The following is a 72,089-nucleotide window of genomic DNA, read 5'->3' as shown; positions in this document are numbered from 1 at the left end:
TAGATCACTCAGTATCGCCCTAGAGAATGACTACCATTCAGAATCGAAACTTTGCTTGAAAAAGCTTACGCCGTATTTGGTGATCATAATAATATATTGATAGCTAGGTAGGTACTACCCAGCCATCCTCTTCCACACGTTTTTCTTCCCCACTTCCTTCAGCTTTACAAAAGATAATAGAAAAGGGGTATATATAGTTCATGAACCATAATTAGAATAAAACCGAGCCATAGTCCCCTGACTTCGAGGAATTCTCCGGGAGTAGGAATGTTTTGTGCGGTGCTGTCGTTTACATAAAAATCTAAAATAAAATAGCAATTTGCTAATATTCCTCTGACTGGCCATTTCTATGCCACAGGATCCCTCGCTACTACGAGTATCCTCCCTTTTCGAGTGTCGGCTGAACGGGAGATGAAGTGTGGATCTTTGAAACGCAATGCCCAGTATTTACCTACCAACAGTCTATCCCGTTACGTGCTGAGCGGAGTTAAGGTGTGATTTCTTGAGATAATATTCATAAAATAATTACCTAGGAGCTATGCCTGTTGAAAATGGGGATAGAGAAAATTTCGGAATTATTTCAATGGTAATAATAATAATTTATTTTTTTAATAACTTAACTATACCTTTTTGATTTTTCTGTTTCAAATTTTCGTTTAAGAATCGCTTATATTGTCTTCAATAATTAAATACAAGTAACTGTTTATTATGCTTTTAAATTAACAGACGTGTTTGGTACCAATCCCTGCTACTAACCCGCACTACTATATTTAGGTACTAACCCAGTCGAAAAATCCGCAAACAGGTCTGTTTAACTGTCATTTTTTACAGCACGGCTTTCAGTAATAAATATGACGCGGCGGTGGTGTATTAATTGTGTATTACATTGTTATTATTATTATTTTATTTCACTATTATTATTATTGTGTATTACACATAAGTGATGTTAAAACATACCTATTGACTTGCGGCTTCCTCACTATTTGCAACCTTTACTAAATTTTGATTTTATTAATTTTCTGACATTATCAAAATCACAAACATGTTTATATTTTGTTTTTTTTTAAAACAGACATCAATTGAATAAGTCTAACTCAACACAGACTTTCTAATGTTGGCAAATGAATAGAAAAAGGGACAGAAAATACAGGACAAAATAAAATTATCTAGGTTTTTGAAATTAGCACCCGACAGCTGAAATAATTACTGTTTGTTCCGTTAATCGATAAATTATTGTTTAAACTGAGGGTTGAACTCGGGTGAAGCCAAATAGTATCTATCATAAAATAGTGTTGAATTAAAAACTGGAATGTTCATCAATGAAAAAAAAATCTGTGTCATCAAATATGCAAACAATTCAACGTTTTTATTTATGGTGGGAACAATAAAAGAGTTAGTATTAATTATTATTAATCCGCCGTGTTAACCGCAGTTCCATTAGTTTGCAACATCCGCGCATAGTTATGTAAATATGTGTGAGGTTTTTGTTATAAACGTTGGTTGTGGTCGCTGCAGCAACCGGGAAGTACGAGCGGGGACAAAACGCAAACCGTACTCAGTTCCTTCGAATTCGGTACTTGCAATGTCTGTGGAAAGAAATATTTCCACCTGAACAGCTACCTATTGTTTCAGCAGGAATTTCGTGCAGAATGGGAGAAAATTCCAGATTCAAACCGTAGAACGTTTTATTTGAATTTTTGTTACGATTTTTATCAGTTTTATTAGAAGTGAGATGATAATAATAGTTTTTGTTTTATTTTTCAATGTATATTCGTTACATAAATTTTGTTTACTTTGCCACCGGTTTCGACACAATCGTGTCATTATCTAGCAATCTTAAAACGAAATATAAGACCCAACCACAGACATATGAATAGACTAGAAATTAAGGGTGAGGGGTAAAATCAACTGTTGAAGAACGAAGAGGGTAAAGCTGACTGTGATTCGTCAATAAATCAATCTGATAGTATATAGGCATCTCGCCTTATAATATCACCATTTAGTTCTTAAAAGTAAAATCTGCTTTTGAATGAATAGACATTTTTACATGGGAGCGCAAATTACTCGCCACGTTATTAACAAATTTGCGAAGTCTAAATTCGGCAAAAAAAATTCTTCTATTTTCAGAGTCGAATATTTAGTTTACGTATTTAGTTAAGACACTTTTATAAATGTTCATAATTTACTTCCCAGTAACAACGATGCGCACACTTGAGAATCGCTACATTCGACCAATGTTGGAGGGTTGTCACAACCGCTCTGTACCTATTAATAATAAAATATTAAAATCTTTAAGAAAATATATAACATTTCACTTTTAAGAAAATATATATCATTTCACTTTTAAAAAGATAATAGAAAAGTAAAACAACTAAAAAAACAAATGAAATTATATACACACAGCTTTTACCAGCGATTCCTAAGAGTATTTGGAGTAAAAATTTGGACATCATTTTGCCTTCCAATGACACTTTTTCAATTAAAAACAAAAAAACATGATTTTCTATCACACATCGCCACTCGGTATAACCTAGCGCATTACGTGATATGCACTCCTTCTCGTTCCAGCAGTACCGTACATACGAAACAAGCGCGTACCTAACACGTGGTCCGTTGCGATGTGTGATAGTATGAAAGATAATATGTGATCGGTGGCGACGTGCGATAGAAAAATATAATATTTTTAATTTTAATAGATAAAAAAATGTCATCGGACAGCAAAATGACACATACATTTTTCATTCCAAACATGCTCACTGTATCTACATTTTACTTCCAAACATACCAATTTTTCACAATTGATAACCAACCATTTATCCTATATAAGGTGTTGTTTATGAGTTATGTAAAGTTCAAAACTCGTTTAGTAATAACGCCATTAAAGTGGAATAAATTTAAAAATTATTGGTTTATTATCCTTTATTAATACGACGGAGTTCCAAATGATACTATATGTATTTTATCAAAGCGCAAAAGGCGAAGGCACATCCCTGATTCTTGTGCACGGATTGTGTTTCGCGTCCATCGCGTGATAGTATTTGTTTCTAAAACTGATCCATATTATACGATGTGAATAAGGTTAAAACAAAGTAAAATAATGCTTACCTATGGAATGTAATACGACAATTGGGTTTATTCTCTTTTTCACTTCTATTTTTACAAGTTTTCATAGCGCAAGCCACCATTTTGCCGTGTTATTTCGTAAAATGAACTCGAACATAGCTTGACTCTAGTTCGCACAAGAATGATGACGTCACATTCTCAAGATTCAAGGGAGGCTATACGCGAGCCCAGCCGGCTCCAATGGAACCGGTATGAGGAGTGGGGAATTATACGCTTTTAATCACTTAGGGCAGTCTACTAATATTCATATGTCTATGGACCCAACAAAAAGATAAGATTTTATAAGTTATATCAGGTAGTGGGTGGGATGATTTGGGGGGGTGGGGGAAGGGGGCGAGAAAGGTGGGAGGGTTCTACAGGAGGAGTCAATTAAACAAAAATGTAAAAATTGTTACATAGTTAATGCCCAAGAAATACAATAAATTAATAATAATTATATTTGGATGATTTTTTTGAAAAATCACCACAAAAGCGTTGTACAAAAATATTATGTATGTCTACAATGATCTGCCTTATTACTAACAACTATAGACTAGACATTTCCTTACTTAGTAACACTTACTTATTAATTCTATACTATTGAATTCTATATTCCTTATTCTCTTTTGTATTGTATATTTTTTTACATTTCTTTTTCCTTATTTGTTTATCTAGTAGTAGGTGCTTTTTTATTTAATACTTCCTGCATTATTTTTAATTCTATACTCCTTTTATTAATATGTCAAACTTTATATATTCTTTCAAATTATTTTAACACTGAAACTCGCACACATAAAATATCATATGTATAGTTTTTCTTATTTTCTTACTTAGTAACACTAACTTTCAATTAATATTTTAATTTCTAAATTATATTCATTTAAACTCTGTACTCCTTATTTTCTTTTGTATCGTATACTTTTTTATATTTCTTCAAAATGTATATTTTAATTTTTTTTTTATATTTCATATTTGCCATATTCCTTAAAGTTATTTTTATTTTTTTAATAACTGTATATATAATCGACCACCACAGCACGGGCATGTGCCTATCAAGGTGGTGGAAAAATTCTCAAAAACTGCAATAAATAATGCAATGAATAAAGATTTTTTTTTAAATTCATTTGATCAATGAATGATGGTGCGTTATTATGTTAATATATTATTATTTATTTATATTCTGTTCAGGCAGATTATATTTAGAATAATACTTACTGGGAGGTCATTTATTCTGGCAGATTATACGAGTATATAGAACAATACTTACTGGAAGGTCATTTTTTCAAGTAGAACATATATAGGATCATACTTAGGTACTGGGAGATCATTTGAGTTTAATACCTACTGTTTATTGTTTATTAGAGAAAATTTAGATACAGTTCGCCCGCAGAGGACATAAATGGAACACATGTAATTGGAAATGCAATTATTAATTTAGATACAGTTCGCACGCAGAGGACATAATTGGAACACATGTAATTGGAAATGTCAATATTAAATTAGATACAGTTCTCCCGCAGAGGACATAATTGGAACACATATAATTGGAAATACCATTATTAATTCCGGTACTTATTTTAATAATACTTATTGATGTTCTTTAATGAGCGTGTTTAGGAGAGGAAAAACCATATTTTATGTTGGGCGGTGAAAGGATTTGATAAGAATTTATCTTCCTAAATGTTTTACGTCTCTCAGTATGAGACAGATTGAAGAGCAAGGCTTTGAACAATATAAATCCAACAAGAAAAGTATGATTAGGATCAGAGATGTGCAAAATGGGTACCCAAAACCATTTGAAATGCAAAATGGATATGGGTAAAAAATTTTCCATTTGAAAATGCAAAATGCAAAATGGTTTTTAGAAAAGCATTTCAAATGCAAAATACCTATTTTCAAAATGCATTGAAAATGCAAAATGGTTTCTCAGGTCAAACAATTAAAATAATTATAGAATTTTTAAACAATTTTGTCATTTAACAATGGACATCAATGTAGAACATATTACATGATGGTAAATCCAAAAATACCACGACTACAGATTATGAAACCACAAAAAATTTGCACGGGACTAATGTTGCCAACGTAAAAACATAGAAACTGCTATCTAACATTTAATACTACAGCGTCATGGCCATGTTCAGTATTTTTTGGAATGGTATCACTCAATTGCCAGGGCTCCTACCAGGGAGCAACTTGACAAATGTAAATTATCTCTCATAGCGAGGTTGAGGACCGACTGATATTTGGGGCTGATGAGTGGAGAAAGTAGGAAGAATGTTGCAAAAAGCATTTAAAATGTAAAATTCATTGAGAAAAGCATTTAAAGTGCAAAATGCAAAATGGTTTTTAGAAAAGCATTTAAAATGCAAAATAGAAAATACCTATTTTGCATTTTGCATTTCCATTTGAAATGGATTTATTTGAAATAAAGCACATCTCTGATTAGGATGTATAATAGGCAAAACAAGAATGCTATTCTCAGGCAGGTATATTTAATTCAGGGCAATGAGAGCCTAAAAAGGTAAGTTTTCAGATTGGACTTAAGTTCTGTTGGTCTTGCTATACATCTAAGTTCCGGATGGAGTTTATTTTAAGCCTTAGGTCAAATATTATCTCCAAATTTAGTATTTGGTTTGCGCTTAGGTTCCATCAGTCTGCTTATAGCTGATGATGTTGCTGGTCTAAGAGTTGTACGGTATGCGTAATAAAACTGTTAGTAGCATGTAGCTGCACTTAGTAGTAGGTGCTGCATAATAATTCCAACAGTACAGAGTCAGTTGCTCCATGGTATCTCCGATTGGAAGAAAATTGTAAGATTGGAAGAAGGGTGAAGTTTACGATTGAGAATAATGAATAATTTATTAACTAAAATATGAGATGGATAATGGTTGGTTTGTACCTTACCTATGTATTTACCTTAGATTTATGATCACATTGATGTGCGTGTAGTTAAAAAGAGTAAGAAAAAGTATGCTTTAAGCTTAGATGGTTTGAACATTTGAGCGGATGCACAAATAAAGGAATTTCATTCGCAGTGAATAAAATAAGTCTAAGACGCTCGAAGAAGATATGAAAAAGAGTTGGTACCTACAATATGTATGAATTTGAGTGAAAATGAAGCAAGAACTGAGTGCCAAAACAGAGATTGTGGCGTTTCCATACCTCTATACCCTTTTGATAAAATAATGGTCGGATATTTAGTTTATTGTGTTACTTTTTAGTATGTAAACCCAGCTGAATCAAATTTTTAACTTTTTTTTTTACAGTGAATGCCTCACAAGAGTCCCAACTGCTCCCGTCTGGAGCCAGTGAGACTATGGCATCCCCAATTGGGGGATGTTGTGAGGCTGAAGGTAAGTGGGGAAGGGAAAGAGGAAGGTGGGGAAGTACCTGGCTATTCAGATCTAGTCACTAAACACGGCTAAAGCCATTTGGAGCAACTATTTGCAAAAATAACCGAATTGATTTCAAAATAATTTTAAAGCCTTTTAAGAATTTTCACCTTACGAAATCTCGCCTGAAATTTCATTAAATATACGTTTCTAAAAACCGGTTTTCTAGAATTTATACAAAGATAATTTATCCGTTTATTTCCGTAAATGAATATGTGCTTTGAGAAATCAGCCTATTGGGTATGATTTTAATAATTTAACAGCCAAATTGCCCAGTAGTCTTAAGAATTTCATTTTGAAAGAAATACCGTATTGGTATAATAAAGAAAGGCTTTCCTTAGCTTTTCCTCCTCATAAAGCTTTGGCAAGGTAGAAAATAAGTTTTCTTTGGGAAAAGTTTGACGTTACGTTAAACAATGGAACGTATTTTCGTTTCATTATTTAAATGGACGTTAACAATGAGATGTTTCATCTTGCTTTTTACTTTCCTCATACAACCATCACCTGTATTGTCTGGGCGAAGAATTGAGGCTTGTAATAATACTAAACTTCATGTATGGAGGTTCTACGCAGCTTTTGAAAAATAAATAATGATAATTAAGTATTTAACTAATTAAGTTTTTTTAAATATCATATGTACTGGTAAAACCTTTCAAGCCACTACAAACAAAAAGTTATTTTTTCAAAGATATTTTTAATGCACAAAATAAATTTATGCACACATTTTATATAGAAAAACATAGATAAAATTAATCAACCCTCAAATTATTCATAATTATAAATAGAATTGCAATATTTAAAATACAAAAATTTACCACTTTCGAGTAAACTTCAAGATTTTTAATTATTTTTTAGAATTTTATCATCTCCTTTAATATTTACATTTTATGTCTGAGGGGTTTTACTAAAACATGGTCGATATTTTTTTTTTGAACTGTTTAAAAAACAATCATTCTAATAAAATGTACTATAAAATTATTCAAACCAACCAACATTCAATGGTTTGTTGAATTTATGGATATTGTAATTAAACTGAAATATTATATTTGTCTGCCGATTAAATAAACCCTTTCACATGTTTTTTTATTGACAATGAATTGAAATGATGTGAAAATAATTAATCCATTAATTTACTAGTTTAAACTATTAAATGAGCAATAACAATTACCCATATGTAAGTACATAATATCATAAAGCCATGTTAGTACAAGTGTGTTTTGAAAATTGTTTCCAATTCGCTTTGGGTAATAGGCTATAACTAATAATTAGTAGAAAGTAATGATACCAATTTATTATAAAGAGACCATTGGGTTTAAAACATCTGTTTTAAACATTAACACAGTGTTATTAAACTGTGATCGATGAAAACTTGTAACTTTTTTAATCGTGTATTAAAAAACAATTACTGCGAAAGTTAAAAAAAATGTTGACAACTAAATATAAAAATTTTAAAAAATAGACCACATCAAAATAGGAAACCCTTGTGAGGAGGACTCTGAACACTTTGACAATATTCTTATATTCACTGCTTTATACTTACATATTTCTTAATGTACGCCATACATATAACTTACTGGAAGTTGTAATCATCTACTAACTTTGCTTATATAGAAACTAGTAAAAAATAAATTTATCCGAGATTGTTTCCAAATCCGTTTTTTTTATTATGAAATTGACAAATGTAACTGGGAACTTATTAAAACTTGGCTTAAGTTATGATATTATTGCTACATAAACAAAAACAACGACAGGAATAATTTCAAGTAAAAAAATCACCTCTGAATTGGTTTTCAAATTTAATGTGAATATTTTTTATTGTAGGTTAGGCTATTTAGAATGGATTGCGCTTTCGATAAAATAACACTAAAATACCCCATAGATTTAATGTAATGTTATTGTGCATACATAATATAACGATTTCCAATACCGTAAATGTTAATAAACTAACTTTATGTGTCTTTGTTGATATTCACATCAGAGAATACAAATAAAATAGCGGTATTGGAAAATATATTCGATTTATTCTCCAGTGGATGATGCAGCTTTATGACTCCACGAAACACCATTGAGAAGAAAGCTTTCCTCCATTGCCGCCGCAGCCCGCGGCGCTATACGGATACGGACCCGCTGATGATCCCGATAAAGGTTTTATTATTAGTATGCAGGTGTGTAAAGCACCTTAACCTTTTCCACGTTGGTTTTGGTTTATCGTTAAATGCACTTATACCTAAATCAATGAAGTTAACATTTTTACATCCCACATTTTTCAAGTAAATAAAATTGCATATTTAATGACATTTAAGAAGTATTTTCAGGTAAGATAAGCCAGATAGATGTGACAAATCTTATTTTGTTTTTTTTTAATATTCTAATGAATGTCTATTTATTTAGAGTGGGGTACTACTGTGATAAACCGCTTTTATCATTTAGCTGTGATTTTATTATATAAGCAAGGACAACCTTTTCCGTCGCTCGAATAAACTAAAGCTCTCTTTAAAAACGCAGTTGCACTTTTACCTTAAGCTTATACTATTTATAAGGTTTTTAGAATTTATAAAAATGTAATTTCCCTTTTTGGCAGTAGATAATATAAAATTTGTCATTACTTTCATCAAAGTTACGTTAGATTTTGAACGTTTTCTTACTCTTTTTAGGTTAATCAAAATAATAAATAATTTAAAAATGTTTCTAAAATAAAAGTTATTTTGTTTTTAACCACTTTAAAATAACTTATACATTAAATCAACGTATTTTGGTTACAGCCTAACCTTCTTCAGGATAAAAATGTTACCCTTTTATCCTACAGACTTTAACAAGCCTTACTGTACGAATTTGAATAACGTGGTAAAAAACAAATTACCTTTTCAATTATTGCTTTCTTCGATAATTTAAAAATTTAACCTTGAACCACTCTCAACTCAGCCGGTACTTAACTTACAAATAAAATACGAAGAAACCATTTTAAACATTGGTTTTCTCTGAATAAAACCTAATAAGACTTGTTTGTTCTACAAGTGATTTAATAATCGTATTTTATACAGCCATTCATTATACAGAACGCCGACTTGTTATCTCAAAATCACTCTTAGAACAAGGAGGACGCGAAATTAAATGATTAAAGTGTTGATGAACAAGGAGCAAATACAGTTGTTGAATAGATTGAATAAAGGGCCCGCTCATTTCGCGAGTAGTCCCAAATTATCTCAACAAGAAATATCTCATTTCCTTACAAGACTGCCACTTCAAAAGGGTTAAACGAATCAGACTTTTATTCCGGTGCTTGTTTATAAAGAAGAATGCGAACAAGGGAAAATGAAGTTACTTTAAGGAGGTCCCCACAAAAACAGGTTGTCAAATCACTAGTCCCTTGTACAAAGGGTGTGATCAGTCAATATCCAAACTATGGCAATCTAATTTTATTGTGCTGCCTTTTTACTCAGGGTTGGTTTTAGGTATCGGTTAGTCTATGTGAAATAGTGGATTGGATATTAGGATAATACAGACCCTCAGTAGCATTTTTTTTCAAATTTGCCTTGTTCAGTGTTGGTAACAGGGTCATTTTGCTTTTCTGCTTGAGACGCGACATCAAATTAGATTATTTCTTGTAGTATAAAAGCATTTAATTATATCATTGCGTAATTTCAAATTTTTCTGTAACTTGGTTGGAGAGTTTGAGCTCATTTATTAATTTAATAATTTCTCATTGTTGCTTACCTAAGTAACTTTTATGAGGTCCATCACATTAAAAAAACAGAAGTACAACACCTAGACATATGTAGTATCTTCCATATGTTTTGATAAAAATCCAAACTTGTTTATATTTACGATCAAATCAAAATCAAGTGCTTGGATTAATTTGTTCCACTCAAAAGTTTGAAGGTATGAATTTTGTAATAGTATCTAAAGGGCTTTGAGTAAAACAAAAATGCTGTGGAATTATATTAATATCCTTGAAAAAATAAAATCCTTTTTAAGGAAAAACCTGCAGTCTTTAGGACTGAAAGGCTGATTTCAAACAGTAAAGAATAGTGTTGAAAATTTTACTTACATACATAAAAATAGAACACATCGAAACCGTTTTCATTTTCCTCTAGAAAATATTTAAAATTAAGATGTATACCTGTCGTATCAAATAAATCTTTAAAAGTTATTTAGTTCAAATTACATTTTTTATGTACGCTGAAAATTATAAGATTTAATTTTGGAAAAACAGGAAAATATAATTTTTCCAAAAAAAACATCTCTTTTTTCACCCGAAGCAACATTTGGCCGGAAAATAATAGAGACCGACGAGGACGCGAAGTAAGATGTGAGAATTTTTTTCAGATACGAGCGGCGTAGTTGTATAAAGGAATCAAGGACCAAGTGCCATGATCACAGCTCTCCAAGTGCATCAATCGTCGTATACTACGTCGAAAAATAGTAGAATAGAGAAGATGGATTTTCTAAAGTAAAAATAATAGTTTATCTGTTCTCGAACATGACTCATGTTGATAAGATTTTAAATCACCGTATATTGCCATTTCAAGGATGAATGACTGGCACGACAAAACCGTGGCACCTTAGTAATTAATTTTCGGCGCTATGACGCATTTTCCATGCATTCCTATTTACAGATAAGAATAATTGCTGCTCATTAACACATGTAAAAACTGTTGAATTTTAATCCAATAAATACTCAAACAACTGGCCCTAACACTCAGTTATCTGACGACTTTCGTGAAGTTGTGTTTCATTGAAAACCCCTTCCCAAGGTACCCCCGAAAAGGAACCGGAATTTTACAGTCAATGTCACTGGCGTATCTGTCCAGTTCAATATCCTAATTTTAAATTTTAATAATCTTATTTTTTTTTATTTCATACCTAATTTTTTTCTTTATAAGTATTGTATATTCATCAAGTCAAGTACCGATGGCAAATAATATTGAATTAAAAAAGCGTCGTAATCAAATTTTCAATTTGTCAACAAAAAATCAGTTTGTTTATTTAACTCTCCCATTACTTCAACGTTCGTACCAAATGCTTAATTGCATACATTTGCATAGTGTTCAATTCTTGATTATGATATTAGTTACATCTTACTAGTAATAAATCAACATTGGTTACTTTTCACGCTTTTAATCAACTAAACACATAATTAGAAAAATGGTTATTAAGGTTACTTAAAACATAATATTGATTACGAACGCAGCAACGATTTTATAAAAATGTTAACATTATTAAAAGTAGGGTAGACTATTCTCATCATTTCCTATTGGGAAAATGTGGGTACGAGCTATAATAAATCAAAAAAATATAATAATCATATGGGAAAACAGGAGCAATTATTCATCTCTTTGGTTTTACAGTATGCAATAGTGAGAAATGACATGACTGATGATACTTGATATCATAAGATGGGTAATCCATCCTTCACTGCTGCTCCCTGGGATTCAGTATGAGGTGGAAGGTTATAAAAATACAAAATATCCCTTAAACTAAGGACTCAGGGGCTTTCTAAAGACAGTAGACTCCGAAAATTGTGCTATATATTTCTCTCTCTCAGATCAATCCTGAACCTTCAAACAATGAGATGCATATATTTTGCACTTTTCCAATCAATAGCTACAGACGGTATCGTAGGATGGGGAGGCTGTGCAGCTTCAATTATTAATCCCATGATCTTAATTCAAAAACTGCTACTAAGGATTATATTAAAATGTCACCCATCTCTCACCCTTCAGACCCACTTTTTAAAAAATTCGCAATCCTAGACATTAGACAATTATACGTTAAGACAATTCTTATACACATAAGGAAAAATGATTTAACACTCAAAACTCAACACAATATATGCACCCGCTACTCATCACACCAAAAATGTAAAATTCCTCCAACAAAAACAGCCTTCGCCCAGCGTCAGTTCTCTTATAGAGCGCCTAAAATGTTCAACTTACTGAGTATTGATATTAAGACATCGAAAACTGATGATCTTTATGCCATTAGTGTACAGAACTGGTTATTTGCTCAAGGAAAGAAATATTATAAAGAATGCTTTACAACTTAATAGTGTTCTTATTTTTCGAGTAAAAATTTTATCTCTAAATTCATCTTAACAAAAACTTTATATTACGCTGATGTGATTATTTTTATTTTTATTTTTATTTCTATTATCCCTAGCATTATCTATTATTTTTATGTGTATCCTACCTTATTTTTATTTATCTTTATGTTTACAAGATTCACCTACTCCAATTCCTTTCCTGTATGTGATCATGTACATAATATTATATATTCAGTATTGGTTATTTATGAAGGGAAAGAACTATTTTAAAGAATACCTGACATCATTAAATAAGTTCATTTGCTTTATTATTCTTTTTTTTCATTTCAATTCTGTTTGAAATTTCTTTTTAAAATAATTATTTAATTCATCTTTATTTTCATCGCTTTCTTATTTTCAGTTAAACCTATTTAACCTATACCTATTTTACAACTGAATGAATCATGTATTACATTTATATATCGACTACCATAATACGGACATGTGTCTAGTGTGGTAGTCGAAAACCATGTAAAAAACCTGTATCCAAATATATTTTTATGAATAAAGAAAAACAAAAAAAAAAGGTATATAATATTATTAAAATATTTTTAATGATGAATGTAAAATAATTCATTGAAGAGCGCAACCATTTTACCAGTTTTGAAATGCGAGTCCTCCATTTTTAAAGCATTAAAACCCTTTAATTATTAGGAGACCAAATTTGTCCCCAAACATCATACGAATTTGGGTTCCTGATATTTGAAGGGTTAAAAATATCTCAGCATTTTTCAATTTGAACAGCGATTACTCACCCTAAGTTAATCATGTTAAGCTGTTAAGGAGTAATGAGATACAATACATATGCAATATGTTGATGTTCCTTGTAATTGGTTTTTATTATAGTAATAATTTTTACATAATGTTTTTTTTTCACAAAGCTTTGAGTATAAATGAAAGTTTCATTTAAAATGGTATTAAAATACCTACAACCAAAATAAGCTTAATGAATATATTATTTTATAACATCAATAAATATTTCTCCTTAGTCTGAGTTTGTGAAATTCCAAGCATTATATTATTTTACATTTTCACGGTCGTGGCGATCTACCGACTACACAATAATAAATATATTCAATACGTTGCGTGGATGAATAACTTATAATAATTGAGGAGAAATTTATTTCGTATTACTTACTGTATTACTAGACAAAATAATAATAAGAATTCGAACTCTAATGTCTAATAAATTCTTAGTAATAGTAAAAGTTTAAATATTTTCTTTAAACTAGCAGATTATTTGAAGATTGCAGAGGATCTTCAGTCTGAAGAATTCAGTCTTGAAAACAGTTTTCAATATAAATACATAAACCCTTACCTATTCATAACAAACTCTTCATCGTAATAATCAAATCAAGCTCCTTTTCCTCATATTTATTGTTCGTAACGTTTTTATATAAATGACTGATGATTTATTTTAATAATACATTTATATAAACAAGCTTATTTGTCCACGTAAAATTACTTAAAAATCGGGACACTTTTAAAATATTTACATATTGGTAATAATATTGATATAAATATGGTTATTGGCATTTTTTCGCGTGTTCACACGCCTCCCGGTACTTAAAATCTATTTTATGAAATCAGCTTATTTTGTGAATCATGAAATTGAAACACATCACAACACATGAATATAATATCAATATGATTGAAGGTTTGGAATCATTTGCCGGAGACGCCAATTCTCCTGGACCCTGTCCGCTGGTCACCTTTCGGTGACAACCTTCCGCGAATTGCGCCTCTACTTCTTTCATCTTTCTCCCCCGAGCCTCCAAAGGTGAAATGCAATAATTTCTCGTAAGGAAATCACCGGTAGTGGAGTTTCCAAAAGGACCGTCGGCTATCCCTCTCGCCTTACAATCGCAAGGGAAGTGGTTGGCCGTGACCGCCACCTTAACCACCCCTTCTATAATCACAGCCTCCGGGTCGGGGTTCTCCAGCAGATGATTCCCATGAAACCTTATTGCTCTGACGCTGTTGTTGTAGGTGATATTAAACTCTCGTATTCCATCGATCTTGTTATTGATAACGTTTAGTAATCCAATGTAGCTCATCCCCTCGAATGCCCCGAAGTCTATTATTCCTAAATCCGATTCCTGAATGGATAACACGTTCACGTGTAGAAGTCCCCTGAAAGTATACCGTCGCACGGTTGAGAGGTCCATAAAAGCCAACTTCATCGAACTCACAAAAGTTAAACCGGAAAAAGCATCTATTTCTATATTTTTAATACCCGAAGGGAAAACAAGGTGTTCGACATTGGCTAGCCCCGAAAAGGCGTTTGTTTCGATAGTGTGAGTGGGGTTATTATTCAATAGAAGATGTTTAATATTTGAGGTACCGGCGAACGCGTAACCTTCAATCCTTTTTATTCTATTATATCCTAGAAGAATGGAAGTTATGTTTTGTAGTCCCGCGAATGTGAACTGTGCTATATTGTCAAGGGAGGTGTGTTGAATGCTAAGTTCCTTAAGTCGTGGTAGCCCTCGGAAGGCAAATGGCCTGAGGGCTGTGATACTGTTGCCATCCATGGATAGCCGGCGGAGGGCTCGTAGACCAGAGAAGGCTTCGCTCCTTATGACGGGGAAGTGGTTCTTGGAGAGAGACAGATGTTCCACAGTCGCGGGGAGAGCCTTAATGGGGATGTCCACGAGGCCTCCATTGTTGCAAAGAACCTGAAATGTTAAATAATTATTTTAACACCCTAAAAAACAATTTTTATCCTGTAAGTGTTTCGTATGGCTGACAAAACTGGACTTGTTAATTAAACAATTAACATCTTGATTTAAATGATAGTTAAGTAGGAGTGAAAGGATAATATCACTTAATTTTCGTTTCAGTTATATTTTGAAATGTCCACTAATTACATTTTTTCAATACTCCACTACTGATTTCGACACATACATAATAATATTTGGCTAACTTATATAGTGCCGTTTTCGTGAAAAACCGCAGCAAGGGCACTGTTATCAATAACTAGCTTTTTAAAATGTTTAGTTTGTATTCAAAATGTATATAAATTGTTACATAGTTAATACCAAAACTGAAAATACTCGTAGTTTCGCCGATAGCAGAGTTACAAAAAATATGCATATTGATAACCAGTTGAATTGAACAGTCAGTTTTCTAATAATTTTCATACCCTGAAATAAATATTCAAAACATTATAATATATGTTTTAGCATTTTTTTATGCTGCCTATGAATCAGCAAACCGTAAAGATCACACTATCAACCGTCGCATAGCAGCAATCAAATTAGTATGACAGACAAAGTAACTGAAATTTCAATATTTTTTAAATTATCTTATTTATTATTTTTTAAAAAAGGCTTACATTAGACAACGTGTAGTTAACATTACCTGAAACCTATTATAAATTAGATAATTCTTTGCACTCATTTCTATCTGAAACAGTGTGTTCACCACAAATAGCGTCGCTTCAGGAGTGACATAAATACTTCATCATCTTGTGAATTTAATATGGACATAATGCGCAAATCTTTCGTTTATTTGACTGTGCTTGAGAAGCCCTTATTTATTTATTTTTTATTAATGATTACTTTAAAAATAAAGAGTAAGGTAATTTATTTATATTTCTCTTCACTAGATATTTCATTTCCGAGGCGGATTGAAGGTTGTTGTATGAGTGTCGCATCATGTTTTCCGCATCTTTATTGGCTTATTTTTAACAGCCAGATAAATAAATAAATTCTAGTATTCAACAATTGTTGCTTTGTTTACCCGAAAATAACCAACTTTATGTTTGAAGGAAAGGTATTGTTAAATACTTAATTTCTCACTAGGTGACATCGAGTGATTTCGTGCCCCTGACTGGCAATCAGAATTGATGCAGGTTATATTCCTGTCGGCAGCGTTTATTTTTTCAATTCATATTTGTGTTTTAGGCTAATAATTATTACTAATATTAATTTGTTATCCTTTGTGCTTTGCATAAAACCTTACCCTGTAAACATAATATATTTACATTCAATAAATATCAAAAAAAAAAAATGTTCATGTTTGTTGACTGCAATTTGTGTTGATGTTACTTCATAATTTTAATAAATTCCTCATCTTCATGTTTAGTTAGTAATACTTTGAATTCGTTTTTAAACTTTTTTTATCTCCATGGTGTTTTTAGTTTCATTTGGAAGGGCATTATAGTTTTGCTGGTCAAAAGATGTATTTAATTTTGAGATTTTCATTGCCAGTGGGCTACTCATTTTTTATTTTTTTTCATTTGAGTTTTAAAATACTGAAAACATTTATGGGTAGGTACTATGGGTAAAACTATTTATTCATGTTCAATTCTTATTGCGTTAGTACGGGCGCTAACGTATAAAACATCTTAATATTTTTTAGTAAAACTTGCAAAATGCGTTGTTCCTTAAATAATTTGAACCAGCGCCATCTATGATGGAGTAGTTACTTTTTTTTAGTACATCCTTAATCACTAGTCTGATAAACTCATATTAATATTAGTCTGAAAAACGAATATTTTGTGGAATCAAGCGTACACGATGGGAACACGCGGATCACTATGGTACTGAGCGGGGCGGCGCGGGGGTGCACTGGAAACATACTTACACCGATTACATCGGAGGTACGTAGCCCACGAGGCTAATGTTCAGTAATGTAGAGAACAAAATACCTATAATACAGGATAGTAGGTGTAATTACCTGAGTTTGTGACAGACAGATGCACTGCTCCGGACATGTCTGCAACGAGGAGTTGTTCTCCCCATTGGCTGCAGCAGCCAGCAGACATGACGCCACCACTAACCGCCACATACCGGCTTCGTCTTCAAACAAACAAACAAACAATCATTAAAAATAATTATTTTTGTCGTGTATCTATCTATATGTCAATGTGTAACTCGGGTTCAATGAAATCTTTGAGAAAAGCGTTGATTTTCAAAATTAGAATTGATTTTGGGAACGATTCATTCAAGCTATTTATTGTTTAAATTTTTGACAAATGTGTTAATTTTTTAAATTTTGCATATCATGGTCTTCATTTTAAAGGTAAATTTTTAATCATATTTGTGCAACTTAAACACGTAACAAAACATATAATTTTACTATCAACATAGCATTGATTGGATTTTTCACTGTGTAAATACAAATTACTGTCATCGGGTTCCGACTGGAAATAATCATAAAATACTACATAATAATAAAATACATCAAGACTTAATAATATAATTCCAATGAATAAAAATTTCAACAAGTTTTTTCATGGATTTTTGGCTGTTTAAATGCAAAAATGACCTTCTACGTGAAAATTTTGAAATTACAAAAGTTTTATTATTATATACAAACAGATCAAAAAAGTAATCAAATTATTGTAAAGTTCTTAGAAATCAAAATAGCTTTTAGAACTACGCGTCCACTAATAAATACCAATCAATATCTCGTACACAGCACAAAATTTTCAAAATTTATTAACTTAAGCCTATTAAAAAGGCTTTTACAAATACAAATACATCGTTTATACAATATTCTTATAAAGTTTTCAAACTACAAGATGACCGAGGGTAAAGTGCACTAACTTCGGGAGGTGATTCTTAAATCTATCTATATCTTTTTTACTTGTACTATCGCGGAGAAACACCTCCTGAAGTAAGTACTCTTCACCCCCGGACACCCTGTATAAGATAATGTATTATTAAAGAAATAAGAAAACTTTATTGGTACATAATAGCAATCAATAAGATACTAAATTAACATTTCGAATATCGATAAAATTAATGATGTCAATGAGATACCTTGAACTAAGAATATGTTCCTAATGGATGAATTAACAAACCCCTTTATGTGGTTTATATAACTAGGTGGGTCGTTTTAATCAAATGTAATATTAAAACTGTTAGTCATATTATCATGGAATATCGATTACAGAATCCAATTAAGTATTATACCCAGAAACTAAATATCGAATAGTACCTTTAGTTGATAAGGGGCGTTTTATTAGTACCCAGACAACGTAAGTAAGACTGACTTTAGTCAAATACCTTTGTAATTGATATTTAAACTAAAAATTAATTACTTAGTTACTCGGTAAAATTAAGTGGAAAACTTTCAGAAGGCGTAATGATGGCCTCCGTGGTCGAGGGGTAAGACTCTCGTATAGCAAGCCGAAGGTCACGGGTTCAAATCCCGGCATGCGCAAGTGATGTTTTTTGATGATTAATTGGGGTTATTTCACAATTGATTTAATTAAACTAATACATTTATGATATACTTGCGGTACATTCCCTGGTGTAAGACCACCATTCAGAATTGAAAAGTTGCTTGATATAGCTTTAGCTCATAGCACTCACCTTCCTCTTTTCCATCTCTTTCCCTTTTTCAGTACCTTCAGCCTCAAAACATACCCCAATTCAGGATGCCATAGTCTCACTGGCTCTAGACGGTTGGGAGCAGTTGAGATTCTTGTGCGGTATTCATATAAAAATGATTGATTTGTTAAATGAAATGAGATGCGAAATACCTTTTTATTAATATATTCAATGATTTTAATTTAATTCAGTATATGAATTCTGCTTTATTTCCTCTCTAAATAAGCGCGGGTTTTCCTAAAAAAACAAAAACGACGTGTTTTTTTCGTTTGGCGAATTTTTAGCAAAAAATAGCTTAGAAAATTAAATAGAAAGGCGCTTTGTAATCACAAGTTAAAACACAATGATGGTTTTTCGGTAGTTTATAAATTTTGAATAAGAAATAATATAGTGTTATGATAAAGTAATTAAAACCATATGACTCCCCCACTTTAGAGATATTTCGGGAATTTAATGTACCATCTATCACAGAATTGTATAAGAGAATCGCCTTATATCAAATTTATAAAGAATATTTTATTTATAAAATTCATCCCTCAGATAGCATAAGCAATAGATTCAAAACTAATGGCTTAGTAGCCATTCATATGCTTAGAACGACCACGGCTCAGCACCACTATTCGTATTTAAGTGTGAGATGGTATAATATATTATTGTCCAAAAATAAAATTGGTGTAACCGAAACTGTGAATTATGAACAATTCAAAAAGTTAATTAAGTCCCTAAAATTGTGCCCCTAATTTTCTTACTCTTACTCAATCTGTAAAAAATATATAAATTAATTTAATTGTCTTTAAAAAACTTTTTTTCTAATTTGTTTACCTGATATATTGTACCCTTAATTTCCTCACGCTTACTTAATCTGTAAAAAGATATATTATTTTAATTATCTTTAAAAACACACTTTTCTAATTTGTGTACCTATGTTAATATTATGTTTGTATTTATATCAAAAGTTTTTGATTATTGTTTAAAAATTCATTAGAACTAAAGGTAAATACTCCTCCCATAAACAAGAGCTCCTGGAGCTCAACTTATGGAGTAGTAGAATAATAACGAAAAAATTATATATTTAAGTCTGCATATTGTTATCATTTATATTGTTAAATAATTTACAAGTAATAAATAAAATTAAAAAAAAATTCTATAACTATATGAAGATGAAATAGAACCTCAATAAAATATATTTTTTCATTTTTATTTTTTCAATTATTAATTGTTATGAATTTTTACATTTTACTTGATTTAATTTGTGACACAACATTAAAAAAGAAAACGATACGTGTAAAATAGGTATAACTCCGAAAGAAAAAAGGCAGCCAGTTTTTAAATTGTAAAAGTAACGTACAAAATAATAACGTAATTCATAAAAAACTGTATCCAAGTGTATAATGTTAATTGATTGATTAAATATATCATTACTTGTTCAGATGGTATGTGAAATCCAATATTTAATAAATAGGTTTGTACACACTAAATTATAAAAGCTTTACACAGCATCCCTAAAAATGATTTTAAGGAAAGGAAGGAGAGGAAGTTCTTGGAAAGAAAAGGGTATGAGGAATGGGTTGGAAACTTGGGCTCTGTGTATCCAGTTGAGACGGAGGTATAAATCCTTTCCTCGAACTGTTGTGCAATGCGATGGATCGAGAGAGTCCGGCTAGAGAGGACAAAGGGTCTAATTCAACCGGCCTCTCCCAATCCGGCCCACCCCGCAGCTGGTGGGTAGATGCATCCACCGCCAAGATCTGAACAAACCTCACAACATGAACATGTGTACTAAATGTAGAGAACACTTATGGTGACCTATGGAAGAGGTTTTGTTTATCCAATCAATGGTTCCCGGGACGGTGGTACGCATACCCGCCTCCCAAATTGAAAATACAGTTCGTAGAAAGAGTGTTCAAATTCTGTAAGGTAAGAATTAAAAATACGGTTTTCTGAATTAATTTATCGTGAATATTACGGCATCCAACGGGTTAGATAACTTTAACATCATATCGTATTCTTCGTTAGTATGAAATAGTATTATAAAGAATTCCTTGAAAACTATTCGGCAAGCTTGATCTCGATGGAAAATGAATTTAGAAATTTGGTGTTTTCCTGAACATAATTATACTTACACTACAAGGTATTTATTACATAGATCGCTATTAACTTTCCTCGTTTAATAACTTTGAAGATATTTTTTTGCGGAAATCTTCGGATTCCCGATGTTAATTTCTAGCCGAAAGTTTTCCCGTTTTGATGATTTATGGCAAAGATTATAAGGAATATGAATACAGAAAACCTGGAAATGCCTGAAACATTATCAACTTTCTGGCCTATAACTCTTGAACTTACAGCCTTTGGTTGGAAACATATCGTAACGTATTCATGTGCTGCGAGAACAAACCTGCTTTGTATAAATGTTTAATTGGGACATAATGGATTTTACCAATTTTGTTTAATTTAACATTTTGCTTTTGAATGCTTTATATCCCGTATTTTACCTGACAGTAAATAGATAATCGTTAGAAAATGTCTTTATTTCAAAGTTAGATTGAAGAGATTAGATTCATTCTCAATTTATAGTAACAGAGAACTTTTTTTATTGTGGAATAAAATAATTTGTAAAACCCCAAATTGTAATATTTAATCATTCATGACAATATTAACACCTGCCAAAGGAAAAATGAGAAACAGAACAGATAAGAACGATTATATACTACTTGCAACTAAATAATTTTCTTTCTGTCTTTTCACATCTTTCGTTTGAAAGCCGTTGATATTGTCTTCAATGATTATATACAGGATTTTCCAATAAAAGGTGTTATTTTGAATAGGCCGCTATTTCGGTAGATGTTACTTTTGAAGCTGTCATTTTTTGACATTTGCCAAGTAGAAACTACGCAATTAATAATGGAACGATACACGCTTCAAAAACGCATTGAAATTATTAAAATTCAGTTGAGTGAATCAAATGCAAATCATCTTGAGTGATGAGGCCCATTTCCACCTCGGTGGCTTCGTCAACAAGCAAAATTATCGCATATGGGGCTCGGAAAACCCAAGAATTATTGTTGAAAAGCCTTTCTATCCTCAACGTTTGACTGTTTGGTGCGGTTTATGGTCCGGCGGAGCCATTGGACCTGACTTTTTTGAAAATGAGGCAGGAGCAACAGTTACGGTGAATGGATTGCGCTATTTTTATGGCCGGAATTGGATGGTATTGATCTGGACAACGTTTTATTTCAACAAAACGGCGCTACGTGCCACACAAGCAACGAAACCATTGATCTTTTACGATGAAATATTAAAATAACACCTCTTATTTGAAAACCCTGTATTACAACGAAATTATAAATTCCTACTATTTTAAATACAAAAGAGAAAATCTATGGATGGTCCTCTCAAAATAACTCGCTAGTGGCAATGGACATTTTTATGTCAGTTTATTATTTTTACCTTGCAGTGTGATTCATATGATGCATGAAGTTTTAAAATATTCAATTAACTCGTCTAGACTAGACTTAAGGTTTATTTCATATTTCTCAACAAATACGAAGCAATGAAACCATTCAAAAAAAAATCAAGCATTAAGATTTATTTCATATTTCTCAAAAGATACCAGGCAATGAAATCATTCAACAATGTTACATTCGATACAAAAAATGAGGCAAACTTTATTAAAATACTGATTAAAGCAAAAAGGGAGATCCATATAGAATCAAAAATATACTAAGTGGTACACATATTATACACAACCGTATCAACGATTATTACTGCAGTTTTATTACTGCCTGGATTATTATTTTTTCATTACTTCATTAAGTACGTTTAAATTAAGTCCTTTTTATTTACATGCATATTGTGTTATAAAATCGTAAAATGGGGCCTCAGTACGGTTTTGCACCCAGTGAGGCTCACTCTGCCAAATAATGTTTTCTAAAAAATGGTAATTGATTAATTAAAAATGGTTTTGGTGTAAATGTATCAATAAAAAAATATTAACAAAAAAAAAGTGTTCACAAAAATATTGAGTGTTCTGTGAAAAAATATTCGAAAAAATTATGTTGAAAATCGGGTAGTAATTTTAATATTAGAAATAATTTTATTTAAGTAAGCATACTATTCATTACAATTAAAACGTTTTGTTTTCACTTTTTAATAACACTATTTTATCCCGTTTTACGGCACAAACCCAATCCTGTGTGGCCAAAGACATCTAAATTTGATATCTCTCTGTGTGACAGATTTATAGTACATAGGCAAAAATCTATTACCTACAGCACAAAATAAATTGAACATTATTATAAATAAAACTGAACAAAAATTGAAAGAGCAATTAAAAATTGTAATCATTTTAAACGAAACAAATCTGAGTATCTTTATTAGAAACAAAACATTAATTTACATTTGATTGGTTCTGTAAAGGGAACTCGCTGGAAATGCTAGGTAAGATAAGATGTCCTTGAAGCTTTCTAGAAAGGGTAAGAGGGGGTATAACAGTTGTTAGGTGTTGGGGGAACCTAGATAGAAAAGGGAATTCCGTCTTAAGGATTTCATAGGGTGTAAATCATTTCATAGACAGGGGAGAGATCGGATATGCACACTTTTTACGAAGCTGTACTTGATAAAATATCTCCGGCCAATTGAAAAGATATTATTTTCGTAATCGGGCTCAACTTAGGAATATCGGTTTTATTATATTAAAAAAAAGGTTTATTGTATTAAAAGAGGTTTTATTATATTAAAAAAGAATTTGGTTGTGATTACGTTTATGAGCTGTTTTGTTAACGAAGAGATATTTTAAATCAAATGCATTTTTTAAACCATATGAATTATTTCAATCACCTGAATAACTATGATTTCAAATATAATATAAAATAACATCAATAGTAAATTGTGAATGCTACTTTACACAAAGCCATCTGCAAGGAATGAACATTTAGATTTACAGCAAATAGCCTTAAATTAACCTTTTTTAATTGAAAGAAGGAAAAAACGAAATTAATGTTGTATATAATTTATTTTTTCATTTAATAATTCATCAAGCCTACTCATATTTTGATCACTTTTTTTAAATACGTATGCCATTCATATTTTTGTTTTGCACGAGACTACAAATTTAATTCTCAAACGGTAAAATTTAGGGGGTACACCGGTTCATACGCCAACGGTATATTCTAGATGACTATTTTTTTTAAATTTAAAGCAAATGTTAAGAGTGAAAATGTTAAATGTCAAATGTTAAAAGCAAATGTTTTGCAAGGACGACGGAACACGTGTTCATACAAATACTGACATACTTATATTCTACCATTCCATCGTGATATGTATTAGGAGAAGAACATATGTTCTCGAAATATTCCAAATGACTATTTTTTTATCGGGAAGTTCGAATGCTGTTACTATCTTAACAGGATCATTTTTCTCCGTACAGATTGATAAATAATCCCGTCTCAAAACATATAGCGGCGCAGGCTAATAAAGTCTCATGGTGCCCTCATCTACTTCAAATATTGACATTACTACTACAGATGAGCGCGAAAGAATGGAATTTGTTTACGTTATTCGATTTTCCGCGAATCAACCTCCGGTGGTGCTTGGAGCGTGAACATTTGACAGAGACATTTTTCCGATTGCCGTATTTCTATCCCGGTAGCATATTTCCTGCCTTTATTTTTCAACGACCTTAAAGATTGCCCGGGGTTTATTTATATTTAAGCGCGGGGACGCCTTACGCGCCGGGGCTCGGCCGTGACTTGGGTGTCTGAGAAGGGGCCCATCCAGTCAGCCATTGGTGCGGCGTCGCGACGTCTAGCCCCACATTGCTCTTTGCTCCCTGCATCCCCGGGGCTCTAAGGGAGCTTTAAATCAGTAGTGGCCCATACCACCGTGACTTCTTTTTCAGACATTCTTTTACCTTCCGTTGTTGTCAGTACATTGTATTCATGGAATCAAAGCAAAACAAACCAGTCAATAGGCATTATCTGTTCTTCGATTCTCAATAACGTTTTTTATTCTGTTCGAAAAAAATGTAAGTGCTTTGTGAGATTATCTATAGCGAGTCGTTTATTAAATTTCGTGTGTCTTGATGGTGGTACAGTTTAAGAATATAGGCCAATTTAAAGGTCTAAAACCACACCAGTTTTCGTTTAATGAACAGGAAGAAAATTAGTAGACCAGTTCATTATCTCATTTAAAAATTAACCCGACGCCTGCTGAAGGAGAATCTGTAAATGTCAGTTCAATGATGTGCATTCCATATAGGCATATTATCACTGCCTTCCCTACCGTATTCGCGTAGCATAAAAATATAAATAATATTAAAATTCATTCAATAATTGCAAAAATTCAATCAACACTTTTAAAAATACGCGCGAAGTTCCGCTGCGAATTGCAGCTACGCGCGCGCCCCACCGACGGTCTTGTAAATACGCGATATTAGCATTAACTATGAGTACTCAAGGGTCGCCAACGTCGTAAAAGATTATTCAATGTTTGCATACTACGCAGCATCGAATGTACATTGTACATAAGTGCTGTGAGCTGCCTATGAATTCAAATGAATACGCATTTGTGCAAAGTTTTTTTGTTTGTGTTTAGGCAGTGCATGTGAGACCAAATTTAGTGACATCTGTTGGTACCTACCTCTATTAATTAGTACATGAAGTAGTTGACTTTCTTCCATACACTTAACAAATAAATAAGTTAAAAAACAGCTTACCACTTATTCGTTTAATGTATGTCATATATTGAAATATTTTCACACTGCCTACCCCAATTAAAAACCCTGTCTACGCCACTGAATATTATCTTTGGCAATTATCGTAAGAATATAATTTTTTGTATATTTTATGGTAGTTAAGCTGTATATGTTACATAAGGTCGATAGAATAATATTTAAGTTAAATAAGCAATTTATAATTGAACCCCATAGGTACTAGTAGAAATTCTATATATTGAAAATTAACGAGCTATATTTAAAAACAATTTCAATACTACGCACTACGCATGCCCTAAAACTTCCTAAATCAAAACATAATCACAACATTCCCCTTTCTGTCTGAATTCACTAATTCACTTCTCACTCACTAATAAATAATGAGTTGTATTATTCTATTATTTCTTACTCACATTAAAAGATTTGTCTTCTCGTCAACGCTACGTAATGCCGTACACTCATAACCCGACGACGTACGCGAGACGCGGCGTCAAATTTGATTAAACAACGTTATTTGATTTTATACGCGAGATAAAAGCGCGTAGCATTTCACACTGAAGAGAGGTGACAATGGTAATATTATGTTTACAAAAGTTTTACGGCTCTTAAATGACTTGTTATTTTTTTTACATTAAGTATTCACTCCAATGATTTTTGCCAAATTTATTAAACTTAAAAATTTGTGATAAACAGTGAAATTTAGGTGGATTCATTAGCTTTAAACCACAGTAATCAGATTCATGTATTTTCATTCATATTAATATTTGGAGGAATGGTATGAACTAAATAATTTAGTAAATTTATATATAAATTAATATAATCTCTCGAGTGGGTGTGTTTTGATTGTGGCAGCCAGCACAATAAACGAAATATCATTTGGCAGTCTATATTTAATGTAGATTTAATGTCAGCTTTAGAACTATAAACAAAATTGAACATCCCCAAATTTTACTACATCTCTACAATGGATCTTTAATTACAAAATGCAATGTTTTAAAACAATTTTCATGTCCGGTGAAATATAAATAATCTAAGAAGTTACCTTAAAGGAATTTACAAATCCATTGATTAAAATTTAAACTAAATTACCTGGGTCCATCTGACCTTTTGCTGGTACCGTGTCGGAATTTATGTAATAAAGAACCTTAATCAATACCTACTTCATTTACACTATCTCCAAAATGTCATACAAAACACAAAGCTAAAAGAGTAAGAAAATATAAAAGTGTTTGATAAGAAAAGTAATAAATAATGAAATGCGAAAACCAGCATTCAATAAAACAAGCATGAAATTTCCTTATTGAGCTCAATTTAAATCCACTCGAGTCGCCCTCAAAGTAAATCGCGATTTTCATTAAATGGTAGCGTATTTTTTGCAATTCCTTACTCTTTTCTGCTTAAAAGCCCGACACCTTTTCGGAAAGCACTTATTTCTGATTTTCCGAAGTTTGCCTTCGGTGTTCCGAACGTCTCGTAATTTTTATTCATATCGAATAAACACTTCTTATCAATTCGAAGTGGGATTTGCTTTATTATTTTATCTTTCGTGGGAAAAATATATTTATCCTACCATCCGAGTCTATTTTATTGAGTGGATAGAGTAAGACAATGTGAAATATTTAAGAACAAATTTATTATTATGAAGTGGAAGCTAAATTTTAACATTTGAAGCATTCTTAAGTTGATGCTTTAAATTAGGTTTGTGCTTTGTTTTATGATTTTAATTACACACAAGTGTTTGAATTGCTTTATTTATCTAATTTCTGCCAGTTAATTCATACTAATTGCAAGATGGCTTAGATTCAGATGAAAAGTGTGCCACGTGGCATATATTTTATACATGTTATTATCTTCCTTTTTTTGTGGCAAGTCGAGATATTAATATCCTTACTGGGATCTCCCGTGCTGAGTAGCTCATTAACATATTATTAAAATTTGGTAGCATGGATATATTGAAGGCCTCCGTGATCAAGGGGTAAGACCAGACAGTAAGACCAGCAAGCAGGAGGTCGAAAGTAAATTTTATTTTATTAATTTGTGTTCTTTCACAAATTACTCGTGTATATTTTCGATACGTTCCAGAGTAAAAGATATCTCAGTATTGCCCTAGTGTAAGACTACAATTCAGAATTGAAACGTTGCTTGAATTGGCTTTGGCCGTGTTTTTGACCAAATCTGAATATACAGCTACTTTTCTACCTTTACTTTTCCCATCTCCTTCCCCTCTCCACTACCTTTAGCCTCACAACATAGCCCAATTGGGGATGCCATAGTCTCACTGGCTCCAGACGGTTAGGAGCAGTTGAGACTCTTGAGCCGTTTTACATTCAAAAAATTAAGTAATAATAAATTCATAATTTATTAAATATATGAAAAAAGTTTAAATATATTTTTTCTGAAATAATAATTTATTTGATATCGTACAATTTTTCTTTACAAAAGCAAGAGAAAATAACTTTAAGTTCTGGTTATATCTTAACAAGTTGATTATATCTCAAACAAACTAATATAGAAGTCCAAGAAAATAAATTCCAATTACCGAGGCGTCTTCAGCAGTCAGCACTATAACAAGGTACCATCATTTGAACAAATAATGCGAAACATTAAGAATTAAATATGTACATAATATGGTGAAAAACTAATGTTGAATGAAGTGCTTGCTCAAGGCGAAAATTTCTTGGCTGGGGATTCTGAGGAACCTCCATAAGTGGTTTGGTCGCAGCGCAGAAATTCTATACCGGGCCTTATTACCAAGGAGTTGGCTGCTGATAATACTGTAACCTAACCTAACCTAATCTAACGAGAATACACAAAGCAGAAGAGTGGTGTAATTTACAAAAAAATCCACGACGCAGTTATGAAAAATTTTTAAAAAAAAGTATTTTTAAAATCACGGGATATTATAATTGTAAGATTTGTGAAGCTGAACTGTCAATTTCTTTTAAAATATAATAATATTTATGTTGAAATTTTATATTAAGGAAGACAAACAGAAATTTACCTTTTGAGTGAGTGTTGAGTACCTCATACAAGATGCACCGCAGATGTCCAAAAAAAACGTTAAATGTCCCGCTACCTCATAAAACATATTTTCTGTTCCAAATCGTTTTCTTTGTATTGCTTCAAAAGGTTTTGTATTAATACAAATGTTATGTATTATTACAATTTATTGATGTGGTGGGGTGGCTCAACACCTCATATCCGTATAAGTATAAATATAGTAAACCTGACAAATCTCAAAATCCGTTAAACATTTAAACAAAAAATACACATAATTATTAAGGTTCTGCAAGTATGTTTTTTGGTTTTTGCTATTGTTAAGCTGGTTTCGTCATTCAAGGCCATTTTCAAACTGTGGTTTTAATTATGTTTAGACGACTTATTTATATGATTCTATTTTACCCCAAAAATAATTAATTACATACCGGTTAAACCGATTTACTTATAAAATAATTGTGACAATAGATTTCATATTATGTGGGGGTTAAAAAATAAAAATTAAATGGAGTTCTACGAATTAAACACAAAAGAATAAATTTTAAAAAAATTAATAAAAAAATACACATTTCAAATACAAAATCTGTTAACGCCAATAATGGCTAATTGTCGTTTCATAGAGAATTGTCGAAAAATTGACGAGCAGCAAGCAAGATGCCACCCAAGACAAGTGGAAAAGCAGCCAAGAAGTCGGGCAAGGCCCAGAAGAACATCTCCAAGGGGGACAAGAAGAAACAAAATCAAAAATTAATTAAATAAACAAAATAATTTCTGCACCTACTTTGAATTATTCTTCCGAAAAATGAATTCAATTTTTATGCTGACATATTTTCAAGTCGAACGTGAAAAATTCACGCAGAAATAACTAAACCTACATCAGCACAGAAAACCAAAAATAAAACTAAAATAATTTAATGAATGATGAATCATATTTCAAAGATTTATTTTAAGGAAAAATAAAATTAAAATAACAACAAAGACATAAAATACTTACGTACAACGTATTATAAAATCCTCTATTGTTTGATTTTGCTATTTCGTTGCATACTCATATTGTCTACGGACTTGACTCAGACAAGCATCTTTAGAATGATATAATTTTATTTCTTGCGGCTAATGCCCCCTTCATTTATATGCTTACTTACCTCAACTGCTTTTGTATTTTCGCTTGTTTTTTATTTATATTTCCCCAGCTACATCCTATGCGTAATCCTCGTTTATTACCACCTATTTATTTTTAAATGTGGAAGCCCCAACGATAAGCCGGAAGGAGTGGTTGGATATTTATTTATTTTGCAACCATTTTGCATTTTTAATTTTTAATTTAAAAGTTTACAGCTAGGCGGCGCCATGGCCGCTTCCATCGCAAATGCTTCGGTAATTGCAAAACTGACGTAAAGCGATTTTAAAGTGGTTTTGTTTTCCTCTCCAACCTGATAAAGGTGATAATTGTATTTAAAAGAAAGTAAAGCGTGAAAACATCGTAACACGTTTTCATTTTTACCGATAAAAAACAGCCGGTATTTTGCCATGATGAAGTAAAGAGAAGATGATGCGGTGATGCGTTAATTTGTAGATTTTATGTCTTCAAAGGAAAAAAAAACTTTACATTTTTTTTATTAGGAGTCCCAATTGATCCCATTCGAATGGAGACAGTGAGACTACGACATCACCAATTGGATTTTATTCTGATGCTGAAGGCAGTGTGGAGGGGAAGGAGATGGGGGAGAGGAAGGTAGGGACGTAACGTTTGAATTCTGAATGGTGGTCTTACACCAAGCCAATACTCAGAGTATCTTCCACCCCAGAACGTGCCGCAAATATACTATATTATGTAAATAAATTGTGAAATAACACAAATTAATTAAAGAACTTGTTCAGTAAACTGAGAATAGAACAAATCGAAAATGTAGAAAATATTTAGTACGGATATGTCCTACTTTATTTATTTACTACTTATCCATGATTTTAGAGGCAACTTTGGCAATTTTTACTGAGTTACCGGCTCCACTGGCATTATAGTACATGTTTTATATTTTTCTCTTCAACTTAACGTTAACTCTTAATTTATACTACAAAAATCGAATATAACACCGTGCCTCTCAATTATTCACCGTGACCCAGATATAAAATATCTAACGGCAATTTTGGATGCTCATTTTAGGGATATTAGATTTTGTTTGATTTTGTCCTCTGGGTTAATTGGTTTATGAATTTTGATTGCGTACTCAGTTTTGTTGGAGTGAATGTGATTACCGTTTATATTGTGAAACACTCCGAATGTGTTCTAGAGGATAAGTTACATTAAAATCAGACATTACGTAAACGAGGTATAATCAACAGTGGCGGTTTGCTAGGTTGAAATATTATGTAATATGTACATTTACACCTACTTACACCTCACTATACCTAGAAAAAGAAAAATCGCAAACTATTACATGTCAAAATATAATAATTATAATATTCAAAATTGAACTCAAGTTAATTACTCGACCAAAACCCAAGATATATCCCAACTGTAAAATTACCGTACTAACTTAATCCAAGCAATAGCCGTACCTACTCCTTACCTACTGCCACCTACATCACAAAACAAAACAAATCTTTATTAATAGAGCTAATCATAAATGACCGGTTCTACTTCGGTTAGTTTAGTTCGTGTTAGTTTAAAGAAAATAAGTTACCAGGTATCATAGTTAATTTTCTTCATAATTTAATTGATAATTTTATACTGCCTATCTCACTAGGTGCAACTTTTTCTGGGGAAGGTGATAGAAATGTGCAATACAAATAAGTTTGTGCAAGGTTATTGACTGAATAGGTAGTGTTAAATTTATATATTTATAAAAAAAAGAAGGATTAATAATTTAGACATGGTTAAAATAGAAATAAAATAGAATTAAGTTAAAATGTATGACAGTACTACAAAGTAAGCAAAGCATAATGATGATAGTTTCAGCAGCACAACCAAAAGATTCTTCCTTCCATATAGACGAATTCGAATCTTTACAACCTCTTTTTTTTCCTTCCTGTATGTTTTTCTAATATTTTGATTTTGCTTTAACGCCATTTCAATAATTAAAATTGGGTAATTTTTCGTTCTTTTGTAACCTTCACATTATGTAAGTTGAATATACATATAAAATAAAGGTATAATTTTTTCACGGCCAAAGGTATTATCGTGATTTATTTATACCTAAAATGAAATACGAACTGTGCCATGGCTTCAAATTATCAAACAATGGTGTAAATAGGTCCAGTGATAACTTGTGTTGGTCAGAGCTAATCAATATTTATTTTATTGATACATGATTTAGAGAGTACATGTGGTTTTTTGTGATATTTCTCCCTCCATGCTAGGGATGACCCTGTGTTATGGCGGGTGAATTTTACAGTTTGCGGACATGGAATCTATACATTACTATAATATAAAAATAATAAAAATGATGTAAAGCTAGTTTGGGTTGCAAGAAGAGGATGGAGAAGTTAGAGAATTATTAGAAAATATTTGTAAATAGATCGCACTAATTAATTATGTACATACTATACCGCTAAGATAGGGAATAAGGATATATTTTGTTTTGTCTGAAAGGTGATTAAATTGATAGAGTGTTGAATGAATGGGTATTGTAGTTGTAATGTATTCCGTGTGTAAGGATCCATTTCGTAATTTGTTTTTTAAAGGAATGGGGTTGACTCACGGTTGTTAGGTTTTCAGGGATGAGGTTAAACATTTTAGGAGCTAGGAAGAAAAATATACACGTATATATGAACAGCCTATACATCAACTCATTGAGAAGATGTATAATTGTATTTTATATAACTGATAAAACACCATGTATGTGAAAACCTTACTAATGCGCAAAAAATGTCTAAACACATTAATTATACACCGGAAAAGGGTAGTTTATTCGTTGTAATAACTTGAAATTACGGATTATTTTAAATGCATATTAAATGTGCCATATATTTTATCTTTTTGAAAACATCGTGAAAACAAATATCATTTTTTATAACTAGATAAAAATATTTTTAAGATTTTTGTATTTGAATTATACTTTAATATTTATGAATTGGAATATTTTAATTACAAACACGAAAAAAAGTGGAAAAAATACATGACATTTAAATTGTACAGAATACAAAGTTTTGAAAAACGAATGTATGTATTTAGCGAATATGCACGAAAACTGACACCACACTTTTTTATATCGTTTATAAAATAAAATAATATAATAATAATTCCCGGACCAAAAAAACATTTTTTTTATTCATTGTTAGCGCTATATAAACGATTATCACTTGTGTTTATATTTGTCTACACAACTACACGAGCATAGGGCATTTATTTTATTTAAAAAAATTTAACTTCAAGGAGTTTTCACTTAAAAATAATTTGTCTGAAATAACCGAACTTTTTAAGGACTGTAACCTCGTGTCACGCCGCCAAAATGCAACGTTGCCAGCTCTTTTGCAGCCAGTCAAAAACAGTTTTATTAGTAAGAGTCCGAAATATAAATCTTACAGTCTTTATTCAAAGTTCAACTAAAACACCGTTTAACGGCTGAAAAGGGTTTTTGATTAGTAAGGCTGTATGATTTTATTGAACGTACAACAAAACGGTTACCTACTTAAAAACTTTCTTACATTATTATTTAATGTGTCCAAAAAAATATCAATCACATTTGAAGATGCCAATGTTCCGTTCTCACAAAGCCCGCACAACTCACTAAGCCGCACCCAACTAGCAAACGAGCAAAATTAAAAGTGTGTTCATCTTCCTTCCATCATCCTTCCCATCGGCTCGGCGCGTTGTGCGGGTTTCATGTGGAGGAAACCAATACTGAAAATATCTAATTATTTCTCATCACAAACTTGAGAGATCTACATATATATTGCATTTTAATGCTGATGGAATTGTTGTTGCAATGTTTATTTAAGTTATTGAATGTAATTTTATATTGAGAAGAACATTCGACAAAGGTATTAATAAACACCATTTTCTACATCTTCCCAATGGTTCCATGATAACTCAACACAGCGACAATTCAACACACTTTTAAAAAGTGATATAAAGTTATTAATAAAGATGCAATTTTTTTAACCTAACCTAACCTAATCTACTTAAGCCAGTTAATAAAGTTTTTGTTTCATCACTTTCCATGACTTTATATTAACTTTTTAAAGATGTCATGAATTATCATTGTGATGATTTATCCGGTCACCCTTCCCAATATATCAACATCCCAAATATATAAGACCTAATATAAAAATATAACTTCAACATAAGGGGCAAATGTATGTTTGATTCAATGGTATATGGCCAATAAACTTGTGTTGACATTTTCATTGGGTTAAAAAAGTTTTATTAGTTCTATGTGTCCAATATGAGGAGGGTGGCGGACACCTGGAAAGTTCAGGGAATAAAAATGATTGAATAAAACATTGGACCACATATTTCGAATTCGGTCAAATATCAAAATATTTGAAAAATAAATTAAAATATTACATATTTATCTTTTTAACTTTTTACAAAAGGGTAAAAGTAAGTTTTTTTTTGTTTGATTAGAATTCGGTAAAGGTAGATATTTAAACTATCATTTTTTTGTGACCTGACGATTTCTTTGGTAAGTAAGACACAAGGACATGACTTTGGAAATAATTCATTTCCATGAGAAACATTTTTAATATTCCTTGATAATTCCAGTGTTAAATACACTGATAAAAATGAGTACGATTTTTATTATCAAGATACTGATAAAGATGTGGCTGCTTGACAGTTTCCTAATTAAACTATTAGTCATTCAGAATATATCTGATCACGTGTTCACGCATAAATCCGAATAAATATTATGGACGAGATGTGAAATTATTATTATTTTGAAGAACATTTGTTCCGACTTTCTCATAACATTCGTGCTTAACTGAAGCTTGAATCATTTGAAAGGCCTCCAGTCCCGTTTTTAACGGGAAAACTAATATTTCACTAGATTTGTGACAAATGAACAATAGTTTATATCAGTAAGTCCGTGTACCTGAAAAAGAAATATAATATGCTTTGAAAGGGGTATGTGTAAATACGAATGAAAGAGAGAGCGCGCTAACATAAAAAAAACAATTATAATTAATAGGCAAAAGCGAAAACATTTAATAGGGCATCATTTATTTGAGATGATACTTTTGATGTTATAGTTATGATTTTTATCATAACAATAACATGTTAAATAAGAGAACCGGGTGTGTTTTAAATAATTTTCATGGCATACTTTGCGATTTTTTTCTATCGAGATTATCTTAAAAATAACATTATTTTGTTAAGAATGATTTAGGTAGTTTATTAATTCATAGTAACTAATGGCGCGAATACATTTCCGAGCCGAATCGCGAGCCGAGCCTCGAGGTTCGGCTCGCAAATGAATACGCAGCATAAGAATAATTTAATTTAACAAACGAAATTTGATGAAAAAACTGGCTTTGCCTACTTTTAGAATAATTCTAACGCGAAATGTATCTTTTCTTTATTATATTGCATCAAAGAAACATTAAAAAAATCTGTACTTTTTCAGATTTGCAAACAGATCAACAAAATGCTTGTTAATAATAAATTATTTTCTTTCCTAGTCAAAAAATTGAGTTTTAGACATAGACATATGAATATTAGTAGACCTGCCCTAAGTGATTAAAAGCGTATTATCCCCACTCCCCATACCGGTTCCATTGGAGCCGGCTGTGCTCGCGTATGGCTTCAAGTGAAATTTGAAAACGTGACGTCATCATTCTTGTGCGAACTATGGTCGAGGCATCATCGGTTCATTTTACGAAATAACACGGCAAAATGTTGACTTGTGATATGAAAACTTGTAAAAATAGACGTGAAAAAGAGAATAAACCCAATTGTCGTATTACATTCCATAAGTAAGCATTATTTTACTTTATTTTAAGCTTATTCACACCGTATTATATGGATCAGTTTTAGAAACATATACTATCACATCACAATGTATAGTGTATCACAGTGTATCAGTGTCGCCCAAACCTCCAACGGTGTTGGACGCGAGTGAGCGCCGTAAGCGGTGAATAAATAAAATAACACCTTCAATCCAAGACAAATTATATAAATACATAAATTTACGGAAAATATATTTTTTTTAACCTGGAAAAATGGAGGAAGCGGTTGATCCGCATGCCTTCATAACAAAGGCGAAACAAAACATAAGTGACTTACATACAATCATAGAAGAAAATAAACTTACTAAAGAAACCAAATCAAAAATGATGAAAGAAATAAATAACATCATGGAAATGATATCGCACATGGCAATAGAATTAGCTAAATTACAAGAAAAGTGTGATATTCAAGAAAAAAACCAAGCACAAAAATACCCATTATCATACTCTTCTGCAGTAAAAAACTTAATATCACAAACGCAAGAAAAACGATTTCCCATAATAATTAAAAGCTTAAAAGAAGAAGACACTGAAAAAATAAAAGAGAAAATACAAAAGATTAAAATATCGCAGTTGGGAATTCGAGTATGCGAAATTAAAAAAACAAAAAAAAACCTTATAATAACATGCCCAGAAAAAGAAGACGCAAAAAAATTAAAAGATAAGATAAATGAAGTAGACAAAACCATAATAGCGGAGGTACTTCTGAAAACGGATCCATGCGTAATATTCAAAGGTCTTGACAAAGACTATACCGAAAAAGAATTCTTAGAAGACATCATTGAACAAAACAACGACATCAAAATGATATGTGAAAAATACCAAGACAAAGAAATATTACAAGTTAAGGCCATCATTACCAACAAAAAAACTAACAGCAAAAACTTAATACTACAAACAAATCCTGAAATGAGACTACATCTTATTAATAAAAAAAAAATTCATCTAGGATTCATGAGAATCTATGTAGAAGACTGCAGTCCTCTTACCCAATGTTTCCACTGTCAAAGATTTGGACACACAGCACAAAAATGCTACAATAGAATGAATAAACCAACATGCAAGCACTGTTCAGAAGATCATCCCATCTCCGAGTGTAAATCCCTGGAACTGCCACCCAAATGCGCTAACTGCAACTCAGCTAACAAGAAGAAAGAAATAAACTCCTTGAACAGTAAAATGAATGAAGTAGACCACCGAACAAACAGCGAAACATGTAAGTTCCGATCTTACATGCTTAAATTAGCCAAAGAAAGAATTAACTACGACATTGAATAAAAATCTTATAAATAATTTTGTAAAATACAACCGAAAATGCATTAAATGGATGATTTCTTAAGTAACGAATTAGAGTTAAATATTAAAATTCAAGAATACGAATGTATATGTACCGATTCGTGTAACAAAATTATTTCTAAAAACATCAATGATATAATTATTATGCACATAAACATCCGTAGCGCTCAAAAAAATTTAGATGAATTAATTCTAAAAATAAATAATTTAATTAAAAAACCGGACTTTATAGTGTTATCCGAAACATTTACGAACGCTGAATCACCGTCTTATCACTTACCTGAGTACAACTATATTTCTACCAAAGTAGACATCAATAAAAATTCGGGAATAATAATATTTGCAAGCAATAAATTTAGTATTGTTAACATAATAGAACATCCAATACACTTAGTAAACTGCATCGAAGTACATTTCAAACTCGGCAAATCAATATACTATCTAATAGCTATCTATAGAACGCATGGCTCGAGTATTATAACGTTTATAAATGACCTCAAATACATATTATTAAAATTAAAAAATAAACTTTGCTTCGTCGTAGGAGATTTTAACGTTAATATTAATGAAAAAATAGAAAATAATAACAAAAATGAATACATCAATTGCATGACTGAACAAAATTTTATATCTTGCATAAATAAAAATACTAGGGAAATAAAAGAACATATTCCATCTTGTTTAGACCACATTTGGACAAATGTAAACATTAAAGATCTTCACAAAATAAAATCAATTGTTTGGAAAACTAACATAACTGATCATCACTCATGCTTACTTCTGTATAATAATAATACTAAACATAAAAAACATAATTTAATAACCAAAAAATCAACAATAGATATGACTATTCTCTCTGAAAAATTAAAAAAGGAGGATTGGAATAATGTTTTAAACAGTGATAATACTGAAATTTGTTCAACTAACTTCGAAAATATTATGTCACAACACATTAAAAATTCGACAACTGAGATAACAACACACATAAAATCAAAATTAAGATGTTTAAAGCCTTGGATTACCAAAGGACTTATTATATCTATCAGAAATAAAGAAAAACTTTACAAAATAACTTTAAAAAATCCCCAAGATGAAAAAGCATATATTTTCTATAAAAAATATAAAAATAAATTAACATCTTATATTAAAAAAAGTAAAGAAGAATATTTTAAAAATAAAATATTATCTTCAGAAAATAACCATAAACAAATGTGGAAAACTGTTAATTTCGCCATAGAAAATACAAAAAAAAACACAAAACATTAAGTACATTGAACATGATAAAAAAATTATAGATGCCAATATACAGCCTAAACAATGTGCAGACATATTTAATTCGTTCTTTGCAAATGTTGGGAAAAATCTTGCGAAAAATATTCATAAGCCTTCAAACCAAGAAAACCATAAAAATAAAAATATACAGAAACGTAATATACTTTCAATGTTTGAAACAACAACAGAATGTGAAATTTCGAAAATAATAGAAAATATGAAAGGAGGTTCGTCTCCCGGTTTTGATTCTATTACAACACACATGTTAAAAACTATGAAACCTCACTTAATAAAACCTATCACTCATTTAATAAACTTAAGTTTAACAACTGGAATTTTTCCAATGAACTACAAAACCACAATAATCTCACCTATTTACAAATCTGGAGATCCACATCAAGCAACGAATTATCGCCCAATATGTCTAATTTCTAATATAGGAAAGATCTTTGAAAAAATAGTAAAAAAACAATTGGTAAATTTTCTAGATAATAATAAAATATTACACAAAAATCAGTTTGGCTTTATAAAATCTCTCAGCACACAAGATGCTATTGCTAACGTAACTTCATACATTTCTGAATCATTAGATAAAAGTAAAAAATGTGCGGGTATATTTATTGACCTTAGAAAGGCATTTGATAGCATATCCCATGAGAAGCTATTAAAAAAATTGAATAATATCGGCATAAAAGGCAACGCGATTAAATGGATCACCGACTACTTAAAAAACCGTCCTCAAGTAGTAAAAATCAATCATGTTAATAGTGATCAAGAGATTACAAGCTTTGGAATCCCCCAAGGTACAGTGCTTGGACCAATTCTATTTACTATATATGTAAACGATATTTTTTTTCAACCTTTACATGGTCAAATTACGTCATACGCTGATGATACAGTATTAATAATAAGTGATAAGACTTGGGAAAAAGTAGAGTTAAAGGCCACAGAAGACATCAACACGCTCAAGAATTTTTTCGACACTAATTTACTGTCACTTAATAATGAAAAGACATTTGTAATTCCATTTGCAATCCATACAAATGATACTCCTAAAAATTTTAACATTGTCATACATAATAATACTAAAATTCACAGCCAAAACTATTGCAAATCAAACTGTACAGTACTAAAAACAACAAATAAAATTAAATATCTAGGAGTAATTATTGATAAAAATCTGAAATGGAAGGAACAAATATGTCAAGTAGTAAACAAAATTAGAAAATTAATATATATATTTTTAAGAATTAGAAACTTTCTGTCGATAAAAAATCTATATATAATTTACTATGCCTTAGTTCAATCCACTTTACAATACGCTATTATTAGTTGGGGATCCGCGTATAAATGTAACCTTCTTCCAATTGAAATTATACAAAGAACGATTATTAAAATTATATTAAAAAAACCCTTTGACTACCCAACAGAACGCCTGTTATTAAAAAAAAGACCTATATATTAAAAACTCACTAATCCAAATTATAAAAGAAAAAGATAAATATCAATTTTTAAATGAAAACAGAACGCGACTTAGACATGTTTTTCTATGCCCAAAACTAAATACGTCTTTTGCACAACATCATTATACTTACCAGGGAAGAACCTTTTTCAATCGTCTACCAGAAGAAATCAGAAGCATTAATGATAAAACCCAAATACTGCTCTCTGTCAAGAGACACTTTAAAAATATTCTGAAAAAAAAACTACTGTCACTTAATTAAGCTCACAAATATCCTTAGTTTTCCATAACTTTCTTTCTTTTTTAAAATTTATTATATTAATATATTATCCTTCACTACTATAAAAAAAAAAATACTACAGCAAACATACATTTATGTACAATGAATTATTTAAGTACTAACTAACAACAACATTTATGTACACTCCCCTTCCATACACAAGCAAATGCTTTCAATGGAAGAGTAGTAAAAAGAACCAAGATGTAAAATGAATTATGTACCATGTAAACATATTATTAAAAATAAAAAATAATTACAAAAAAAAAAAAAAAAAAAAAAAGTAGTGATTCTCAAGTGTGCTCATCGTTGTTTACTGGGGTAAGTAAATTATGAAACATTTGTAAAAGTGTCTTAACTAAATACTCTGAAACTAACTACGACTCTGCAAACAGAAGAAATTTACTTTGCCGAATTTGGACTTCGCAAATTAGTTCATAACGTGGCGAGTAATTTGCGCTCCCATGTAAAAATGTCTATTCATTCAAAAGCAGATTTTACTTTTAAGAACTAAATGGTGATATTATAATGCGAGATGCCTATTTACTGTCAGATTGATTTATTGACGAATCACAGTCAGCTTAACCCCCTTCGTTCTTCAACAGTTGATTTTACCCCTCGCCATTATCTTCTCGTCTATTAATTCCTATGTCTGTGGTTTTAGACTTTCAATATTGTATAATATTATACTTCCAATTCAAAAGAAGATCGATGTTTTTCGATTATACATAGATAATATATTTAATACAGTCGATTGCCTTAGAGGGTTAAGTCCATATGCTATTGTTTTAGTCCACTTATAAAATAGCCTATACAAACAAAAATCGCTTAGATATTCAAACATAGATAATATCAAAACGAATACGTGCAATGTAGAAATGAAAAAGCCGAGGGTTTTCCGACTATTCGAAAATAGGTCGCAGAACGCACAGAGTAAACTGAACTGAAAGAACTTTAGAAATCGTGTTAAGGCGATGCCATACGTAGTGCAAAATCATGTGTTTTTGGTTTTAAAATTTGGTTGTCTAGAAATGTTTCAGATGCTTTAATTAAATACTGCAAGTAAAATACATCTTGACCTTTGAAATAATCGAGTATTTTTTATAAAAGTCTTTTTATAAGCCCAGAAAAAAATTATGTATAGGCTTATGAAAAATGCTTTAAAGTTCAAAATCTCCTTCTTACGTACCCATTTTCGGTTATGATTTTATTGTATAATGTGGTAAATAAAGTTATTTATAAAATGATCGAAAAAATATTAAATATTTATACCTGAACATCCACAAAATAAAATAAAAGGCACTTTTTGGCCATGTTTTTTTCTTGCATAAATCAAAACAGGCGGATGGTGTTAAGCGGGAATTTAAACCTTATCGCCATCTACGTAAGGGTTGTTATCGATAGTGGCTTAATTTAAAATGTTACACGACGTAGTGCATCGCCTTAAATCACTAAAATTCTACAAATCTAAAGTATCCTTCTATAAAAATATCTTATATAATCTTCCCTTTTACTTACAATACTATACGAGTTTATGTAATTTTAAATTTATATTAATATTTTTACAAAACTAGAGACTTTCTTCCAGTCACTCTCCCACATAAATGTTGTCATTATAATTTCAATTTGGGAGGCGGGTAAATATACCGCCTCCACGGGATACATTTATTGGATAACCTCTACCGTAGGTCATCCCAAATTGTTCACAGCGTTTGCTGACTTGGTAGCCGAGTTCAGCGTCTTGGTGACGGATGCGTCTGCCAACCGGTTGAGGGAAACCCTTTGACCTCTCCATCCGGCGTCTCACGACCCATCGCCTTGCACTACAGTGGGAGGGATGGATTCATGCGTCCGTCACTCTTGAACACACTGACCCCCAAATTCATACTTATTTATACCCTTTTCCTTCCCTGAACTTCATCTCCCTCTTTTCCTTAAAATACCCTACACACAGGAAACCCAATGATGAGATAGGCCCCGAGTAATATAAACAAAAAAATTAAAATTGATTTGATAAACTGACTGTGAGTTAGTCCTGCGTGCAATCCGGTTTCAATGAACTTAAAAATGCTCTGCTTTTTAATAAGTTTAATTTTCAAAATTGGAACTGACTGTGTGAAGATTCAGACTATCCCGTGATTTTTCACTGGTCCACGCTAGTAAAACAATAACATCGATGAGTTAAAGTAAATTCTCCAAAGTTCCCACAAACGCAGAAAACTTTGCATGCGGCTGTTGGCAAGACTGTTGTGTTTTTGCTTCCTCCACTCCCAAACAAGCAACTGGAACGCTCCGTGGAGCAAACTACGACTAAAACTAGATCGGCGGATCACTCTGAATGATCACTTCATTTTGGTTCCTGAGGTTTCCCGTAGCAGCATTCATACGATTTTGACAGAAAATTTGCAATATCGGACAGTGTCCGCAATATTGGTCCTTCGAATGTTCGCAGAAGACCAGAAACGCCAACGGCAAAGGTGATATTCAACGCTTCCTCAATTACTTGGCGGAGAGCTTATATGATATCGGTATACAAGAATTGCCACAGAACTTACAAAAATGCAGCGACCGAAATGGTGATTATGTATAAAACTAGATAAATGAAGAAATATTTAGAACTAAAATTTAAAAAAAATAGGTGACTTTAATAGATAGATAATATTATTAAAAAAAATATTAACATTTGTTAATAATACGTTCATGATAAAGCCAGAAACAATACAATACGATGATACTTCTTGAAGCTAACCTCTCCAGCTCTTTACTCGAGAAGGATAAAATGCGGTGGGCGGACGATATTATTCTTGAGGCAGGTGAGTTTCTCTGGGGCGGTAGCGGAGGGCGGGGGCGGGGGCGGGCGATGGCGCGATGGGCGGGAGAGCTAAATCAAACGTCAGGAACAATGCCCGGGCCATCAACCCTGATTGGTTCGTTCGCAAATAAGCCAAAATGCAGGGATTGAATATCGTCTATAAGTCAGCTTGGAACCTTTTTTTCCTGGGACAGACTCCGTATTTGATCGAATATTTTGACTAAGCCCGGTAAATATGATTGAAGTTTGTTTTTATGTAGTATAGGGTTTTAGTCAACGACTCACTTTCGTACAATGCATAATGTGTGCGGTTGATTTTAACCTGAGGGGTTATGTTTTATTAATTCCTTTTGTCTGGAAGATATTAGCCTACGGTTCGAAATACAGTTTTATTTGAAAGTTTATCGCAATACATTTATTTGGTTAGTGTCCTTAAAAAAATATTTGAGAGTAAGGATCAGTGATTTGTTCATTAAAATACTAAAACCGAAATAAACCTGCGATTAGCAGGTAGGTTCGTGCAAAAATACTTATCATTTAGGTTGACTTGGGACTTAAAACTAGGTGAACAATTTTTAACGTTTGGAATAACTTAATTAGTAAAATATCAAAGTGTAATATTTAATAATTGAAGACAATATTAGCGATTCTGACGCGTACCGTATCTTTTTCTAATTTACTGTTTAAAATTTTCATTTTAGAATCGCTAATACTTGTATTGTCTTCAACGCTCAAATTTTTTTAACTTAAAGAAAAAACCTAAGGCGTTTACAACAGTATTGATTTTTTAACAATCTCAACATGTTATATTATATTTATATATGATGACAACCCCTTAGTGTTCAAACATCAAACGAAAACTATTTCATAAATATACAGCTATGTACTAAATTACTAAAACCTGATACTTCCTTATCTGAAAACATCACAGAAAAAATGTTCGGCGCGTTCCATATCTCGTATTACACGTCGTCTTTTTCAAGATTTTCTAATAACCCCACACCACCTCATGGGGCTCAATTATCATCAGGGAGACAAAGCGATCTTGCCGGCAGAAATCTGTACGTACAAATGTTAGGGAGCTTATCTAATGAATAAGTAATGAGCAGCTCTAGTGGCTTGCGAACAAGCCCAACTTCAGAGGTGTTGAGAGACCGGGAACTTGCACGTGCGTTTGGCTCGCGCCTTAATGGAACTGGCCGGGTCGGCCGGAATGGACAGCCAGCCATGTTGTTCTACTTACGCTTTCTCTTTGTTCTACTTGTTTGTTAGCTTACAGCTTGCGATTGTAGTGTATGGAACTCTCTGTGTTATTTTCATCCTGTAACGTATAAATGTGTTATGCCACCAACTTTAATCTGCCTAGTTTGGCTTCCTTTAAAATCAAGGTTGACCATGATAGGGCAGTCGACTTACTGCTAAATTTGAAGTCTGGAAATATTAGTATCATGGCATTAGTTTAACTTAAAATGTACTTTTTAATATTAATAGCCGCTCGTTATTGGTTTATATCCCAAGTTGTTGATTGCAAGGGTGAACTTGACTAAGTCTGTGTATATACTCCCCAATTCAAACACGAGAAATAATTTCTCAATTAAGTTGGGCACTTTCGTTAAAAAATATATTTTTTTCGCAATAAGCTTCGAAATATCTATATTTGTAAATTATTGTAGTGTGTTTGTATATTTAATAATAAAAATATTGGTTAGGTTAAAAATAAAACGGTCTTCTTCTGTATACAACCACAGAGTTAAAGGTTAAGAGGAAGCTACAAGCCAAAAATGTGTATATTATTGGTATACTTTATATTGTAGGTCATATGCATTAAAATTGCTTGAAAAACGGAGTCTATAAACGTTTGATTTCAAGCAAAAAACTGGTTTTTACTTATTTTGTAAATAATTTTAATTTTAAGTGAAACTTTCACAGATAATCTTAGCTATAAAACTGTATTTTTTAAAAGTTGTTTCCTTCACGCGTTCATACATTTGTATTAAAATTATTTTTTGTAGTAGTTTTCATTTATATTTTTTACTAAGTAATTATTTTTTTTATTTGTATTCTACTCAAGCGAAGCGATAGAAAAACCCTCAATTTAACTAAAGCATATTTTTTGGTTTTCATAATGTACACCAATTCGTTATAAAGATTAATCAAAATAGTGATTTGGCATTAAGCTTCGCCTTAAGTGAAAATATTAAAATAATTATGTTATTGTTCCGTGTAAAATAAAAGTCAGTGAATTGATCGGAATGTTTTATTGAAGACATCTTAAAACTTAATATTACTAATGACACAGCTTAAAAAAATGGTAGAAAGTATAAGTAATACATATTTATAGAAACTGCGATAACGTCACAAATTGTAGAAACTGCGATAACGTCGCTAATTATAGAAACTGCGATAACGTCACTAATTATAAAAACTGCAATAACGTCACAAATTATAGAAACTGCGATAACGTCGCTAATTATAGAAACTGCGATAACGTCACAAATTATAGAAACTGCGATAGCGTCACTAATTATAGAAACTGCGATAACGTCACAAATTATAGAAACTGCGATAACGTCGCTAATTACAGAAACTGCGATAACGTCACAAATTATAGAAACTGCGATAACGTCGCTAATTATAGAAACTGCGATAACGTCACTAATTATAAAAACTGAAATAACGTCGCTAATTATAGAAACTGCGATAACGTCACAAATTATAGAAACTGCGATAACGTCGCTAATTATAAAAACTGCGATAACGTCACAAATTACAGAAACTGCGATAACGTCGCTAATTATAGAAACTGCGATAACGTCACAAATTATAGAAACTGCGATAACGTCGCTAATTATAGAAACTGCGATAACGTCACTAATTATAAAAACTGCAATAACGTCGCTAATTATAGAAACTGTGATAACGTCACTAATTTTCAACCGTGCGATCCTAATATTTTTTATTTATTACAAAATAAAAAAAGATTTCAAATTATAACAGGATGCAGATTTTTTTATTTCTAATTATTCTACTACTCTCGAATCTACGAATCTCGTGTTTATGGGAGAAGTAAATATATACAAAAATAAAATAATGCTTAAAAGGCGATGTGTAAACAATATTGAAAGTTTTTTTAAATTTTTTTTTTTTAGATGTGACCGTATCTTTTTCTGATTTTTTTGTTTTAAATTTTCGTTTGGGAATCGATATTAATTAAATATTACACTTTATTACTCATTAAGTTATTCCAAAAATAAAATATTCATCCTAGACTTGCAGAAAAAGTCAATAGATGTCTCATATTAAAATTAAAATAAGATATATTTATCTAAGACACTGTCTAGCTTGCTTCGGCCCTTAGTTCGAGTTGAATCTTGCGATCATATATAAAGATAGCAGCCAACAGTCTTATTAACTTACTTCAAACGTCATTCAACACACAAATGAACATAACTCAACATTCGAATGAACTATAAACATAATTCTATACTATAATATATACTATACTATAAAAAATATTCAATAATTTAACGTTAGAAATAAAATCAATAGCCAAATACGACAGTTTCAGGAAAGCGCTCCGGGATTTTTTGATGTGTGATTGTTATAGTGTTAGTAGCCTATTCCAAGTACTCAGATAGAGGTGTATATATTGTTTATATGCGTGAGGATGCGTCATATGGGTGTATGTATACATGTGCTGTTATATGTATATAGGTATGTCTGCTGCTATATACACATGTGTGCTTGCATGCACACATATTAAAAATTATATATATAATTATGTACATTTTTACAATCTAATGCAAATTTACTTCTTTCTCCTTTCTAATTTCTATCTTCTACTTTTTATTACAATTTTTCCAAAATTTTAGCTTCATCTATAGTTACTAATTTCATATGTTTACACTAGATTTCATATTTCATACAAATTAATTACACTCAATTGGTCACCATGAAACAGGCAGCCGCCTAGTATGGTGATTCATTATATCTACTCTATGTAAATTTCATAATAATGTAACATGTATTAAATAAATAAATAAATAAATAAATAAAATAAAATTCAATATACAAAATTTTTTAGAGAATTAGTATTATAACAATAGCCCAAGTTTTTTTTATTATAGATTGAGTAAACGTATATTAAAGTGTACAACATAACAAAACGTCTTGAATTACTTTACAAACACAGGACTTCTCAACATACTTTTGAAAAGTGATATAAAGTCATGAAAAGTGATGGAAAAAACTAGGTTCGATAGGTTACACTAGGTTAGGTTTATAGTGAAAATTATTTTTCTTTGGTATTAAATAAGGTTGAACAATACTTCAATAGCCTAAGAATATCTTAAGTTCTGACTACGAAGTTCGTACAAATTAATTAATCTAATTACAAATGTTATTTGTAACAAGAGTTTTAGCGAAGTTATACGTTTTTGGCACGTGTTTTTAAAAATATTATTTGTAAACTGATGTTGCAAATAAAAGTTCGTAAGTAAATAATATATTGTTGTTGTTACCTAATTCCCCTTTGGTCTATTTCGCTAAAAGTTAAACGAAAACAAAAAACCCATTCTTGTACATATTCATACCACCAACCCTAATAATTTCTCCTTGAAAAGTGAGCAGATTTTTTTTTTTTTTTTTTTTTTTTTTCTTTATTCATGAAATATTAATGTGTACAGTTTTTACATGCTTTTCGACTACCACACTAGACACACGCCCGTATTATGGTAGTCGAAATTTATATACATAGGTTTATATAATTATATAAATGTAATATTTGATAACTTGTTAATCTAAGTATGAAAATGAATGATAATAACGCCGATTCTTGGTGCGTTTTAGCTTTCTATCAAATATTTTAAATATATTAAATATTACTCTTCATTGGAGTAGAAATTCAATAACATATGTTTTTCACTATTACCTATTATTACCTATTTTTATGTACAGTGTAACAATGTTATAAGTTAAACAATAAAAAAATAATTAAAAATTAAAAATTTAATAAGCTGACAAGCTTAACAACATAATAGTTGTCCTCTTCTGCTGACCACGATTTGTTCAAAAGCTGAAACGTACTAAAATAAACTTAAGTAAATCGACATTTAACGGCAACCAAATCGAAAACAAAATGACGCTAACTGGCCAGTTGATGACAATGTTACAATTGATTTTTTTTCGAAATAATTGGGCCTTATAATTTGTAAAAAAAAAGCAAAAGACTTAAGGTTTTCTAAAAGAACAAGAAAACTTTTGTAAAAAATCTTTAATAAAAATAATATTTAAATATAATAAAAAATATATTTTGACCGATTTTATTTTTAATTTAGCGGTGTTTAAATCATGTTTTTATTGAGAATATATTATCATAAAATTGACGAAATTAGGCTCTGCAATATGGTGACTGACGTGAAAGCCTAAAAGCCGATACGGCGGACCTAGGAAGACCAACAAAGCCTTGAAACAGATCACGTAGCAACCAACTCCCGCCCAACGTTGGTAACTCTGTTATCCCTGGATGTGTTGTTTTAATTAACACTGGAAATATGGCGTGGGCTCTTTCGCTTTTGGGTTCGCTCCCTTCCAAATAGCGCTTGGCCCCTTCTGCCCTACCCGCTTCCTTCCAAATATCACATGGGCCCTTCTGGTTCGGCCCTTCCTTGTAAAATTGGCGTGTCCTTTGCCTTGGGAAAAGGTTAATGCATAAATATGTGCGGTGATTATTCTATCATTTTGTAAAAGGCCAGGAATGGCTTTGTGATAAGCTGTTTCATACGGTGTGTTGTATAACGAATGTTTTTATAAACCAATCGGTAGCCTTGCTTCTGATTGATTGAGTTTTATCAGTTATATTAAGGGAAACTGCAAAATGATGTCTGAGAGAATGTTAAGTCAAATCTATATTATTTCCGATAAATCAGAAAAAAAGAAGATTAAATCAGATCCACGAGTTGCTTATAAAAGAAATCAAAAGGTTGTGCCTTAATTAAATTTAGGTTTTGGAAAACACTAACGGTGGGGTGTGTAAAATGTGTTCTTTATTTGAAGGCCGTCGTGATCGAGAAATAAGTCTCTCGACTATTAAACCGGAGATCGCGGGTTCAAATACCGGCGTGCGCAAGTAAGATTTATTTAATTAATTTGCGTTGTTTCACAATAATTTCATTTAAAATCATATATACTTAATGTTGCATGCGGCACGTTTCAGAGTGGAGTATACTCTCAGTATCGGCGTGGTGAAGAACAACCATTGGTTTTGGACGTGTTTGGTGACCAGATTTGAATAGCCAGGTACGTTCTCACCTTCCTCTCCCCAGCCTACTTCCACTCCCCACTACGTTCAGCCTCACAAAATACCCCGATTGGGGATGATATAATCTCACTGGTTCCAGACGATTGGGAGCAGTTGGGACTCTTGAACTCTTGACTCTCTCAGAATTGAACATTGCTTAAAATCGCTTTAGTACTAATACTAATAGCCACTTATATTTCCCACCTTTCTCTCTCTTAACTCCTTTCTCTTCCAATTACTGCAGCCTCACAACATATCCCAATAAGGAATTGAGACCATTTAAAAAAATATATTACTAACCACATTAGTTAAGTTAGTTTTTATGGTTAAATCAATTCTCTTAGTTAGATTTTTTTCCGCAACTGTCCATAATCTGAGCTGCAAGAGGAAGGGGGGAGGGCGTGGCGTCATTTGTACCCTGAACGATACTCTTCACTATATTTAGATTAGTAGGGCGTTTTGTATTTTTATTCTCCGATAAGGAATCCCAGTACATTTTTTATCAATGTTAACCGTCTGACCAAATTAAGGTTTTTTTTCCACTAGCCCCACACAAGAGGCCTTGTGGATAAAAAATCCCTCAGGACCTATGTCATCTTTGAAGAAGCTGAATGGGGGGTCTTTTTGGAGAAAGGAAGAAGAGGAAGTTCTGGGAAGGAAAAAGGTATGAGGGGTGGGAAGTAATCTGGAGTCAATGTGTACAGGAGTGAGGGTCGTATAGATTCATCCCTCATACGGGATGCGGGTCGAATGTCAAAAATTTTCCCTCAACCAGTTTCTCCCGATCCGGCTCACCACGCAGTAGGTAAGCAAATGCATACAGACCAAGACCTGCATACATCAGACCTGACCAAGACCTTTACAAACTTTACCCAAAGAACCCGGGCACCCCTGCTAAGTCACCAAACGTAGCGAAATATTTAGGGTGATCTATGTCAGGCGTGTTGGTTATCCAATAAATGATTTATTTCCAAATTAATGAGAAGATTTCAAACTAAAAATTTTATTTTTTAACGTTAGAATTTCTCTGTTTCTCCTGCCAAAGTAAAACCTAACTGGGTGTTATCGAAATAGCTACGTAGCTTGACACATCGCTCCAGTACAACGGATCCATGTGATTTTGGTCGAGGTAGCGCTTATTTTGCTCTCATTTGAATTGCATTATGTGTTATTAGCTTCAATTTAACTGCTTTTAATTTAATAAAACCTTCTAAAATGTCAGGAGATAAAATATGATTTAAGATTTTCACGGCCAAATGTATTTTTGTTATTTGTTTATGGGGTGTTATGCCGTGTTGCGCTAACTCCTTCTTTAGCCAACGTTTCGGACAGCATTGCAGTGTCCATCATCAGGGCAGATGTGTTATTTGAGGTTGTGGTGAAATATGAGCTTATGTATGAGGTTGTGATACCGTGTTGCCAGCTCCAACCCTCTGAGCTTACATTAACGTATCATTTTTTATTTAAAGTGGTTTTCTTCGTTTAGCTCTGGTCTAGCCGTCAATTACCGGATACCAAGAACTATTGAGCTTAGCTCCATCGTCTCTATTAATGTTTACGGGATTTTTATGGATTTCAATGGCCTCCGTAATCAGCCGTGCTTTGTCCCTGTCAGGAGATAATACAAATTATCATCGTTTCGGTTCGATATGTAAAAATTACAAGCGTTACAAAGTAATTTGTCGCATTTCCAAGAAGTTTTATGTAAAAAATGGTAAGTCAGACAAACGATCCGATTTCTGACATATTATTGAATAAACTGACAATAATTGTGCTGATATGTTTTAAAATAATTTTGTCAATTAATGGAGAATTATGAAATTGAGTTACCTTATTTGTGTCAAAACAATCAATAAAACTAAAAAGACAACTACAAATCGTCTCAGATCAGCATACGAACCTACACAACATAAAACTGTATGGCGCCCTCTCTCTTCTTATTCGCAAAGTACCCATATAACAGAAAAATGACGAAAGATAAAGCACAGAGATATATAGTTGTTACTTGTACAAAATTAACACTGAGCTTTAAGGTGCGAATTAAATGGAATAATTCTAAAAAATATGATGAAATACACTTTGATTGAAAAATTTGGCTCAAAAATAAAAATTAATTTGAACCATCTGTCCAAAACAATCCAACTTCAGTATTGCTAGCCGACAGTCTTACCTACTCCTCGACCACGTAGGTTGTCATGTTAGATAAAGATTTCAAATTAAAAAATAACACTTAGTAATTCCTCTCGACATCATTTTTCGTAAGTACATAAAATGTGGGTATGTAGGAATCTACACATATATTAAAATAATTTCATTGTTATATTATATTTAAAATTCGCACATGCAAAAAATGCACCATAATTATCTTATGTACTAGGTAGATCGTTGATAAATGTAACGTAGTCAATTTGGTCCCGAAATATACACAATTAAAAAGCACATTTTAGTATACCAGAAATTACAATTAATTTCTATCAAAAACGATCTCACAATGTCATTTTTACGGACCAGAAATTTTACGAAATTTCTCGGTATTTGAATGTTCAATGTAAAACGATACGTATTTTCAGCATCTATATTTGCCCAAGGCTGGAACGATAACGAGCCTTTTCTCCCGACGCCCTGATGTACCGTGAAACCACCAATTAGGTTCGAAACCTCACCCTGAATTCACGGAGTTTGGAATATTCTCTTGAAAGAAAAGAGAATTTGCTTCCCGGTTCATCCTGAGTATTTCATACAAGTCCTAGGAATTATTTGATTATATTGATCGTTTATAATATCTCCACGCATTCTAAAGCTATAGTAATTTTACTGCGATGCTTGGGAAATAATAATAATAATTTTTATTCCAGGATGTGGGAAGGTTAGTGCAATCCCACACCTCCCATACATTCACATAAATATGTGAAGAAGAATAAATTAACAACAGAGTACAATTATGCAGGGCGTGGTTTTGCGTGAGCTTGGGCCCAGGGCTCACTCAGGATTGGCGTTTGGTGCTGGTAGGCTACGGTCAGCAACGTGTTGGCGGAGGCCATTAGCCGCATCCTGGCTCCAGTGACCCGGTGTCTCATCAGGCCGGCAAATCCATTTATTCCTAATTCCGTGAACATTGTCGATGCGCTGCTGTATCTTCGGTATCCAAATATGATCCTACAGGCGTCATTATATTGAATTCGGAGTCGTTCCATCGAGCAAGTTCGGTAGTGACACCATGTCTCATACGTATACAGGCAAGTACAGAATGCGTTAAACAGTATTTTTTTAGCGGTATTGCTGAATTTGCAAAATCTGCGGGCAATCATATTAGACACTATGCTTAGGCTTCTACTTTGTCGTTCGATATCGCCATCGTCCGATAGGTCATGATTAATAATGTGCTCCAAGTATTTTACGTTCGAACATGCATTTATTCTTGCCTCGTTAAAAAATAAATTGTAAAAATTTTTATACCTCGTTGATAAATGAATTGTGTATATGGTTCGTGTATAGTACATTAAATTTGTTTACTTGTAAATAGTAAATATAGACAATGGGTGTATCAACTATACTAGTAGTAACAGAGCTTTCCTTTTACAGGAAACTTCATTGAAGCTAAAAATATGTGAATTGATTTTATTCAATGGCAAGACTGCTCTCTACATCGGCATGTTAATTGGCGAGTCAGTCCTGCAGGCTGGGAGATAGAACAGACTATGTTGTCTGTGACGGACAGCAAAGAAATTAATGCTCTTGCGATAACCGACTATTCAAACCATCCACGAATCAGTCTAAATAAATGTGTAGGATCTTTATCCCATTTGACCCGTACGTAGATGCTTCATTCCGAGCATACTCAAAATAAAGTCAGTAGGATAGAGCCACGGGTAGTAGCCATACTCCTTCATGTAGAGAAATCTCAGGAACTTCTTCTGAACTCTCTCCAACATGAGACAATATTTTACCTGGTGTGGATTTTAAATTACCGAACTACTTTTAAGTTTACTCCTCACTAAGGAAATGAATAAAACTATGAGAACGAAGAAAGGGTTTCTCTAAAATTCCTTGTCGTGCGTAGAACAAAACCCAGCATTCTCAGTGAAGTGCTACACGTAATTTCAAAAAGAGTATGAAATGTCAGTCTATTATCAAACATGATTCCAAGATCCTTCATGCTCGAGACACGTTTTAAATTTTGGGCGTCCATTTTATACCGGTAATATCTGTTATATAACTCGCCAAGTAAATGACAAACTTAAACATTGATTCATTTGAATCCAGTCAATGATTCTATCAATCTGTGATTGCAGTCTTCTTAAGTTAGTATATTTAATAAAACATTTAGATCATCACCAAACAGAACGCTTTTTCCGCTCCAACCAATAAGGAGGCTAGGATTCAAATTTTACTGGTTTGAATCTGCGCAGTGTTGCTTTGAGTTGAATCGAGCCACCCGCGCCGTAGCAAAAACATCAGCTAATAAGAGTTGACGAAAACACCGTACCGAAAAAACAACCGATGTGTCAATTCGATTTTTAGCCGGAGTTATAATTAGTTCAATCTTATACGAATGCCTGTGAATTCCTCCACCATAGAGCGCTGCCAAAAGAACCAAATCATCGAACATCACAACACTTCCGTAAGTCACTTTTGCGAATACCTATCTTTTTGGTTCAGCGAACCGAGCGTTAATTTACATAGGCACATACCTGCTGAGTCGATAGTCTACGCGATTATCGCACACCTAGAGTGCAGAATTACTTTTGAAATATCGTTGATACATATGGAAAATAGAAGTGAGCCTAACTTAGAGCCTCTGGGTACTCTTGATCGTTCAAAAAATTGTATAAATTAAAATAGTCCATGAGACGTGAACTGTTTCCTAGAGATAGCTCCCATAAAAGGTTAGTAGTCTTATTGAGAATCCTATTATAGCCAGTTTATTTAGTAAGACGCCAAGATTAACAGCATCGAAGGACTTTGAAAATTCGGTGTATGAACAACCTTTCTGATATCCGATATCTAATGATTTTGAAACGTAATTGGAATCATGGCTTTTATAGATCAACCATTTTATTTTATTTATGAAAACTTTAGCCAATGTAGATAGTATTACTACCGGACTAAAATTGTATACAGATGTCTTTGTACCGCTTTTATAAATCGGACATATTATATTTTCCAAGAATCAGGAAAAATACCAGTTTCTAAGGAAATGTTAAGAAGCTTAGTGGCAGTTTAAGAAACTCGACACAACTTTTAAAGAATAATATCGGTATAAAATCTGGACCAAGAGAATGTGTATTTTTTATTTTTCTAGTGGATAGTTGTTTTTCTTTATTCTCCAGTTTTTTTATGAAATCTCTTCCTGTTGACTTGTTACATTTAAAAAAAAAAAATTCAGATAATTATAAGATAAAAATAGATGTATTTATCTAATAAACTATCTAGATTGCATTTAGTTTGGGAAAATCATGCAATCATACATAAAGACAGTCGCCAATAAAAACATGCTTTATGAAAATAATAAAGAAAACATTGATAGTTCTTAGTCGAATGATGATACAGTTTAATATGACTGAAAAGAATAGGGTCGAATAAGCTCAATGGTAAAGCAAGGCCCCGACAAGGCTGAGGGCCTGGGTTCAATTCCTAGATGTGACCGAATTTTTTGTTTTTGATTTTTTTATTTCAAACCTTCGTTTGAATACTTTAACCTGTTTTTTTTTATATTATAAGAAGATTTATGTATATTATTAGGAGTTAACCTGTATTACGGAAGATATTTTGAAGGGTAAACTGATTCAGTACAGTGGACGATTTTAATTAATAAAATATATATATTAATTTTTCAAAATGAAATGAAAATATTTGGTTTTAAGTAACTTTATTGATAAATTTTATTATCTACCGGTTTCGGTACCTCCGTCCCATCATCAGGACAGTTATAAAAATTATGCTATTAAATACAGAAGTACACATATATATATACATATTATCAAAAAAAGAAAGAGACAGTATACAAGAGTGGGACAGAGCGTCAGTTGTGGTAGAGAGATGGGGGAGAGGAACTAGGGATAAATGAAATAATGGCGAACATACTATAAGTCCAATTCTTAGTATGTTCCCCAATACTACATGATGATGGTACGGAGGTACCAAAATCGGTAGACAGTAAAATTTATCAATAAAGTGACTTAAAACCAAGTATTTTCATTGCATTCATTTATAAAGTATATTCATTGAAATCATAACAATTTCTGATGGAAAAAAATTTTGGTTAAAGCTATTTGGTAGAAAAACCTATGAACGCAATAATTCGTTTAGGTTCAAAGAACATTAGAATGGAAAAGGGGTTAGAAGTATAATCTTTATCCTGATTTGAAAATAAAACCACTATCGCCACGTCCTGTATGAGTTTCCTCGCTCGCAGGAATAGTGATCGATACTTGATGTGTTCATGATGGATACCAAGCCATAAACTAGGATATTGAGTACTCCAATATTGAATGAAGACAAATGTGATTTACGAGAAGCTTTCGAGGCTATCGTGATTAGGTAACTATGTAAGAAATAAAATGCATGTGGAAAATATGCGCATTATGAATAATATTGCAAAAACTTAAAATTTAATTTTGAATATAACATAAAATAATTCCTAACTAACGTTTAAAAACATTAAAAGTTTCATTTTATCAATACTCAAAAAATCAACTCAATGTTTTCATTTTTTGACGGAATTTTTTTACTGTACATTGCGATTAGCTGGGTCCAAACTTTCCGCACAACGCACTGTTCGATGTACAGATCCCAGCTATCAAATATATAACTAAGCAGTCGAAAGCAGTGGCGGCTCGTGACTTTTGGGTGTACTAGAGTGCAAATATTACAAAAAATGACATTATTGATGTTGTTGTAGCTGAAAATTATGTTTTATTATTTTCGAAAATTCGATTATTTGTATGACGATTTTCAGGAAATTCGTGCGACCAAACTGAAATTATGAGCAGCCACTGGTCTAACGGGCAAAATGAAGTGTATGAAATCAATTGTGGTTATAATAATATATTCGGGCCTTTTCATTATTGTTCAAGTTGGTAATTAGGAACGGCTCACGTGCGTTTTGTAAAATTTCTTGAAGAAGAGTCCCAACTGCTGACAACTATCTTGAGCCAGTGAAACTTAAGGTAATGAGGAGGGGTAGGAAGTGGGGAAGAGGAAGGTGGGGAAGAGGAAAGTGGGAAAGAGGAAGGTGGGGAAGTACCTGGCTATTCATATCTGGTCACCAAACATGACTAAAGTCATTTTTAGTTTCAATTCAGAATTGTGGTCTTTCAAGAAAGCGATACTGAAAGTAGGTATCTTCCTTAATTATATTGCATTAAATTTATTAACTCTGAAACAAATTCGTTAAATCAAAATTTAGTAGCGCATTCCAGGATTTGAACCTGTGATCTTCGGAGTCGTGGTCGAGAGTCTTACCCCTCGACCACGAAGGATATCAAAGCACTTTGCTCCAAAGAGATTGCACATTCTAATAGCACATCTAACCTGTATCTGCTCGAAGGTGTAGGGTATTTTCAGGTTACGACTGAAATGATTCTAATGTAATTTTATTTACTGTACATTTTTGCAAATTAGGTTTTCTTTATTTGAAGTTCAATATTATTTAAAAAGCCAGAAATTCGTAGAAAGAGTTTTAAATCAAATTAGTCAATCATGAATACCTCCCAGTAAAACCTATCGCAAAAGTGTGGAATCAGAAAAACGGAACATTAATTTTCCTTTCATTTGAGCTGAACAGAAATCGCTTTGAAAGGGTATTTAACGGAGAATAAGCAAATGAACCCCGAGTCCCTCCACCCAGGGCAAGGGTTGGTGATCATTTTACCCGGGGCCCTTCCCCACCCCTCCTGGGGGACTCATCGACACCCCGCTCGACCCATTTGTCTGGACAAAGTGTGTGTTTGGTGAGTTAATTACAAAACTTGCCACCGCACCAGTTTACTCCTATTAACGGGTGACAGATCAATACCGCACAGTTAATGATGTATTGCCGTCCCAAGGAGGCCATCTATACAAACCAATCACTTCCTAGTCAATTCGGGACCGTACGTTTGAAAAGTTTTGTCACTCCTGGTTAATTCATGTTGTCAATCTAGTCAAAGATTTACAAAATTAGAAGTAGAAAATACATTAATTTTGAAACTAATTTCTATTTTTTATTTCATATACTACCAGGCATATTAAAGTGTTGTTTTTGTGTAATTTGTGGAACGCCATTTTATTTTTATTTAACCTTTGAGTTATTCAATATTTTTGCCTATTTTGCAATTTTTTCCACGCATCTCAAATGTGCTTTATAATGTATCTTTTTTTATTTTTCGTTAAAACATGTCCTTTTCAGACACTAGTTAAAATTATCCTTCTGGTGTATGTTTTCAAAATTAAATTACAATAATAATAAAATGTTAATATCAAACATGAAAAATGTTATCAAAAACGCTTATCACATTTTTACTTCATTTTTTACTCCAAACGTAGAACAAAATAACCGAAATGAATATTTCGAAAGCACATTTTTGTGTTGTGGAATTTGTTAGAAAACTTTCACTTGATTTTTATCTCGTTCATGCAATAAAATATAAGAAATAATTTTTAAAGTTAAAGTAAATGTTATGTTAGCGGCGTGAAATATAAAAATTTTCACTCATTAAGCTCTTTTTAGGATTTTTTTTTGTTTATGGTACAAATACCTACTTTTAAATACAGTATACAACATTTTTTAATTGTACAAAGTAAACATACTAATATAATAACCAAATTTTACTAGTAAAATTTATAATCAGGTATTTGAAACAAAATTATTATTAAGTTCTGTAATTATTTTGGAAGTGACAACTATTTCGCGTTCAAAGCCATTACCAAACATTTTTACATACAGTAAAAAATATGTAAAATAGGGACTTGCACTTAACTTTTGGAACGCCGAGTTTTTGCGAACTAATACCTCCGTTGGGTGCCGAGGGTAAAAATACCACGAAAAAAATCTATTATTCTGAGATTACCACATGGATACGCCAGCGCTCAACGGATGCATTTTTTTAATATCCAACTAGTACTGAGTAAGATTATTAAATTTAACATTCTATTTTCTTTTTAAATACTCGGCCTCCATCGGTTTTCAACAATTTTATTGATTTTTTTTCTAATTTATTTTTTTATTTATTTATTTGTTAAGACATACACAGTAATATTAGATACAATTAGATATTTTTAGTTATTACATAGTTGTAGTACCTATTACGTATGTCCATAAAATTTCATTACGTAATTTTGCCTGAGATTGTTATAAAAGGAAGGAAGTGTGTGGATAATAATAAAAATAATAAATAATAAATGAATTGAAAACAAGAATTATAATAAGCTCACGAATTGTAATTGACTGTTAATAAATAGGAGTTTTGAAAAATGATGTGAAAATATTTTTGAAATATGTCATGCTAAGAAATTTAATAAGTTATTTTTGTATGTTAGAAAGTATCATGAAAGATGTCTAAATGTAGTAATTTTTCGTAATGGGTGTATGTTTTGATTGCGCGAGTAATAACTGAATTGTTTGCTGCATTGGTATTGTTGGCTTCAATATAAAATAGTGTAGTGTGCCTGGTACGCCTGGTTGGAACATTTAAACCAATGGCGGATAGCAATTCGGGACTATCTATTTTATTATTTAGCAGATTATGTAGAAACAACAGGTCTGACAATGTGCGTCTTTTTTGTAAAGTTAACATATTATTTGTAGTATTGTTGTATTTCTTGAGTAAATGTTTCGAAAATTTATTCTGTATACTTTCTACTAAATCTATGTATACCTTATATTGAGGATTCCATATTGTGGAAGCATACTCCAGTGGACTTCTGACCAATGAACAAAACAACATTTTCAGAGTCTTAGCACTTTTGAAAACTTTGCATATTCTTAATAAGAAACCTAGAATTCTGTAGGATTTTGAAATAATGTGTTCAATGTGCTTGTCAAAAATTAATTTGCTATCTAAGTAAACACCTAGATCTTTACACGTAGACATAGGTTGTAAAGGTTTGTTATTCAAGTTGTATGGATAGATGATTTTGTTTTTATTTCTAGTAAATGTAATCGAGTGAATGAGTAATGAGTAAATGAACGACATGGAAATTTATCTGAATATTGATATTATTTAACTGATGTTTTCAAATACCAAAGCACAATGAGTACTTAAATAACGTTTCCAATTGAAACCAGTTGCACTGATCTAGTGGTTCAATAGGGTAAGAGATTCATTATTCATTCAACATATATTTTATAATTGAAAGAAACTATTAAAACCCCGTAGTAAACGTCCAAAGAAGGTTTGAAGGCGAGATATTTTAATACGAATATTAGAGGGAGCGCCCTTATATTAAAAAATGATAATAATTCAACGAAAATGGTGAAAATATTTAATAAACACGTCTCATTTGAAATAGAGCAAAAATCTCTCTACAAATGCTTTGGTTGCATTTAAAGATACTCTGTGAATTTTTTCATGGCTATAACATATTAAATAACAGAACAAAACGTGTTTTAAATAATTCTCGGAGCTTACATTGCCATTTTTTTTCCATTTAGGGAATTTCATATAATTAAAGTTTCTGCACAACAGATAGATGTTGTCTTCAAAATAATATTTTTTTTAAAACATAAAAACTTGCCATAAATCGGTATAAATTGGGCATGCGTGGGCTTAATGCGGTCCTTAAGCGCACTAGAAGCGCTTTTTTATCGTTAGAATCAAAATATTTTAAGTTAATACATAAAGTTGCTTCTTATATATAAATATTGTGGCTTTATTATTTACCTTGTAGAAGGTCATTAATAATTGATCCCGATCGTTAAACCTATCCCGTATTATTGTTACAGGAGCTGTAATAGAAACTTATTTATAATATAAACCGGTTTGATAAAACGAACGGATCAGAATTCTTCTTAAAGTGTTTAAGTAGTACCTTCCGATCTCAAAAAAAAAATGAAATTGAAAGTATGTGCATGCATTGCAGATTACTAGATTTTATACAAACCTAGATATTATTTTGAAGTGTACTATGGGTTAAGATCTCGCAATGACATGGCAGACACAAGTCTCGTGTGTATCAAGTATATGGGAAAATAGATTGCACTAAGGCAAACTCAGTCAGTTGGACGAATTTGCGGCAGTAACGGTTGACGACCCACGCGGGTCCGGTCATTCAGTAACTACTTGCAAGATAAACTACTGTAACCAGTAGTTAACTGCTTTTAAAGCGTGCTATTTTTAAGGTAGTTTTATCAACTGGGAAAACAAGCTTTACTGGTAAAAAACCTTTGACTCTGTGTAGCAAAAAACTTTTGTGACAGCCGGCTTTAACGTCATCAAAAAAACCCAGTCCAATTATAAAACAGTATTTTTAAAAGTATTATTTGGGAATGGTGAGGCAAATGGCTCTATTTTTCGTGCTGATTTTAAAACAATTTCCTTTTACTATTATACTAGGAATTGAAAAAAGTGATTTTTAAGCAAACTGCCTTCAATAATCACAGAATACTGTAGGTACCCGTATCTATGCCAAAATAAGCTAATTTAGTTTTTTGAAAATTTAAAGTAAATCGAGTTAAAGAACGTTGTACTTAATTATTTTACGTCATTTTTGTCGATCTCATCTTTCAAATTCAGAATTAACAACATGAGATCGACAAAAATCAATTGTTGGTGGGGGCGTTGACCCGGCAAGACAAAGATCCTAGGTTCGATTCCAAGTTAAGACCGTTACCTTTTTTATTTCTATCTGTCTTGTTCTGTTTCGTGTTTTATAAGTCTTATCTTCTTCTTCAATGATGATTTTGTTGCTTGAATCTTGTTAACTTTAAATAGGTATATGCAGGTTATTAATTATTGAGAAAAGGGTAATAAATCTAATTAATTACTGACGTGTCTTAATATGTTTGTAGAGTGACGATTGGAAACGGCATCTTTTGACATTTGGTAGAAAAAGAAATCTCATGAAGTAGAAAACAGCCTGTTCCGTTATGTGCCATATTGAGTTCCATTTTGTCACCTACTTGGCCTTATCACTTCCGTTTTGTTTTTACAACCCTCATTTGTTTTGTATCAGTTGAGTAGTAATGGTCCTCTGAACATTTTTGATTTGTTTTGTCTCAAAGATGCTCCCAACCGTCTGGAGCTAGTCAGACTACGGCACTCCCAATTGGGTAAGTGCCTGGTTAGTCAAACATGGTCACCAAAAACGGCTAAAACGGTTTAGAAGTAAATATGACGTACATATTCAATACGATTGACGTACTCTTTCTCAACGCCTTAAAGCATTTTCATTATTATCCCTAGTTCTCTCCTGATTTGTTAAACAATATACGGTAGGATACGGAACTAGTGCATTTTTAATAAACGTCTACGTGCTTCTGCTTCTACCGTTTGTACGGTTGTGTAAATACTGTTTCGGATATAATCTGTTTCCGTTAAATTACTCTCACCGAAAAAAATGGTTCAACAATGAATAAACTGCATTCGAAACATTGATAATTTTATAGTTCTATGTTTCGAAATGAAAGATAAAAAAAAAATTATTAGAGATTAAAAACACTATTTTTTGTAATCTTTTTTTCATTTCCATCGAATGATTTTGTTCTCAATGTACCACACCAAATTGAATGGAACCCTTCTTTTTTTCTGGCAGAACACTGATTACATAAAATAATTAATTCTTGAATAATACTACAGTATAGGTAACCATGTATTTTTAAAGAAATCAATTACTCTTAACATTGTGGTTTCAATATGAGTACATTGTTGTTATTACGTTAATTTATTTTGTAATTAAAATATTATTGTTTTTTTATTATTATTATTATGTTAATTTTATTACACTATGTAATGTAATTAATTTAACATGTTTTATGTAAAGAAGTAAATAAATAAATTAATAAATACTTTTAGTATTTTAATTTTTGTAGTTATTGGAATGCGAAGTTGGTAGATTAATAGATGATTTACATTCCACAGCCTACCCCTTTATTAACAAATATTATGATTAAAGAAGAAAATATTCTGTGTATGTCTTACTAAGATATGGCATCATGAAACTTGCACAGCTTTTTCGTAAAAATCAGCAAATTTTGTCCGGAATTTCTAGACTAACGCAACTATTTTCAGTTCGTAGCGTAATTTTATACTGTTCTTTAAGCATCAATAATTTAACTGTGTTTATTTGGCACTTTTCAAACTGTTCATTAAAATATAAAATCATTCGAAAAGAGGGTGTTGAAATTCATTCGAAACCGGATAGTAAATAGAAAAAATATTATTATATATCAGTAATTGGTGTTCGTATTTTTTAATTATGTAAACTCACCCTAGCAACTATTTAATTCACTGAATAATTATTCTTATTGAATTTGGTGCCCGTTATCTCGCAATATTTTTAAACATTAAAGTTAATAACGTCAATAAAAATAAATTGCCCGATAATATTCAATTAAATTGACGACTAATGCATTTAATTTAACTGCTTGAATAATAGTAATGCCACACATTGCGCATAATGAACAACATTACCCACAAGTACGTATGCAGTTGTGTAGTTATGTAGGTAGTTGTGTATTTATAGTTGAGTCGGTAGTTGTGTAGTGCTAAACACTGCACTTCTGTACGCTAAATTCTGTGCATATTATGTGTATTGTGCATTCCATGGGTACTTGTATAGTGCATACAGGATTTCCACAGAACATATTATTATAGCTTTCACAGTACTTACCCGGAAACATAATGCGCGCGCAATACTAAGAAAAATAATGCAATATGGTCCAGATAACTATTTATACAAGCTATTTTTACGTGTTATGTTACAGTTGGTTGATTACATATTTAACTAATTAACTCTAAGTGAAAAGTTTAATTTCAGAAAATAAAAAAAATAATTTCTAAAAAAAAATTTACAAAAAAGAGTACAAAAATTAATAAAACTTTTTGTTTTGTTAAGTGATATCTCAAAGTTCTACGTGAATGCATTTATCTTTATTTAAGTTTATTAATATTGACAAAGCATGAAATTAAATATTTGATGAACTTTTTAAACATATCGAAAAACAGCAAAAAGTTTTGTGTCTAAAATAAACTGTGCAAATGGTAATATTTCATTTCAAAAGTACTTAGTTATAAAAAATCTTACCTTAAAAGTAAGATGAAATCTCATTGTCCACATCCATATCCTCCTGTGACAAATCACATTGCCAAATATGATTCTGCGAATTCAGTAACTAATAATAATACGTCGCGTGACTTGCAGTAAGTATTGGCGCCGAAAAGAGTTTGTTTGCTACGAGCTACGTTTTCGTGATCTTTATGCGGGCGGCCTAAAAGCTCTGGCAAGTATTTCGTTCGGCTATCAGCCGCGCACTGGCTTATGTTCGGGGAAGGCTCTGCAAAGAGGCTCCGGCGCACGCGCAGCCTCGAATTCGGTCCCAAATTCAAATTTTAAGAATGTAAGGGGTAAATTTGGAATAATTCAAGTGATAAATGGCCCGAGGAAACAGATACGTTTGTCCTCTCGGCTGATCGTTTGCATCTTACGGCGGGAATTGTCGAGGAAATTTAACCGATATTTTGCTTTCGTAGATTAAATCCGATTTCATTTTATAATGTTGTTTTATTATATTCTGGAGAGAAGTTAGATTAGATATTGAAATGCTGTGTTAAAAAATTGTTTTATATTTTGTAGTTAAAAAATACACTGACTGAAACCAGAAGAAGGGCGAAGAAAAGTGATTTCTGTGACATCTCATATTGAAAGCAGGAACCTTAAAATAGCTATTCGAGAACAATTCGAAGCCGAAAAATGCCAAAACACACATTAAATTTTTTAATGACATATCCGATTGCTTGTCTTATCAAATACCCAATAAATCGGAAGCCGTTAAAACTCTATTAATTATGCACAATTTTGCATAAATTCAATTCAAAAGTTTGTCATACAAGATGGCTGCCAGGAATTTTCCCCTCATTCTAGATTTGGATTCAATGCCGTTCATACAAAATCGCGAGAATGTTTTGTCCAGGGCTTTTTAGGTCCATGCTTGACATCCAATAAATTGTCTTTGCCCGACTAAAAATAATCGAATCGTTAAACTTGACGTCTGAAAATTAAGACAGGTTGTCGATGCCTAAAGTTTCTAGGGCACTGCATTTCTATTAAGCTTGGAAACTAATTTTCACTATGCAACCTAAATATCCATGAAATTGTACAAAATACGCCCATTTTCTGAGTATTGAAGCTGAGTAACGGCTGCTTGTTAAACACAATAACATTTTCATGAATGGATTGCTCAGTTAAAAAATAAGCATATATCACATTGTTCAATAATTATTGTTACAAAATTAATAATATAATTAATTAATTACATAAAATTAATAATTATTTCCGAGTATACATTTAGGCATCATCAAGTTGCAAAAATAATTCACCAAAGTTTGGTAACTAAACATAACTTGACCATAGTAAGTACCATATTATGAATACGAACCAAATTCATTTTTAGAAAATTAATCTTATAAAATATATTATGATAAATTTATACTAACAGACCGAACGATTAGTCATAATAGACCCGATATTGTTTTACTTGACAAAATTAAAAAAAAAACTTATATCATTGATGTCGCTAATCCAAATTCCTGTAATATTCAAAAAACTATTTCTGAAAAAAAAAGAAAATACACAGATTTTGGAAATTAAATTAAAAGAATTTGGCATTCTCAGACTATAAAAATATTACCATTTATTATTTCGGCTACTGGCATTATACCTAGCTATCTCATTCAAAATTTAGGCGTATTAGATCTGTCAAAGAATTTATTCATAAAAATGCAAAAATCAGTCATTTTAAATACATTTAGGATTACGAAAGATTTTTTAAATATTTATATTGAGGGATCAGTACGATTTATAGGTCCAATTAGAAGTTCTACCGAGCCGAACCCTCTGATGTGAAAATATCTGGAGTCATTGAATTATTTTCCCATTTGATATCTCGTGATTTGACGTGTTGTTCGTGTATTGTTTTGTAGTTATTGTGCTTATATAATGCACTTGCATAATGTGGATTGACTAGATGATCATTTGTGGAAAAGTGTGTAGAAGTGTTTAGTTTTTCCTCTGAGGAAGATTTAACCCGGACATAAAGTCGAAAGAAACGTAATACAGTGAAATATTATTATATGAGTTAATATTTGAATTGTTAGACCCACGAAGCATAGCAGAACTTATAAATACTAAGATCAAAGTATATAGTTCAATGACAGAATGCACCTTATATTAAGCATAATACAATAACAAAATAGAGACATATATTAAAAAATAAGATTTACCAATTTACCCTCCTGAAGCGATTTGAAGAGTTCCGTCACCCAATCTATAAATTAACGTCCACAAACGAAGCTCGCTGATAATATTAATTCTGAGAATGTTTCCAATTCGCGCCGACAACTGGATACTGTATACTAATAGTGCATAATGAATATTTCAGTGTTCCCACACCTCAACCTGTTTTTCCCCCAACCCTCAACCCTCGGCCCCCAACGGGGAGTGGGAAAACAGGAAGGAGCGATGGTACACATTAATAATACAACGCGGAGTGATCTAAAACGTAATTATCACATCACCTTGATTCCGACAGACGAGAAAAGGAATCCATTAAAATGAGATTATATACAGAAAAAGTGCGTTAATGGAAAAAGTAACGCATTTACATAAGACCGGTGTAAGCTCCTGTTGTCAAAATCACTTCACCCTCTTTTCCTCATCCCCTCTCCCTCTCGGCCTGCCCCATTAACGATTCACCAGAAGAGGAAATATCACAAAAGGAAACAGCGGAAAATTTAAATTCAAATGTTCATACTTTAACGAGTGAGAGAAGGGCGCACGTAACTTGACAGGATATAATTTGATTTCTCTTATTCATGTGGAGCAATTAGGGTGCATTTTTAACATCTCTCATTGGGCTTGCTTGACGCCTTGCCTAATTGGGTAGGACACTTTAAGGGCAGTGCAAAAGGGAATAAGACAAGATTTTATGAATAACACGTTTTAACGTAAAAGAATATTTTTGATATTTTAAGATTCAATGCTGTTTCATCTTGTTTGGAAATAACTTAGCTGTGATATCATGTAACAAATTCTATGAACCAATGAAGAAGAAGATAATATTTATAAATCTAAACAAAAAATAAAATAGATACAGAAAAATAAAAAGATGTGTTTATTCAAGACACTTTCTAGGTTACATACCAATTTCATTAAAAACTTTGTTTCCATTAAAATGTAGGTGCAAAAAATATGGAAAAATTCGTTACAAGATGATATTTTTAATTCTAAATTAAATATGGGATCGAAAAATATGACGTTTGATAATACGTCTCAATGGTCAAGTTGGTTAAGACGCCTGTCCCGGTAAGACAAGAGATTCTTGGTTCGGTTCCTAGTTATGACCGTTATCTTTTTTTATTTTTCTCTGTACTGTTTCATGTCTCGTTAAGATTTATTAGTATTATCTTTTTATTCAATTATATATTACATTAATGGGAATAATCTTCAAAATACGTTTTATTTAAGTTGTTCCTGATTTATATAAAACTTTGGTCAAATAGATTGAAAATTATTTAAAATATAATTGATCTCTTGGCCAGAATAACACTGTATCCAACTACATTCTTGCTCTGAGAAAACAACTTGATAAATGAGAGAATAATATTTGATGTGTTAAATAAAATAAACATACAACTCTTTACAAGTAATACAGTATTTTACAAAAATAAAATATAAATAAAAATAAAGTTGTGTATGAAAATTGAACACATATCATTATTCCACAAAATGTATTTTTACTCTACTTCACTCAATAGTGCCTAATAAGAAGCAACAAGACATACATTCACGCAGATATGTTTGTCATTGAGGTATTTGAGCTTAGCATCAAATAACAATATGAATAAATCAGACTATTTAGTTTCGAGATATTGTCATGAAATCAACTTAAGCCATTATACCGCAAACTTGCTTCGACGGGTAAAAAGCAGGCATTTAAGTTCGAGATATTGTCACGAAATCCACTTATAACATTATTTCAAAAAACTTGCTTCGACGGGTAAAAAGCAAGCATTTACGTTCGTTATATTTTCATGAAATCAACTTACAACATTTTACCTCAAATTTTTTTCGACGGGTTAAAAGCAGGCTTAGTAATATGTTTCTTGATAATTACTGCTTTTGTGCATCCGTCAGCTTCTTTGCTTTGATTTCTTTCCAGCTTAAAACATAAGTTGTCCAATTTCTCCCTTTAATCCCATGAATTAAAGCACGCTCCGTGATTTAGACAAACGACACATAAAACGTTCTTCCACAAACAAATGTCTTAAAAATACTGCTACATACAATGCATAAAAACATAAATATTTTTCCATAAATGACTCAACATTGATAGTATTTTTGGGTACAACATTATTGCGGTCAAGGGCTCAATTGACCATTGCAAAAACGTTTATACTATGATTGTTTGATACAAAGTAAACACCTATTTCTCTAAACTCTAACATATTCCAAGAACCCCCACGCACATCTAGTTCCTTGTGCGAAATTTCCGGAGCCTCCGTTTGTGATACAGTTATTTGAGGTATACACTCGTATTTCCCAACAGCGGTAATGCTTTCCTTAACTAATTTATTACCCCCGCTAAAGGGCCCTGTGTATGCAGCCACAGCACCGCACGCCCATCCTAACCTATTACCCAGTCCGGCCGAAAGGAAGACAAAAAACCGCCCCAGAGAAGAAATGAGTGAATCAATCGGGTTGTTTACATCCTTATAAGATACGAAAGAACTTTCGTTTTGGTTAGGTTGTCCTTGACTTTTTTAGTCTTGTTTTGCGTGGACAAAACAGGCCGAAAGGTCTTGAATTATTCTGGCCTGATGGACACCGCGAAACTGTAGCCTATTGTAGGCGCTACGGTATCCGTAGGCGAGTTTACTAATTACGCCTAATGTTTTCGCGCACATTTTCTCTGTTGCGGCCTTTTGTGTTTAGCAACTCTGGGCGATCTGAAATATTTAGTTTAACGCAAGTTTCAATACCGACACGCAAAATCGCGTTAATGTTTAACTTTTCGCTGCGTGACGTGAATATGCTTCGGCCGGAATGCGAAATGGTTTTACGGGAAAGCTGGAAATACAAATATTATTTTGAAATATAAGGTACATTCTATTTGACGTATTAATGCTTTTAAATAAGTCTTCTTTCTTATTCATGTGTTGCCTATATTTGTTTGCCGTTCGCTCTTACCACAAAACCTCAGGGGGCACTGAAGAGATGAGCCAATATATGTAGGCGTGTATGGTGAACTTGAAATAATTTTATTTTCCCTTACTTTATGTGAATTATCAATGTTGATATTCTTTCTTAAACATTAATTCTTTCGCTGAGGCCTGGGAGTCAAAACGCTACATATACATTGAAGACATCAGTCTTCTTTCAAATCGGTAAAGATTACATTTCCATGGACCATATTATATTTAGTGTCAACGTATAATAATCATTTGAAAAAAGCAAAATTATCCACTTTTATTTTAGAAAATGTTGAGAAAATCAAATATCGTCAGATTATTCGTGACTCGGATATGTTTGTCTTTCATTTTTCATTAAAAACAAACCTCGCATATTTTTAATAGAATTTCTTTAGTTTTAGAATCTTAGATTATTATGAATGATTACCCCCTGACGTATTTAACTTTGTGGCTGAAGTATATTATTATTTTAGCTTGGAAGATGAGTCTATCACCGTGTATGTTGTTTCAACAAATTTGAAAACGATACCTTCTCTTCTCTTCACTTGGAATCATGATACAAGGTCCACAGCCATCAATAAACTTCTTCCCGCCTCCACGCAAGTTTCATCTTGATTTTATATACCTAAAAATAATTTGTTCTGTAAGATGTGATAAGATATGATATCGAAATGCTAATTTGTACAGAATTATGATATAGTCTAACTCATCGCACAAACGGTATTTATGTTCAGACTCACGTTTAAAGAAAAACACTTCATAAAAAGACCCATACGACATTTTATACAAATTCCACCTGAGAGCACAGAAATGCGAATGAAAAATATTAACTTATGGGAATTGGTAGGGAGAAAATAAAATATGATGTTGTTATTGTCACAACGTTTATTGAGAGTCAGTATAACACAACAGTTGAGTTGCGCAGTTGGGAGATGGCTCTGGATCGATGATGATGATGACACCAGGCGTAGTCGGCGATGACTGCGGTAGAATGGTCGAGATGCGGGTCAGTGGGTCGACTCTGCGTTGATGGAGATCGGACTCGTGGACTTATTCAGCACTGATGAAGGCGAGGAGGTTTCCGGGTACCTCAGCGTGAACGAGGTAGCCGAAGGTGCGATGGTCCTGGTCGGTAGATGAGCGGGAGGTACAGGCTAGCGACGATGGTCGCGGAGCCGAAGCGCAGACTGTGATGAGCTTATCGCAGGATCTAGGAGCGTGAGGTTAGCGCTGGCCAGGAATGATAGCCTGGGCCAGGGCGTTGAGGTAAAGAAGGATCGAAGCGTGACGCGGGAGGAACCTTCCGTAATGGCCAATTCCTCCGCTACGCCGAGTCGGACTTCTCGAGTGGGATGATGTCGCGTCGAACTTGTTGAGTGGAACGATGTGGAATGATGATGTACTTATATAGCTGCTGGGTCCTCCGCCGCTTATATAGCTGCTGATTCCTGTGTTCTTGTCCGCCACGGGTTGGAGTAGCGTCTGGACGTCGAACCCGCAGAACCGCTGACTCGGTTCATTGTATAAGCATTTGCATCACCCTGTATGCAAACATTCTCTTATCAGCAGTTTTACGTATTGCGGTACCGATATTTTAATTGAAGTTTCGCAAGACTGATTGCTGTCTCAGCTTTTTAACTCGTGCAGTCTGGTTATGATATGATGACCCTAGGAGCGGTGACGTTACCGCTACAAACTGCTAATTAATTGACAGGAATAATCTCAATTAATGAATATAATTACTTTTCATCAAAAATATTTTTTCTAGACGTTGAAACGAAACAAATATTTAACTGAAAAAATGCAAATTATCCGGTTAAAATAAGTAGCAGCAGTGAATGACATTCAAATAAGCAAATACATCTCTTTAATTTATTATATTTGTATGTATGTAAATACATGATGCCATTTTCAAATTATCTTTCACTTTACTTTCTCTTCGTTATTTATATTAAACATATTTTACTTACTTTCATTTACCATACAATACATTAATTCTCATTCCATTTGAAATTAAAAAGAATTCGAGGTATTTTTCTTCCGGGAATGCTTTTAGATAAATTCATTGGGAGCATATTATTAATGAATCACGATTTTCTTCTGTTATATTTTAATTTAATACGGGAATAAAAAAAAAGTTTAATTGTAATGAGCGTGAGACTGACGTTTTGTGTGAGTGAGACAGCATGAAAGGGAGATAACAATTTAGGTGAGCCTGCAAGGTTTTCCAATGTCTTTCCAGTTTTATCGCTTGTCATCCTAGTCATATTACATATCGTGTTAATTACAATTTATCGAATTTTATTCTGATATCACAGTAAAATCTTAAATAAAGCGCCATTACACGAAAAGCAGAGATTACAATTTCTTTTCGTTTTAAAAACCTACTTAAGTATTATTAAATATCATAAAATACATTATCATAATTATCATGATTCTCATAAAAGATGTTATCATCCTTAGGTATCGTAATTTTCATCAAACATCACAAAATATATTATCATCATTATCGTGATTTTCATTAAATATTGTAAAATATACTATCATAATTGTCATTATTTTAATTAAATATCGTAAAATATTATAATCATCATTATCATGATTTTCATTAAATATCGAAAAACATTTTATCATCATGATCACGATTTTAATTGAATATCATAAAATATACTGCCATAATTATCGTCATTTTCATTAAATATCATTATTATCATAAAATATACTATTTAATGAAAATCATAATGGTAAAATAAAATAATCATTAAATCATTCATGGGAGCATATTTTATGATAATAATGATTTTCATTAAATATCATAATTATCATCAAACACCATGAAACAGGGAGCTGCCTAGTATGGTGCTCTAATGCATCTTCTCTAAATAAATGTATTAACCATTTAACATGTACTTATGAATAAATAAATAAATAAAATATACTACCATGATTATCGTGATTTTCAATAATTATCATTATTATATTATTATAATTATCGTGATCAATAATTTAAAGATACAAGACTTTCCACCTTCAATGGACAAGTCAACCCAGAAAACTGAGAAATCCTTGAATACGAACGAAACTGTGTAGTCCGTAAAGCCAAGAACGAGCAGAACATGTTTCATCGAGCATTCAAGCCTCACAATCGGATTCTCAATAAAATAAGTCGATAGATATGAATCGGTGCATATCGGATCATATGGGTGGTAGGCACACACCTAATTACAGGTGCAGGTCACGTGGGCAGGATCACAGGTTTGGTGATTGAATTCCATCGGCCAATGGAAAGGGAGCATCCATTTCTGAGTCGTTATCCTCATTCGTCGGGAGGGGGCATGGGGAGGGGAGGGCTACCCGGCTCCAACCCCTCGGGCAATCGCTTTGTTATCGTTGGGAATTTTGCTTTGTGAATTTCAATTTTCTCATCCAACCTGAAGACAGGGCTACCGAAGTTTTTGTAGTTAGTGACAGATAGATAATTATTATTGAAATTAGGCTTACAGTTTTCATTAACCAAATATTATTTAATAATAAAAGCGAGTCATTTTTATTTTTACTTCAGAACTTTCGTGCTCAAATTCGAATTTTTATTCAACGAGAACCAATGCGACAAAGTGGATGTGAATCTGTTTACAGATTAATTTATTCATTGAAGAAGAAGATAATAATAATAAATCTTAACTAAACATGAAAAAGAACAAGACATAGAA

The 72,089-nt window shown here is 32.1% G+C and overlaps 1 protein-coding gene across 1 annotated transcript; it reads right to left on the bottom strand.

Moving 5' to 3' along the window:
- Positions 1–13,511: 13,511 nt before the first annotated feature.
- Positions 13,512–63,380, bottom strand: LOC149423715 (uncharacterized). Its single transcript, XM_089632087.1, has 3 exons — positions 63,218–63,380; positions 17,263–17,384; positions 13,512–15,257 (listed from the first exon to the last, which is right to left on the bottom strand). Exons 2-3 carry the CDS (start codon positions 17,371–17,373, stop codon positions 14,166–14,168), a joined length of 1,203 nt encoding a protein of 400 aa, XP_089488213.1. The 5' UTR covers positions 17,374–17,384; positions 63,218–63,380; the 3' UTR covers positions 13,512–14,165.
- Between the last annotated feature and the right edge of the window lie 8,709 nt (positions 63,381–72,089).

The sequence above is a fragment of the Hesperophylax consimilis genome, chromosome 5 (assembly GCF_061612785.1).
Source record: "Hesperophylax consimilis isolate HC1 chromosome 5, BYU_Hcon_1.0, whole genome shotgun sequence".
Lineage (NCBI taxonomy): Eukaryota > Metazoa > Arthropoda > Insecta > Trichoptera > Limnephilidae > Hesperophylax > Hesperophylax consimilis.
This window is presented reverse-complemented; position numbering and strand designations above follow the sequence as displayed.

Coding starts and splice junctions, on each gene's coding strand:
- LOC149423715 (XM_089632087.1), bottom strand. CDS start 17,373: ATGTGGCGGTTAGTGGTGGCGTCATGTCTGCTGGCTGCTGCAGCCAAT. Junction 15,258..17,262: donor TCTGTCTGTCACAAACTCAG/GTAATTACACCT, acceptor TTAACATTTCAG/GTTCTTTGCAACAATGGAGG.